The sequence below is a fragment of the Aquarana catesbeiana genome, linkage group LG02 (genome assembly GCF_042186555.1).
Source record: "Aquarana catesbeiana isolate 2022-GZ linkage group LG02, ASM4218655v1, whole genome shotgun sequence".
NCBI classification, from domain to species: domain Eukaryota; kingdom Metazoa; phylum Chordata; class Amphibia; order Anura; family Ranidae; genus Aquarana; species Aquarana catesbeiana.
In genome coordinates, this window is record NC_133325.1 from 14,598,452 (window position 1) to 14,670,540 (window position 72,089).

At 43.0% G+C, this 72,089-nt stretch overlaps 3 protein-coding genes across 3 annotated transcripts in view; all 3 read right to left on the reverse strand.

The window, feature by feature from the left end:
* LOC141126414 (olfactory receptor 1E16-like) overlaps positions 1-32 on the reverse strand; it is a 960-nt gene extending 928 nt beyond the window's left edge. The window contains exon 1 of the mRNA XM_073612358.1: positions 1-32. This exon is cut by the window's left edge and continues 928 nt beyond it. Within this exon, the coding sequence (XP_073468459.1) occupies positions 1-32 (32 nt within the window).
* A 38,353-nt stretch (positions 33-38,385) lies between these two features.
* Positions 38,386-39,345, reverse strand: LOC141126415 (olfactory receptor 1E16-like). Its single transcript, XM_073612359.1, has one exon. It carries the CDS (start codon positions 39,343-39,345, stop codon positions 38,386-38,388), a length of 960 nt encoding a protein of 319 aa, XP_073468460.1.
* A 30,627-nt stretch (positions 39,346-69,972) lies between these two features.
* On the reverse strand, positions 69,973-70,932 carry LOC141126416 (olfactory receptor 1E16-like). Its single transcript, XM_073612360.1, has one exon. It carries the CDS (start codon positions 70,930-70,932, stop codon positions 69,973-69,975), a length of 960 nt encoding a protein of 319 aa, XP_073468461.1.
* Positions 70,933-72,089: the final 1,157 nt, after the last annotated feature.

The following is a 72,089-nucleotide window of genomic DNA, read 5'->3' on the forward strand; positions in this document are numbered from 1 at the left end:
ATGATTTCAGACACTGCAGTTTGATTGGACATTTGGTCTTCTGGCAAACAACCTAAGGCATAAAATATATCTTATCTTATACTGAACTGAACAAATGATATATACAATGAGATTGACAATTTTATTTTCTGTGTATATGAATATTCCTGAAATGATGTACTTTAATTATTCCCATTTTTGTGCCTTTGTAAAACCAGGTAGGCCTGTTTGATGGTTTATGGAACCCAACCGTTCATGCAAATTGTTAAAAAGTTTCTTTGTTAAAACTTTAACTTCATCCAATGTTTTCTTCTCTTTTATCTACCCTTTTGCCCACTTTGTTGGGGGTCCCCTTTGTAGTACCAGGTAGGCCCCTCTTTCCTTTGAAACAACGTGAATGCTTCACAACATAGACTTTTGTTCTTGCAAATATGGACTTGAAGCATAAAGTTCCTTCCTATCTAATGTCTATGCATTCATATTGTGAACCCCTAGTTCCATCTTTACCCAAAAGTGATGTATAGTATAGAAGTCTTGGGACTTTGTAGACTGGTGGAGTTCTACAAGGTCATTTTCACACATGTGGATTGTGGCTGGTGTGGCAGTATGCTGTGGTTTGAAGGGTTTGAAGGGTCCCACAGCATCTAAGGTACACTGTGGTTTGGAGGGTCCTACAGCTTCCAATGTACACTGTGGTTTGGAGCGTCCCACAGCTTCCAAGGTACACTGTGGTTTGGCAGGTCCTACAGCTTCCAAGGTACACTGTGGTTTGGAGGGCCCTACAGCTTCCAAGGTACACTGTGGTTTAGAGGTTCCTACAGCTTCCAAGGTACACTGTGGTTTAGAGGGTCCTACAGCTTTCAAGACACACTGTGGTTTGGAGAGTCCCACAACTTCTAAGGTACACTTTTAGTTTCAAGGATCTCACAGCTTCTAAGGTACATTGTGGTCTGGAGGGCCCCACAGCTGGAGCTACCACAACAGTGTGGTTTTGAGGGTCCCTCAGCTTCTAAGGTCCTTTTTTGGTTCAAGGGTCCCACAGCTTCTAAGGTACATTGAGGTTTGGAGGACCCACAGCTTCTAAGGTACAGTGTGGTGGAGGGCCCACAGCTTCTAAGGTACACAGTGGTTTGGAGGGTCCCAGAGCTTTTAAGGTACACTGTGGTTTGGAGGGTCCCACAGCTTCTAAGGTGAACAGTGGTTTGGGGGGTCCCACAGCTTTTAAGGTACACTGTGGTTTGGAGGGTCCCACAGCTTCTAAGGTAGACTGTGGTTTGGAGGGCCCCACAGATTCTAAGGTACACTGTGGTTGAGAGACTCCCACAGCTTCTAAGGTACACTGTGGTTTGGAGGGCCCCACAGTTTCTAAGGTACATTGTGGTTTCGAGGATCCTACAGCTTCCAATGTACACTCTGGTTTGGTGGGTCTTACAGCCTCTAAGGTACACTATGGTTTGGAGAGTCCCACAACATCTAAGGTACACTTTTGGTTTCAAGGATCTCAAAGCTTCTAAGGTACATTGTGGTCTGGAGGGCTCCACAGCTGGAGCTATCACGAAATTTTGGTTTAAAGGGTCCCACAGCTTCTAAGGTACACTTTTGGTTCAAGAATCCCACAGCATATAAGGTATATTGTTGTTTGTAGGGCCCCAGAGCTTCTAAGGTACACTTTGGTGGAGGGTCCCACAGCTTCTAAGGTACGTTTTCATTTGGAGGGTCCCACAGCTTTTAAGGTACACTGTGGTTTGCCGGGCCCCACAGTTTCTAAGATACACTGTCGTTTGGAGGGTCCTACGACTTTTATTGTACACTGTGGTTTGGGGTTTCCCACATCTTCTAAGGTAAACTGTGGTTTGAAGGGTCCTACAGCTGGTGCTAGCATGACAGAGGTAAGAAACACAAATGTTCATAGATCAGTACAAAAATCCGTGGGATAGCAGGTAAATACAGACAAGGACATTAGTCTTTACCTTGTCGTCTCCTTAGTCTTCACCTTCTCTGTTAATTGCCTTGCATTCTTCTCTGTTACCCTGCATCTGGGAGTTTGTTCTTGTGCAGGCTTGTTGTCTAGTGTCTTCTTGCTTGTTGTTGCCACTGGTTACAGCCTTTGCTCCTTGCAATTTCTAGTCGCCAGCTATTAAATCCAGGGGGCCACACAATGATGGTTGCCAACAGGACAACATCTGCTCCATCAACGGCACTGAGGACGATCAGGCCCTTCCAGTCCAGGTGGCTTGAAAAGTACCAACATCCATCAGCTGATGACACCAAGGGGTTGATTTACTAAAAATCAAACAGGCTCCCTTTTCAATATTTTTTTTTTCTTTAGCATAATGAATGTGGTGAAAATTCACTTTGCTAAGGACACCCAATCAAGAAAAAAATAACAGGATTTTTGCTCACACTTCTGTTCTTCACTTTATTCACTAAGCTAAGGGAAAATTCCTATGCAGAATGCACAGTCTATTTGCCTTAGTAAGCCAACCCCTTAGTGCCATGTGTTAATAGACGATGACAATTTTCATGCTACAAGGACTGGAAAGGCCTGATCTTCCTCAGAGTCATTGATGGATCAAATGTTGTCTTGTTGGCAACTATCATGGCAAGCAAGAACACGATAGATAGCAAGACTGCACAAGAAACAGAGACAGGGATGGAAAACACATAGATGCAGAGTAGAAGAGAAGAATGTAAGCTCATTAACAGATAAGGTGAAGACTAATGTCTCAAAAACTAACTTAGACAAGGAAATATGCTTCTGCCAAAACAGCAGCAGTAAGATACCCCTGAGACTGTTATGAGATCAAGGCAGATATCAGCAAGAGCAGTGACATGGTCTAGGCCAGTGATGGCAAACCTTGACACCCCAGATGTTTTGGAACTACATTTCCCATGATGCTCAACTACACTGCAGAGTGCATGAGCATCATGGGAAATGTAGTTCCAAAACATCTGGGGTGCCAAGGTTCGCCATCACTGGGCCCACAGACAAGCACAAGTACTGAAACTGATAAGTAGATACAACAGATGCAGAAGAACAGATAGTTTTTATGCTTGAACCCGGGAGAAACCCACAAAAACAGTTCTTGACCAAAATCCATAGGAGGCACATATTATGATTTTTCCCAAGGACTTGGTGTTAACAGATCATTGTTCTAAGTACTGAACACTGTGGTGGGGTGTGAGTAAAAATTGAATGTTACTAGGATGTTTTCTCTGCAGGTCGAATGCTATTCACTTATTCAGTCATAAATAGAGTTCTGGAAAACACTGAATTCTGGTCATTAGATGGAGCTGATGGTCATCATAGTAGATAAGTTCTTATTTACTATGATTATCAGCTCCGTCACATGGCCATAATGTGGGTCCATCTTTAGGCTTTAAAATAGTTCCTGGATGACATGGACACATCCTTTCGGCGTTCCAGCAATAGGTCTCTTTCGGGCTCCAGAAGACTGCTACTCTCCATAATGACATGCCATGCCATCTTCTGGAGAAGATCCTGCTACTGGGCAGCCAATAGGAAGGAGTACCAGGGAGGGACAGGGACATCAGCCTCAAAAGAGAAAAAATAAAATATAAAAAAAAAGTTATGAGTGGGTGGGATAGGAGTGGGAAGGAAGGATGGGAAGAATTGGAGGAGGAGTTGTGCATGTTATTTCTGATCACCTGATATTGCTACAGGGCCACCCAGAAACAGCAATCTACAACAACCCTAAGTAGTTCCTACGTGACAGTACCCGGCACAGATTTACGTTGTAGAAGCATCAAAGGACTGAGCAACCTGTTCTTTTAATGTCAGTTATCTTACTTTTACAGCATTACTGGCTGAAGCAGAGGACAGGGAAGATAATAGGGGTGTCTCCATAAAGAGAACCTGTCACCTACCTAATGCTATCACATAGGGGGCTTGTTAACACCCCCTCCTTCCCTTGTGATAGCAATAAAGTTAAAGTTAAAAGTAAATAATAAACAACGTTTTAAAAATATTTTAAAAATGCCTTTAAAAAAATGTAAAGCACCCCATGGCCCCGTGCCACACATTTGAACACAAACAGTATAGGGTGCAAATATGTATGTAAACAACAATTGCGCAACACATTTTGGGTATCGCCGCCCATGAGAGAAATATTTTGAAGTCCCTCATTTACTGCCGTAAACGCATTTACAGTAAACATCACCCATTGATAATTATCGGTACTATAACTTTTTCTCCGTTTTGTGAGCGCACACAGTTTAGAAGGCTGACGCATTTGGTATCTATTTACTTGACACAGCCTCGTCTTTAATTTTGTAAAAAAAAAAATATATATACATATTATTAGATTGGGTTTGTGTGCAGTAAAATTATTTTTAGTGGGTTTTTTTTTTTTTTCCTGAAAATGCAGATTTGATAAACAGATGCAAAAAAATTTAGCAAGAACAATAAAAAAAAAAATTAAACTACTGTCTTTTTATTCTAAAAGGCCACTGCATTCAGAAAATGTATATTGTTCTTTTAAATCGTTTTCTAGCCAAAAATGCTGATTTTAACATGTGCCAAAAATGAAAAAAAGTTCTCTGGAGTGGAAGTGGTTAAACAGAGCAAATATCTATCCAGAGTAAATATTGGCACACCTCCCTATAGCAATGTCCCTTCTCCGTCATATGAAATTAAATCACTAAAATAAAATACAGACATAATAAACAAATGACTTACGTGGTTATATCTCAGTAACATTTATCCTGGAGTGTATGAATGAGGGGAGAACAGTGTACAGAATTTATATACTGTGCCGCCAACGCCGATCGTCCCTGGTGGCCAACAACTGCCAAACTGATTATGGAAACTGCTTCTTTAAAGTCACAAGCAATTTTTAATTGCTAATTAGCTGAAAGACTCACCTTCCTATAACTCTGCTGACACTGAATTTATTATTTTATTTTTATTATTTTATACACAATATTTCCTGTAATATAGTTATATATATGTATTATATATACAGTCTATATATATATATATATATATATATATATATATATATATATATATATAGACTGTATATATATATATATATATACACATATACATTGCACTCCTGTAGTTAGGAGGAGAAGGAATAGTGTCCCATCGTTGGTGTCAGTGGGAAGAATAGTGCCCCCTTCATTGGTATCAGTGGAAGAAATAGTGTCCCATTGTTGGTGTCAGTGGGAGGAATAGTGTCCCATTGTTGGTGTCAGTGGGAGGAATAGTGTCCCATCGTTGGTGTCAGTGGGAGGAATAGTGTCCCATCGTTGGTGTCAGTGGGGGCAATAGTGCCCCCTTCATTGGTATCAGTGGAAGAAATAGTGCCCCATCATTGGTGTCAGTGGGGGGAATAGTGCCATATCGTTGGTGTCAGTGGGAAGAATAGTGCCCCCTTTGTTGGTTTCTGTGGGAGGAATAGTGCCCCATCATTGATTACATAGTTAGTCAGGTTGAAAAAAGACACAAGTTCAACCATTAAAAAAAATAAATAAATAAACAGATAAAAAAAAAATATCATACCATCCCATATACCCAATCCTATACCCCAGAGGAAGGCGAAAAATTTGCTACAGCAGGGGAAAAAATTCCTTCCTCATCCCAGAGAGGCAATCGGATTTTCCCTGGATCAACTTTACCTATAAATGTTAGTACCCAGTTATATCCAGGCCTTTCTTAAAGCAATCTACTGAGCTGGCCAGAACCACCTCTGGAAGGAGTCTATTCCACATTTTCACAGCTCTTATGTGAAGAAACCTTTCCGTATTTGGAGATGAAATCTCTATTCCTCTAGATGTAAAGAGTGCCCCCTTGTCCTCTGTGATGACTGTAAAGTGAATAACTCAACACCAAGTTCACTATATGGACCCCTTATATATTTATACAAGGTGATCATATCCCCCTTTATTCTCCTCTTCTCAAGAGGGAATACATTCAGTTCCTCTAATCTTTCCTCATAGCTGAGCTCCATACAAGAAAGGACTTTGCTTGCTTTGGAAACTGCAGCTTGGCATTGCATGCTATTATTGAGCTTATGATCTACCAAAACCCTCAGATCTTTCTCCACCATTGATTCCCCCAGTTGTACTCCCCCTAGTATGTATGATGCATATTCTTAGCCCCCAAGTGCAGAACTTTACATTTCTCAACATTAAATCTCATCTGCCACATAGTCGCCCAATTAGACAGAGCATTGAGGTCGACTTGTTAATTGGAGACATCCTGTAAGGACGTTATTTCACTGCATAGCTTGGTGTCATCTGCAAAGACTGAAATGGTATATTTAATCCCAGAACCAATATCATTTAGAAAGATATTAAAAAGTAAGGATCCCAACACTGAACCTTGGGGTACACCACTGATAACCTCAGACCATTCAGAGTAAGAATCATTAACCACTACTCTCTGAATTCTGTCTTTTAGCCAGTGGTCTGTCCATTTACAAACTGATCTTTTCAAGCCTGTAGACTTTACTTTACACATGAGCCATGTATCAGTGGAAGGAATAGTGCCCCATCATTGGTGTCAGTGGGAGGAATAGTACCCCATCATTGGTGTCAGTGGGGGGAATAGTGCCCCATCGCTGGTATCAGTAGGAAGAATAGTGCCCCTTCATTGGTATCAGTGGAAGGAATAGGACCCCATTGTTTGTGTCAGTGGAAGTAATAATGCTGTCAATGACCTTTTCCTCTCCAAATCCCTTAATCTAATTGATATTACCAAAACCTGGCTCCAGGAATTCGACACTACCTCTCCAGCTGCCCTGTCCCACAGTGGCCTCCTCTGTAGTCACTCCACCAGCCCCAGTGGACGAAAAGGAGGTGACGTCTGACTTCTCTCCCCACAATGCACCTTCCAGGTTCTTCCCACACCTCGCTCTCTTTCCCCCTGCTCTTTCGAAGTGCACTGCACTCGTCTTTTCTCTCCAGCTTGTCTGAGGGTCGCAGTCATTTATCGGCCTCCTGGACCAGTATTACGCTTTCTGGATGACATCTCTACATGAGTACCCTACTTTCTCTCCTCTGAAGTACCTGCCAGCATACTAGGTGACATTCCAATCAATGTTAATACTGCAACCACTTCTCAACCACTCAACCTAACCTCCTCTTTTAACCTAACACAATGGACACAAACCACCACTCACTCCAACGGCAATACTCTCGACCTCATATTCTCCCATCGCTGCACTCCCTGCAAGCTCTCTAACACCCCCTTTCCTCTCTCTGATCACAACCTTATCCGTTTCACACTCTCCTTGTCTCCTACCTCCCATGCTGACAACCCAGAAACCACTACCCACAGAAACCTTCGCAACCTCAACCCTTCCCTTCTTAATTCTGCTACTGATGGCCTTTACGACAAAATCGCACCCCTGTCCTGCCCAGACCTAACCACTTCCAACTACAACAACACGCTGTCATCCTCTCTAGACGTACTTGCTCCTCTTTCTACACGCAGAACCAGGCCCCATCTGCCACAACCCTGGCAAACAGACGACACCAGAAGTCTCAAGAGACACAGCCGTGCTTTTGAGCGAGCATGGTGTAAATCTAAATCCCTGCAAGACTTTACTCTCTACAAATCTGCCCTTCTCAAATACAACTCCTGCCTCCACACTGATAAACAAACCTACTACAACACTCTCATCAAAACCCTCTCATCCAAACCTCGTCAACTCTTTTCTACCCTTAATTCCTTACTTCACCCCCCACTGCCCCCACCCACCTACTTGCTTACCGCTCAACAGATTGCCAACCATTTCAAAAGCAAAATCGACACAATTCACAAGGAGATATCCGGAATTCAACTTCCTCCCCTACCCAACACATCAGGTCCAACACCACACTTAATACTCTCCTCCTTCTGCCCAGTTACCACCGATGAAGTTGATAAACTTCTCTCCATGGCCCACCTCACCACCTGTCCCCTGGACCCTGTCCCCTCACAATTACTGCGACCACCTTCCCACTCTATCCTAAACTCCCTAACCCACATCTTCAATCTCTCCCTCTCCTCCGGCACCTTTCCTTCACGGCTCAAACATGCACTGGTTACCCCCATACTTACAAAAAAACCCTCACTAGACCCCATCTGTTTGAATAGCTTAAGACCCATCTCCCTGCTCCCATTTGCCTCCAAGCTTGTCGAACGCCTTGTTCATGACCGAATGAGTCGCTACCTAATGGAAAACAACCTTCGCGACCCCCTACATTCCAGCTTCTGTCCACAACATCTGTTGAGGCTATGGTCACCCTAAGTACATAGAAAACCCTACATCTATGCAAGATTCATTTGGTCACTTTCAATGCCATAAGGTTACCAATCCTGGATCCTTTATGGTATGCTTAGGTGGTTGTGTGAAATCTGTAAATTACAAGAGGTTTTGAAAAAAGACCATTCGTGGTCCAATTGGCAGCATGCTATGTCTAAGGAAAGGCCAGAGTCACCTGGTTCAATAAACATCAAGTTTCTTTATTACACAAAAAAAAAGATTGCATTTCATGGCTATAAATTTCCACGTCCTTAGTCCATAGTGACGTACTGATAACAAGAATATGATGACTTAATAACATTAGATGTTGTAGATGTGTAGAAAAGGACATATTACAACAAGCGTCTCTGCAGATCGGACCACCGATAGGCTTTATTCAAAACCTCTCCTAGCTTATCAATTTCACAAAAAGAGAATCTTGAAACCGCTCCACCACTCTGTGAATTTAGCTACTGACTGCTAAGTATAATAAGGTCCAGCTACTGACACCCCAGGGAGTAGATACCATACTCCAATGAAGTCCAAGCTTCAATTGAACTTCTATGGCCCCTCAAGACATCTGGAGTTCTTCCATAGTACTTCCCCAATCCATGTTACACAAGCTAGGCTTTAGGCCCAGGTATCTACCCAGCCACATGGTCCCCTTCTCAAGGCAGCAGGCCTGAGTGGATTTAGCAGCTAACTACTTCCTTCCCCCATGCAGGAGGCCTAGGGGGAGAACTGAACTTCCAAAAGTCTCTCCTGAATATTTATACCCTCTTCCATCCTGTACCACTGGGCAGGGAGATATCAATAATCACGATCCCACACTATTACCAGTGGCACAAGTGACTGATAAATAGTCTGACACACTGGAGAGGTGGGTTCCTTCTCCCCAGGAGGATTCCAGATCCTGAGGGGCTGCTATCTTCAGGCAACCCAGGAACTACAGCTGTTCTGGAGGCCTCAGCGGTATCAGGGCTGAGAGCCTGAATTGATTTGTGCTACAAACTGATTTCAGAACTTCACCACAGGGTAAGGGTATCTGTTCTGAAGAAGTGCCATCTCACTCACTGTACTGTATCCAGAGGAAGCTGGAAAGTGGCAGCTTTCCTGGGGACTTGTGAGTAAAAACCATAAACTGATCTCTGTGAGTGTTCTGGAAACTGCATTGGATACCAGCAGTTGTACATCAGCGCAAGGCAACCAGATGCCAAAGGCTTGCCTCATGGTCTTCAGCTGTGAAGCCTTAGACTGCTCAGAAATTGCCTCATGGTCCCCAGCTGTAGGGTCTTAGACTGCTCAGAGACTTGCCTCATGGTCCCCAGCTTTGAGGCCTTAGACTGCTCACAGACTTGCCTCATGGTCCCAAGCTGTAAGGCCTTAGACTGCTCAGAGACTTGCCTTGTGGTCTTCAGCTGTAAAGCCTTAGACTGCTAAGAGACTTGTCTCGTGGTCTTCTTCAGCTGTGAGGCTTTAGACTGCTCACAGACTTGCCTCATGGCCTTCAGCTGTAAAGCCTTATACTGCTCACAGACTTGCCTCATGGTCCCCAGCTGTGAGCCCTTAGACTGCACACACACTTACCTCATGGTCCTCAGCTGTTAGCCCTTAGACTGTACAGAGACTTGCCTCATGGTACCCAGCTGTGAGGCCTTAGACTGCTCACAGACTACTCAGAGACTTACCTTATGTTCCCCAGCTGTGAGGCCTTAGACTGCTCAGAGACTTGTCCCATGGTCCCCAGCTGTGAGGCCTTAGACTGCTCAGAGACTTGCCTCACGGTCCCCAGCTGTGAGGCCTTAGACTGCTCAGGGACTTGCCTCATGGTCCCCAGCTTTGAGACCTTAGACTGCTCAGAGACTTGCCTCATAGTCCCCAGCTTTGAGGCCTTAGACTGCTCAGAGACTTGCCTCATGGTCCCCAGCTGTAAGGCCTTAGACTGCTCAGAGACTTGCCTCATGGTCTTCAGCTGTAAAGCACTAGACTGCTCAGAGACTTGCCTTGTGGTCTTCTTCAGCTGTGAGGGTTTAGACTGCTCAGAGACATGCCTTGTGGTCTTCAGCTGTGAGGCTTTAGACTGCTCACAGACTTGCCTCATGGTCTTCAGCTGTAAAGCCTTATACTGCTCACAGACTTGCCTCATGGTCCCCAGCTGTGGGGTCTTAGACTGCTCAGAGACTTGCCTCATGGTCCTCAGCTGTGAGCCCTTAGACTGCTCAGAGACTTGCCTCATGGTCCCCAGCTGTGAGCCTTTAGACTGGTCAGAGACCTTGCCTCATGTTCCCCAGCTGTGAGGCCCTAGACTGCTCAGAGACTTGCCTTATGTTCCCCAGCTGTTAGGCCTTATACTGCTCAGAGACTTGCCTTATGTTCCCCAGCTGTGAGGCCTTAGACTGCTCAGAGACTTGACTTATGTTCCCCAGCTGTAAGGCCTTAGACTGCTCACAGACTTGCCTCATGGTCCTCAGCTGTGAGCCCTTAGAGTGCTCAGAGACTTGGCTTATGTTCTCCAGCTGTGAGGTCTTAGACTGCTCAGAGACTTGCCCTATGTTCCCCAGCTGTGAGACCTTAGACTGCTCAGAGACTTGCTTTATGTTCCCCAGCTGTGAGGCCTTAGACTGCTCATAGACTTGCCTCATGGTCCTCAGCTGTGAGCCCTTAGACTGTTCAGAGTCTTGCCTTATGTTCCCCAGCTGTGAGGCCTTAGACCGCTCAGAGACTTGCCTCATGGTCCTCAGCTGTGAGCCCTTAGACTTCTCAGAGTCTTGCCTTATGTTCCCCAGCTGCAAGGCCTTAGACTGCTCACAGACTTGCCTCATGGTCCTCAGCTGTGAGCCCTTATGCCGCGTACACAAGATTGCACATTCCGACAACAAAATCCATGTAGTTTTTCCGACGAATGTTGGCTCAAACTAGTCTTGCATACACACGGTCACACAAAGTTGGTCGGAATTTGTGAATGTCAAGAATGCGGTGACGTACAACGCGTACGACGGCACTAGAAAGAGGAAGTTCAATACCAAGTGCGCCACCTTTTGGGCTCCTTCCGCTAATCTCGTGTTAGTAGAAGTTTGGTGACAGACGATTCAAGCTTTTCAGCCTTGTGCTTTTACAATCATTACTGCTCTTCAGTTTGTGCTTGTGGGTTCGTATTCATATTATGTAGTTGATTTTCAGTGCGTTCTTGTCCGCTCATTTCTGATTTTCAGCTTCGGCCTTTCTGTTTTTTAGTGCTTTCTTTCAGTTTGTTCTGACCAGCCGACCGTTTTGAAGCCACGAGGACCCTCACCCCAGGCCAGAGGGTTTATAACTAACGTCTGTCCAGAGCCAGAAGAGTGGTGGAGAATGCTTTTGGGATAATGGCCAGCCGGTTCCGCCTTTTCCTTACGCCAATCAACATGGCAGAATATAAACTTAACCATATAATCCTTGCGTGCTGCATTCTACACAACTTTTTAAGGAGAAATTCAATGAACTATGTGGCCTCAGTTGGGCCTGAGGCCGGACTTCAAGAATGAAACTCTGACGGCGCTTGAAGATGGCCTTCCTGGCTTGCACCCCCAAAGCACCCGCAAAGTAAAACAGATGTATGTTGAGTACTTTGCGGGTAGGGGGCCATTGATATGCCAGAAAATGTTTAAGAAACATTTTATCCTAAATTTTTTAACTTAAACTAAAAGAAGATTTCCTTTGATTTACTACCTGGGTTTCTTGTTTCTTGCTGTCATCTAGGTTCTCCAATGGGCTTTTCTTTTTGGCCATTTTCTTCAATAGTGCAAATGTAATTTATTTGATACATGAAGTGACAATCTCCTCTTCACCGAAATATTATTATGTTGTGGGTCTGCTACGCACACCTTGTTTTTGTTGTTAATGCATGTAATGCATTACTGAGAAAAATATTCATAATTTTCAGCAGCATGAATGAATTTTGAGGAGTCATGAAAATGGTGTGATTGTAGCAAATTATAAAGCACTGTGGGAGTTATTTACTAAAGGAAAATCTGCTTTGCACTCCAAGTGCACTGCAAAAGTGCACTTGAAACTACACTGAAAGTGCACTTGTAGTGCAAAGTGGATTTGCCTTTAGTAAATGACCCCCATTGTCACTGTAAAAAACAACTTATTACTAAAATTGCTATTGAGCATTGAAAGAAGAAGCCACACATTGTTGAGTAGAAAACATTTTACTCAAAGCATATTCTCATGTGCATTGGAAAAGGGTTTTTGAACAAACCAACATCTTTGGTGTATAACTTTTTTTTTTCCACACTGTAAATATCCTTTTTTTGGCTAGACAGACATGTTTCAAACCATAACATACACAACTCAGGAACTTCCAAAGTTCAACTTTGATAAAATTAAGGCAATATCAGTCATTAGTATGTTCAAACTGTGTTGATATTGCCTTCATCAGATGGGGTGATGTCACCCAATTTTGAAGATGCGCACAAATTGGGATTCAAACTGGGGATTTCCCTCCTGATCCCATGCCTAATGTCAACATGTGCTAGCTCTCATCATGGGGGATCAATGGACGTGTATTGGGGGTGCAACCCCTTCCTCTCACCTAATTGAGTTGCAAGGAAGGGGTTGCACCCACAAAACGCGTACATTGATATCCCGTGATTTCAGATAGCACATGTTGACACACCGTGTGCATCTTCAAAATTTGGCTTTTAAAATACTTTAAAAATTTGTTTTCCAAGCAAAAATACCCATAAAACGGTACAATTTTTTGGGGTTTTATATTCTGCCTAAAACATCAATGATGTTCTTCATTTTTTGTTGAACATCATTGATGTTTTCCTTTATATTTTCTAAATCACGATTGCACCCCACTCTCTCCCTGATGAGAATCTGGGTACTTTCAATGGTGAAATTAGTTTCTTCTTCAATAACATCCACATCACCTAAAATTAAAAAAGAAAACACCGTGTATTATAAATATGCAGGCATACATCTATTACCTGAAGCTGTGGTCTCAGACACTCACCTGTTGTGATCACTATTTCGCCCACTTCATAAACGTCTCCCTCCTCATCCTCTGCTTGTGGTTTTGGGATTTCCCCTTCTTCAGGAGGTGGGGGGTCCCTGGTGTCCTCAGATGTCCCGAGCTTTTTCTCCCCTATGTGAATAAAAAAAAGGTATACTTAGCACACAGATATTTGAGGGCAGAAATAGGAATATGAAACATTGCTTGGAAGTGTCGTACAATTGTCTGTTTTGGCAGAGTTCCAAGCTGAAGAACATTTTATTTCCTTTCTAAAGCTGGAATACTTCCCTTTTTTGGTAAAGTATCACACATAGAGACACCCCTAGTATCCACTGGAGCACCTGTGTGGGACACCCTAAAAGGTTTGTTCTGGTGTCCCACACTAGTGCTCTTGCGTCCAGATGTGTAAACAGCTTCTGAGTGTCCTCTCCTTACACTGAATCAAGTTTGCATTTCATTCTAGTTACAATCCCATCTAGACAACAAACTTCTTTTAATACAAATAGGCCTGAAAAAATGTAGTTAACCTGTATCTTCCAAAAACATCTTATAAGTGGGCGAATGAACGATGTTTCCTACGACCGATTACTGTGCCCATGAACATGAAAGTTGCCATTTTAAACTGTACAACAGTAAAGAAAAGCACATGGAGCAGCATGCAAGTAATAATAATAATAGAAACACAGGACAAATACTTACTTTTTAGAAGCAGTTTCCTGATCCTTCTGTACTGATCCTGCTCCCTCAATTTGAGGTCTGACCATCGTTTCCTCGGTTGATCCTTGGATCGCCGAACCCCAAAATTCCTGTGCAGACTCTTCACAACTTTAGCCATGATCTTGGCCTTTCTCACACTTGGGTTTGGGTAAGGCTTGGCTTCCCATCATAGTCGGCCCTCTTGAAGATGTCCACCATCTCCACCATCTCTACAAAGGACATAATTGAGGCCTTCAATATCCCAGGGGATCAGGAGGTTCGTGGCTCTGGCCTTTCTTTGTTGCTGCTCTCCTCTGCATGCACCTGTTGTCTCTCCGCCATGTGCTCTCCCACTGCGCCAAAAGAGAAGGGGAGGGGAATATACTAAAAAGAACGTCAGGGGCGGGCGGAGTTTCAAGCATGTGCAGTGTATATAAAGCGTAACACGCGTGCATCGTACATACAATATGTGAGCGGAGGACGAAGTAACAGAAGCGACGATTGTTATAACGAAGGTACAATTTTAACTTGGTGCATCAGTGGCCTATACTGCTTATAGATTGAGGCCTATATTGCGTCAAGATTAGGAGAGTTTCGCCTGACATTAGGGTTTGTCCTGTGTTGTGTCTTGCAGAGAAAATGTATCCCTTCAAAAATAGGGAATTTCTAGGAATATTCATTGATATGTTCAGGGACCTGCCCCGTCTGTGGCAGGTGAACCACCAGTTTTATAATATTCAAACAAAGAGGCAGGCAGCGCTGGAGAAACTGCTTGAATTTGTGAAGCTGGTGATCCCCACGGCAGACATCAAGTATTTAACATCCAAAATTGGTGGCATGAGGAGCACTTATAATAGGGAGCGCAAGAGGGTCCAGGATTCCCTGAGATGAGGAGCTGCAGCAGATGACATTTATGTCCCCAGGCTGTGGTACTATGACAGACTGCATTTTTTGTCAGACCAGACTGAACCCAGGCCAGCACTCTCCAGTCTTCCTTCAAGGCTTCCTTCCCCCCCAGCTGAGGCTTCCGACGACCAACCTGGGCCTTTCAGGCAGCAACATGTGGAGAAGCCCAGCTTGAGTCAGGTATAGCATTATTAAAAATATTTCTGGTTGTCAAATTAATGATGTTAAATAGATGTTAGTTTTGATAACTAATTTCTGATTTTTACATACCAATAGACAGTAGTGGCCACAAATGATTGGGACAAGAATGAAAAATGCTGGTGTCAGAATGATAGTCTTTTCTATTTCTTAACATCCAATTTGCAAGTCATGAGCTGAAAATTGTGTGTGATTGATGAACCAAAAACTAAAACTATGTCCCTTTTTCAGACACAGGAAAGTCGCAGCCAAGAGGAGGCCATGGAAAATGGCAGCCAGGAGGTGGCGGGGGTAAGTGGCAGCCAGGAGGTGGCGGGGGTAAGTGGCAGCTAGGAGGTGGCCGGGTCCAGTAGCCTGCCCCAATCCCAGGTTCCTCCCCTAGCAGGGCCGGACTGGCCTACCGGGATACCGGGAGATTTCCCGGTAGGCTGCCTGCCGTGAGGCCGCTTTGAGTTGCGGCTGCAGTGCTCCCCTCTCTCCTGCTCCTGTGTGTCACAGAGCTGGCTGGGTCTGTGTTCGGCGGCGGCCCCCCTAGACCAGCTTGTGTGATAGTAGATAGAATCAGTGTTCCGCCTATCACACGAGCCAGTCTAGGGGGGCGGGACCATGTTACAGCGCCGCCGCCGAACACCCAGCCAGCTCCGTGATCCACATGAGTAGATGCCCGCCCGTACAGTCCGCCCTGTGTGCCTGGATAGGAGGATTGGCGGGGGGCCGCATATAGAGGAAACTAGCTTTCTATATTCCTCCATGCAGCCGCTGAATACTTGCAGGAGGGAGAGGAGGAGAATCAAGTATTCAGCGGCTGCATAGAGGAATATAGAAAGCTCATTTCCTCTATATGCGGCCCCCCGCCGATCCTCCTATCCAACTTCTTTTACTGGCCCCCCCAGTTCTCCTTGTGCTCCCTGGCTCCCCCCCATGCTCTCCAGCCCCCCCTCTCCAGCCCCCCCCTCACAGTTCTCTCCACCCCTGTTTTTTCTGCCCCCCCCTGCTCTCCAGCTCTCCCCATCCTACTCTAGCCACCATCCCAGTGCTCTTCACTCCCCCAGTGCTTTCCACTCATGTTCTTTCTCCCCCCCCCAGTGCTCTCCAGCTCTTCCTATCACTCTCCAGCCCCCCCCAGTGCTCTCGACCCCCCACAGTGCTCTCCAGCCCCCCATTCTCCGCTCCCCTGTTCTTTCGGTCCCCCCCGGTGCTCTCCACCCATTGCTCTCCAGCCCCCCCCATGCTCTTTGCCCCCCGTGCTCTCCACCCCTGTTTTTTTTGGCTCCTCCTCCAGTGCTCTCAAGCTTCCCCCCCAGCACTCTCCGCTCCCCACCCCTGTACTCTCCACTCCCCCCTGCATTTTGCCCTAACCCATGTACTCTCCAACCCCCGCCAGTGCTCTCCAGTCCCCCGTGCTTTCCACCCCTGTTCTTTCTGGCCCCCACTGGTGCTTTCAAGCTCTCCCCATTGCTCTTCACTCCCCCCTGCTCTTTGTACCCCCCAGTGCACTCCACCCCTGTTTTTCTGCCCCTCCCCCAGTGCTCTTCGCCACCCCACACTCTTAGCCCCCACAGTGCTCTCCACCTTTGTTCTTTTTGGACCCCCAGTGCTCTCAAGTCCCCCCCTCCCAGCGCTCTCCGCTCCCCATCCCTGTGATCTCCACTCCCCCCTGCTCTTTGCCCCCACCCATGTGCTCTCCAACCCCGCCAGTACTCTCTGCTCCCCCTTCTTTCCAGCTCCCACCCAGTGCTCTCCACTTCCCCAGGACCAGAGGACAGGCTGACTGGGGCCAGAAAATGAGGGTGGCTGAAGGTGCAGGTGGCCAGGGACCACTCCATCTCACAGCAAACAGATCCTCTGGAAGGAGCACTGTCCCCATCCAAAACGAGAACAGACCCTGCTGCTGGCCATCATGGATATCCTGCTGGCATGCAAGGTACCGTACCGAGCATCAACAACACACCTTCCCACAGACAGGGACTGCTGACTGGGCCATGGGGCACAGGAGGGGCTGCAATGATGGGCACAGTGAAGCTGCATTCCTGGGCACAGTGAGACTGCATTCATGGGCACAGTGAGACTGCATTCACGGCACAGTAAAGCTGCATTTGATGGGCACAGTGAGGCTGCATTGATGGGCACAGTGAGGCTGCATTGATGGGCACAGTGAGACTGCAATGATGGGCACAGTGAGGCTGCAATGGTGGTCACAGTGAGGCTGCAATGGTGGGCACAGTGAGGCTGCAATGATGGGCACAGTGAGGCCGCATTCATGGGCACAGTGAGACTGCATTCACGGGCAGAGTAAAGCTGCATTTGATGAGCACAGTGAGGCTGCATTGATGGGCACAGTGAGGCTGCATTGATGGGCACAGTGAGACTGCATTCATGGGCAGAGTAAAGCTGCATTTGATGAGCAGTGAGGCTGCATTTGATGAGCACAGTGAGGCTGCATTGATGGGCACAGTGAGGCTGCATTAATGGGCACAGTGAGGCTGCATTGATGGGAACAGTGAGGCTGCATTGATGGGCACAGTGAGGCTGCATTGATGGGCACAGTGAGGCTGCATTTGATTGGTACTGATGAGGCTGCATTTGATGGGCACTGGTGAGGCTGCATTTGATGGGCACTGGTGAGGCTGCATTGAGCTCCTGTATCATGTCTGTAGTCTCTGACCATCTCCTGTATCATGTCTGCAGTCTCTGAGGGAGTCTGCAGAGGAGTCAAGAGTGGGAGCACCGCCAGGATGGGGGTCATGGGAGAAGTCAGACAAGTGTGGACTGTGGAGAGGAGACTATAGGATAAAACCAGAGCCACCGAGCTGAAGCCGACTGACTGAGCCCTACATGGTGCACCTGAGAGGAGGTCAGTGACAGCACCGCTAGGCCAGTCTGAAGGGGGGGTCACTGATGTAAGGGGGGAGTGAATACGATAATGTAAGGGGGCACCGATATAAAGCACAGCCTTATATCAGTAACCCACCCCCCCTTACCTTAGTGTATTCTTTCTGCGGATGTTGGTCCCCCCCCCCTCCCACGTTCTGAGTTCCTGGGGTCCCCCTTGATGATTGATCACTTACCACTTTTAACTGGAATTTGCTTTTATATATATATATATATATATATATATATATATATATATATATATATATAAAGCCCTATGTGATTTCATATCTGCCTTATCTATATATAATACACTCTTCAAATGTGCATTTTATGGTTTTCCCTTTCATGAACAAGAAATCAATGACGTTATGCTGTTGCGCTGGTTTATTAATGCTGTTGCTGTGGTATAATAATGCTGTGGGGCTGGTATGAAATTTTTTCCAGGGCTGGATGTTATTCCCAGTCCGGCCCTGTCCCCTAGGCCTTCCACAAAAAAGTGCCAGGAAGAGGAGTAACCTCAGAAAACTCCCCAGTCTTCAAGAGGACTATGCCTGCATGACAGCCTGCAAAATGCTGGAAATGGAGGAGGGCCAACGCCTCTTATGTGAGGAAGTGATCCTACAAGCCCTAAATAAGGGGTTGAGGGGTGAACTCACAAGCCAAAGCCACGTTTGTGAGAACCATGTCTGACAAAAGACGCAGGCTGTTGTATGACCACAGCCATATATGTCATCAGCTGCTGTTTCTGATCTCTCGGAGTCCTGGACTGGATTGTGCTCCCTATTAAATGGACTCCTCAGGCTACCAATTTTGCCTGTCAAATAATTGATGTGTGCTTGGGGTACAAAGGCTTCGCCAATTTCAACAGTTTATCCAGCGCTGCCTTCCTCTTTATTTTGTTATGACCCCTAAAAAATTTCTAATTTTTTTTTCTAAATCCTTGGCTATGTGTTTTACTTCAAAAAGGACAGTTTGTTTGTGAGTAGGCAGGTACATTTCAAAAAGACAATGTCAAATTAACAAGGGACACCCACACCAACCAACCTCTTTGAGGTTAAAAAATAAAAGATAATAATGGTTTTGTGGTAACTTGACACACAAAACGACAAAAAATATAATGGAGATCGTTAAAAAATAAAAAAAATCAGAAGATCTTTATAAAAAAAAAAAAAAGTAGATCACTATAAAAGAAATAATAAACGGTATTCTGGAGATCTGGTGAAAAATAAAATAAAAGATTATTCAGGAGATCAGGAGAAATAATAAAGAAATTAGTTTGTCAGAACTCTGTGTGAATATCAGCAGCAAAACTACTTCATTATTCTAGCATTCTAAAGAAGAAGAAAATGCGCTACATTGAAAGATTAAAAAATTTGCAGTGTAATGAATGTGCTATCTCCATTACGAACGTTAGTTTTATCAGACCGAGCGCTTTCATCTCGTACTTGATTCAGAGCATGCGTGGAATTTTGTGCGTCGGAATTGTCTACACACGCTCGGAATTTCCGAGAATTTGCGACAACAAGCTCACATCGAACATTTGTTGACGAAAATTCCGATCGTGTGTGTACGCGGCATAATGCCCCGTACACACGGTCGGACATTGATCGGACATTCCGACAACAAAATCCTAGGATTTTTTCTGACGGATGTTGGCTCAAACTTGTCTTGCATACACACGGTCACACAAAGTTGTCGGAAAATCCGATCATTCTGAATGCAGTGACGTAAAACACGTACGTCGGGACTATAAACGGGGCAGTAGCCAATAGCTTTCATCTCTTTATTTATTCTGAGCATGCGTGGCACTTTGTGCGTCGGATTTGTGTACACGCGATCGGAAATTCCGACAATGGATTTTGTTTTTGGAAAATTTTATAGCAAGCTCTCAAACTTTGTGTGTCGGAAAATCCGATGGAAAATGTGTGATGGAGCCTACACATGGTCGGAATTTTCGAGAACAAGGTCCTATCACACATTTTCCGTCAGAAAATCCGTTCGTGTGTACGGGGCATTAGAGTTTTGATTTGTATGCAATCAGGCAGGCCATTCCACTACATAGTTTTGGTAAATCTGAAGACAAAAATCTGCAGAAAATCTAATAGAGTGTATGGGGTCTAAGGAACCTTCAAGATCCAGGCAACAGATCCAAGTTTACAGAATCCAGAGAAAGCCAAATACACAGCTCTCCGCTCAGAAACGATAATCTGGAACTGCGCATTAAGCCTTAATGCGAATCCTGTCATTTTCTCCTATATTTCCACAGTGGCAGGGCCTCACATTGTCAGACCCCTGTCAGTTTTTTTTTTCCATCTGTTTTCCATTGGGGAGATTTCCCTCCGCATCCTGTCTCACAGCCACAACTGTGGATATCTCTCCACTGAAGTTTGAGCTGGAACTATGGCTGTTTGGGCTGACAGTTTCCTTCTCCTACACCGTACCAGGCCACATGACTTCAACCTGGGGTGGTACATGGCTGGGAGGGGGCGTCAGTCCCTGACAAACTAATTTGTCCCTTATGTTGATGAGGACAAGGGCCTCTTCCCCACAACCCTGGCCCAGTGGTTGTGGGGGTCTGGGGGCAGCAGACTTATCGGAATCTGGAACCCCCTATTAACAATAAGATAAAACACACATACTGCCTCCCATCTGAATGAGTAGGGGGATACATAGTACCCCCTACTCATTTACAAAAAAAAATTATGTAAACCATAAAAAAAGAAATTTTTTTTGACATATCCCTTAGTAAAAAAAGAAAAAAAGTCCCACAATGTACATGTACCTCCAATCACATCACCAGCCATGTAGATCCATGTCCATCAGCATTCTATTTTTTTTTTTGACCACCCCTTGCCTATTAGCCCAGGAAATGGGTATTTTTTTATTAGGAAAAAAAAGGATTCGGCTCCCATAGATTTCAACGATGAACAATGCTCAAACTGAACCCAGGGCAGCTCGGCTCATCACTAGTCACCGGAACTAGTGTCCCCAATTGGAAGATTTCCCCTCTATTCCTATTCTGGTGACAACATCCCAACATTTGGGATTTTCTTTTTCGCTTTAACTCTCAGGGGTAACAATCACCTGGGACAAATAGAGAGGGTGAATCTCCCTAATAAGGGCACAGACAGCAATAAAACAACCTGACAGGGGTTCTAATTACTCTTCGCTGCATCCAAAACTAAAAACAATATTGCCTTTAGTTATACAGTAATGTACTTATTTCTCAGTAGATGTAGTAAAAAGATGAGGTCGCAGATATCAATGCGTTTCGGGAGGGGACATCGGTCCCCCTTTATTAGGGATGATAAAAGCAATACAAACATTGTATTTCATTATATAAATAGAACCATGGAAGAAAATATATGGTAGTCAATCATGATCATACTATGATAATATAATATATATATATATATATATATATATATATATATATATATATAAAGAAAAAGTTACTTTACTCTGATATAGAAACTGTCAGAAACCATGAAATCAGACTGAGACAGAAGTACAGTTAAATCACACTTGTTTAATAATAAAAGTAAAAAGAACAAACGTAGTCAAAACATAGCCAAAGTTCAGTAACCGGAACGGATAGTCAGCCAAGCCAGAAGTCAGAGATCAATGTAGTGGAACAGCAAGCAGGATCTGGAGCCAGAAGGGATGTCAGCAAAGCAAGTCTTGAACAGGATTGCAGGAGATAGTCTCTGTGATGTTGACCAAGGCGAAGGCAGAGATCCACTGGGCTGGATGGCTTAAGTAGGCAGGACTGAGGAGCAGGATATCATGAACAGCTGAGTAACTGTGGAGAGAGATGGAAGCTGGCAATTAGCCGACAGCTGAGCGGCCAGCTCAGAGAAGGAAGGGCTGAGCCCAGCCCTGACAGATATATTGTATTTCAATGTATTTAAAGCAGAGTTCCACCCGTGTAAATGTCAGCTAGGCATGTGCATTTCGTTTCGTTCCGAATCGAAATTCGGACAAATTTTTCATTATTCGGAAATTCGGATGCATCCGAATTTCCGAATGACAAAAGTAAAGAATTTAAACGAATCCGAAAAAAAAACGAACGAATTCGAATCGAATTCGAAAACATATTCGAATCGAATTCGAAAACATATTCGAATCGAATTCGAAAACATATTCGAAAACATATTCGAATCGAATTCGAAAACATAATCAAATTAAAAAAAAATAGAAAACGTTTTTCTAAAAAAAACAATAAGGTAGAATATAAAATAATAAAGCAATAGAATATGTATATATATATATATATATATATATATATATATATATATATATGTTTTTTTATGCTTTTCTTTTCTATTATTTTATATTCTATAATAGTATTTTCAATTCAAATTCAAATTCATTCTATACGAAATTCGAATTTCGGAACATGGCTTCTGAAGTTTGAATTTCGTATAGAATGAATTTGAATTTGAATAGAAAAGATTAGAACAGAAAATAATAGAAAAGTATAGACTAGAAAAACAATAGAACAGAATAGAAGAAAATATAATATATATATTATATTTTCTTCTATTCTGTTCTATTGTTTTTCTAGTCTATTCTTTTCTATTATTTTCTATTCTATTCTAATCTTTTACATTCAAATTTGATTTCCGCCTATATGAAATTCGAATTTTGGAAGATGTTATTCGAATTCATTCTATACGAAATTCCACTTTCAGAAGCCATCTTCCGAAATTCGAATTTCGTATAGAATGAATTCAAATTCGAATAGAAAAGTTTAGAATAGAATAGAAAAGAATAGCATAGAAAAACAATGAAACAGAATAGAAAATTTTATATATATACATATATATATATATATATATATATATATATATATATATATATATATATATATATATATATATATATATATATATATATAAAACATCTTCCAAAATTCGAATTTCATATAGACCGAAATCAAATTTGAATATAAAAGATTAGAATAGAATAGAAAATAATAGAAAAGAATAGACTAGAAAAACAATAGAACAGAATAGAAGAAAATATAATATATAATATATATATATATTATATTTTCTTCTATTCTGTTCTATTGTTTTTCTAGTCTATTCTTTTCTATTATTTTCTGTTCTAATTCGAATTCATTCTATAAGAAATTCAAACTTCAGAAGCCATGTTCCGAAATTCGAATTTCATATAGAATGAATTTGAATTGAAAAGACTATTATAGAATATAAAATAATAGAAAAGAAAAGCATAAAAAAACAATAGAAGAGAATAATACAAAAAAAATGACCGTATTTATCGGCGTATAACACGCACTGGCATATAACACGCACCCCAAGTTTAGGAGGGAATTTTAAGGAAAAAAAAACTTTTAGGAGGGAAGTTTAAGGGAAAAAAACTTACATTTAAATGCCCATCATTGCAGCCTTCTCAGTGCAGCCTTGCCCCAGTGCAGCCATGTCAGTGCAGCCTTGTCAGTGCAGCCTTGTCAGTGCAGCCTTCCCAGTGTCCATTGCAGCCTTATCCCAGTGCAGCCTTGCCCCAGTGCAGCCTTGCCCCAGTGCAGCCTTGCAGCTCGCAGTTTGAAAATCCTGTGATCCCCTGCGATCCTGAGCTTCAAAATCGCCGACTGCGATTTGAAAATGGTGCCGCCGGCGCCAAAATACACAGAGCCGGTCCTCGGCTCTTCTCGGCGACTCTCGTTCACTTTCGGCTCCACTCGTAGTCCCTCCCGGGATGGGCGTGACTGTGAGCGGAGCTATCCGAACCTAGCCGAGTACACTCGGCTAGGTTCGGGCGGCACTCGAGTGAAGCCAAAAGTGGCCGAGAAGAGCCGAGGACCGGCTCTGTGTATTTCGGCGCCATTTTCAAATCGCGGTCGGCGATTTTGAAGATCTGTCAGCTCAGGATCGCAAGGGATCGGCGTATAACACGCACCCATGATTTTCCCTTGATTTTAAGGGGAAAAAAGTGCGTGTTATACGCCGATAAATACGGTATATATATTTATATATATTTTTTTTATTTTTATTTTTTTTCTATGCTGGTCTATTGTTTTTCTATTCTTTTCTATTTTACTCTAATCTTTTCTATTTGAATGCAAAATCATTCTATACGAAATTTGAATTTCCGAAAATGGTTATACAGAAACAGAATGAAATAGAATGAAATCGAATTCTAATAGAAAAGACTAGAACAGAAAAACAATAGAACAGAATAGAAAAAAAAAAAATATACATATATATATATACACACACATCTTCCGAAATTGGAATTTGGTACAGAATGAATTCAAATAGAAAAGATTAGATTAGAACAGAAAATAATATAAAAGAATAGCATAGAAAAACAATAGAACAGAATAGAAAAAAATATAAAATATTCTATTCTAATCTTTTCTATTCAAATTCATTCTGTACCAAATTCCAATTTCGGAAGATGGTTTTATTTATTTTTATATATATATAAAATATTTCTTTCTATTCTGTTCTATTGTTTTTCTATTCTATTCTTTTCTATTAGAATTTGATTTCATTCTATTTCTATATAACTATTTTCTGAAATTCGAATTTTGTATAGAATGAATTTGAATTCAAATAGAAAAGATCAGAATATAATAGAAAATAATAGAAAAACAATAGAACAGAATAGAAAAAATATTTTTATATATATATATATATATATATATATATATATATATATATATATAAAACCATCTTCCAAAATTCGAATTTCGTATAAAATGAATTTGAATAGAAAAGATTAAAATAGAGTAGAAAGAATAGACTAGAAAAACAATAGAACAGAATAGAATAAGATATAATATATATATTATATTTTATTCTGTTCTGTTCTATTGTTTTTCTAGTCTATTCTTTTCTATTCAAATTCAAATTCATTCTATACGAAATGCGAATTTCAGAAGCCATCTTCCGAAATTCGAATTTCGTATAGAATGAATTCAAATTCGAATAGAAATGTTTAGAATAGAATAAAAAAGAATAGCATAGAAAAACAATGAAACAGAATAGAAAAAAATATATATATTATATTTTATTCTCTTCTGTTCTATTGTTTTTCTAGTCTATTCTATTTCTGTTCTAATCTTTTCTATTCAAATTCGAATTCATTCTATACGAAATTCTAAATTTTAGAAGCCATCTTCCGAAATTCGAATTTCGCATAGAATTAATTCAAATTCGAATAGAAAAGTTTAGAATAGAATAGAAAAGAATAGCATAGAAAAACAATGGAACAGAATAGAAAAAAAATATAATATATATATTTAACCATCTTGCAAAATTGGAATTTGGTACAGAATGAATTCGAATTCAAATAGAAAAGCTTAGAATACAATATATTATATTTTTTTCTATTCTGATCTATTGTTTTTCTATGCTATTCTTTTATACTTTCTATTCTATCCTAATCTTTTCTATTGGAATTCGATTTCATTCTATACGAATTTCAAATTTCGCAAAATGGTTATATATAGTTATACTTTTTCAAATTCAGTTATTGTTTTTTTCGAATTTTATAGTTTTTTTCGAATGTGGTAGAAATTTTTCGAATTTGACAGTTTTTTTCGAATGTGGTAGAATTTTTTCGAATTTGATAGTTTTTTTCGAATGTGGTGGAATTTGTTCAAATTTGACAGTTTTTTTCGAATGTGTTAGAATTTTTTCGAATTTGATAGTTTTTTTCGAATACGGTCGAATTTTTTTGAATTTAATATTTTTTTCAAATGTAGTAACATTTTTTTTAATTTGATAGTTTTTTTCGAATGTGGTAGAATTTTTTTCGAATTTGACAGTTTTTTTCGAATGTGGTAGAATTTTTTCGAATTTGACAGTTTTTTCGAATGTGGTAGAATTTTTTCGAATTTGATAGTTTTTTTCGAATGTGGTAGAATTTTTTCGAATTTGACAGTTTTTTTCGAATGTGTTAGAATTTTTTCGAATTTGATAGTTTTTTTTCGAATGTGGCAGAATTTTTTCGAATTTGACAGTTTTTTTCGAATGTGTTAGAATTTTTTCGAATTTGATAGTTTTTTCCGAATGTGGTAGAATTTTTTCGAATTTGATAGTTTTTTTTCGAATACGGTCAAATTTTTTCGAATGCGGTCGAATTTTTTCGAATTCGAATACGAAACGAAACGAATTCCGAAAACGAATGTAATGAATGCAACGAATTTAACTAAACGAATTAAGTTAAAAAACGAATCGAAACGAAACTAAACTAAACGAATTTTTTCATCCTGCACATGTCTAATTTCAGCAACTACAAAAAGCAGCTGCTGAATTTTAATAATCGAACACTCACCTGTCCCACAGGTCCAGCGATGCGGGCGAACGAAGCCCCGCTCCTCTCCCACTCTTCTCTGCGGAGCTGGCATTGTAACTTTGGGCACCTGGCTGTGGCTTCACTTGCACAAGCCGCGCTGCGCGCTGTGAATGGCCGGGCAATCTTATGGGACCTGTGACGTGTCCCAGAAGATTGCAGAGAGGGAGGGGGGAGAGGTGAACTTCCTTCCGGTGCCCCTGGACGAAGTGGGAGCTGGGTGGCTCTAAAAAAAGAGGGCATCCGCCCCCCCCCCCAAAAAAATGACATGCCAAATGCATTTGGCATGTCAGCGGGTCACCTGCACTTAAAGCGGAGGTTCCATTTTTGGGTGGAACGCCTCTTTAAATCCGAAAATATCTTATTCATCCACTAGATGGTGCTAGGAATCATAGGAATTACCTATTATTGCCATCTAGTGGCCAAAATAGGTATTTTCTGTTTTGCATCGCGATCCACGTAGAACAAAATTATTATTATTATTATTATTATTTAGGATTTATATAGCACCAACAGTTTACGCAGTGCTTTACAATGTAAAAAAGGGACAGTTCAATTATAATAGCGTTCAATACAGAAGGAATAGGAGGGCCTTGCTCATGGAGCTTACAATCCAAAGGTTCCGTGTGAATAGGGTTAAATAATCAAATGTTATCAGGCAATTTCCTGTGCTGGTGGATGGATTTTTTTTCATTTATTTAAAACCGGGAAACATCTCATTTGTCAACTAGATGCTAGTACTAGGTATCATAGGAGTTTATCCAGTGGCCAAATGAGGTATTTTCCATTTTGCATAGCCATTCACCCAGCACAAATCCATGTACAATCGTCCTGTGCAAAGGAGGCAAAAAAAGTCGAACGTTATTAGGCTATTTCCAGTGATGGTGGGTGAGTGTTTTTCATTTATTAAAATCAGAAAATACTGCATTTGTCCACTAGATGGTGCTAGGAAATTCTTACGATACTTAGCACCATCTAGTGGCCAAAATGCAGTGTTTTCCCTTTTAAATCAATGAAAAACATTCATTCAGCACAGAAAATTGCCTAGTAACATTCTTTTTATTTTTTTTTGTATGTGCACATTAAGTGTGTAAATTTCCATGCAAATCTTTTGTAGATACACCTCTTACTGGGCTTGGAGCAACCCTGTGGCACCCTTGTCTGTCTGCTATACCCACTGATAACATTTAAGGATCTTTTGGGGGTCGTAAGGTTTCTAAGGAGTTGCCTTTGTCTAATGAAGAGCACCTTCTCATATGAGGAACGTGGAACTCCATCATTGATACAGTTTATGTGTTGATTTATGGTGATGTTGTGTACTAGACCTGTTACAATATACATTCTGTATTATATTGCTTTTTACATAACGGAAAAATTCCCTCATGGGGTTTTTTAAGCAGCCAAGAAATTATTCAAAGGTCATTAAATAAAATTCTTTATTGTATCAAAAAGCAATTTGACAGTTACATGGGAGTTGTAAAAAAAATGAGCTCTGGCATTCACATGAAAATGACAAAACCATCAATCAAGATGGAACTACATATTGTATGAAATCCTAATAAAATTGCATTTTACAGCAAAAAATAGCCTTCCACATAAAACACCTACGCGTTTCGACCCTTCTAATTGTGGTCTTCTTCAGGGGGTATTTTATTTTATGCAGAAAGAAAAGGGAATAGTTTACATTTTAATAATCGTTTGTTTTGTTTGCCTATATATCTAATCACACAAAAAGATGTATATTTACCAATCAAGGCGATGGAAGAGAGAAAAACATGTCCTATAGCCAGAGATTTCTTTTAAAAGCTAATTTCAGCGATCCCAAAGACATTTGTGTGTCGTCTCCACAATTGTCAAATAAACAATTTTAATTAATGGTCTTTGAATAATTTCTTGGCTGCTAAAAAAACCCATGAGGGAGTTTTTCCATTTTTCCATTATACAAACGTTTTGGGGTGTGTAGCACAAGCAGCGCACACATATGTGTTTTTCTATTCGATTGTTTGTTACATTAGGTGGAAAAGACTGACTAGTGAACACCATAGACATTTATTTGTTGATTATTTATTTTATTTCAGTTATTATTTATTATAAGGCATTTATATAGCACTAACAATTGACATACATATTGTACATTCACATTAGTTAATTAACGACTTGACCTCCGGGAAGATTTACCCCTCTTCATGACCAGGCCATGTTTTTGTGATACGGGACACTGTATCCAAATAAAATTCATATAATTTTTTTTTCTCAAAAATAGAGCTTTCTTCTGTGGTATTTAATCACCCCCGCGTTTTTTATTTTTTGTACTATAAAACAAAAAAAGACCGACAATTTAACCACTTAAGCCCCAAACCATTTGGCTGGCCCAAAGACCAGAGCACTTTTTGCGATTCGGCACTACGACGCTTTAACTGACAATTGCGCGGTCGTGCGACGTGGTTCCCAAACAAAATTGACGTCCTTTTTTTCCCCACAAATAGAGCTTTCTTTTGGTGGTATTTGATCACCTCAGCGGTTTTTATTTTTTGCGCTATAAACAAAAAAAGCGCGACAATTTTGAAAAAAAAGCAATATTTTTTACTTTTTGCTATAATAAATATCCCCAAAAAATATATAAAAAAAACATTTTTTTTTCCCTCAGTTTAGGCCAATATGTATTCTTCTACATATTTTTGGTAAAAAAAAATCACAAAAAGCGTTTATTGATTGGTTTGCGCAAAAGTTATAGCGTCTACAAAATAGGGGATAGTTTTATGGCATTTTTATTTTTCATTTCTGTTTTACTAGTAATGGTCGAGTTCTGCGATTTTTATCGGGACCGCTACATTATGGCGGACACATCAGATATTTTTTTACACAATTTTGGGACCATTGTCATTTATACAGCAATCGGTGCTATACAAATGCATTGATTCCTGTGTAAATGACTCTGGCAGTGAAGGGGTTAACCACTAGGGGGCAGTGAAGGGGTTAAGTGTGTCCTAGGGAGTGATTCTAACTGTGGGTGGGAGGGGCTATGTGTGACACATCACTGATCACCGCTCCCGATTACAGGGAGCTGTGATCAGTGTCCTGTCACTAGGCAGAATGGGGAAATGCTTGTTTACATAAGCATTTCACCGTTCTTCCTCCCCGTGAGACGATTGCGGGTATCTCCGCGGACATCGAGTCCGCGGGACCCGCGATCGCACTCACGGAGGTTGCAGCGGGCGCGCCTGCAAACCGCTTCTTAAAGGGCAACGTACAGGTACATTAATCTGCCTGTACGTGCCCTTCTGCTGACGTATATCTGCGTGAGCCGGTCGGCAAGCGGTTAAAAAAAACAAAAAAACAAAAACAATATTTTTTGCTTTCTGCTATAAAACAAATCCAATAAAAAAAAAAACTTAAAAAATATAATTTCTTCAAAAATTTACACCAATATGTATTCTGCTACATATTTTTGGTAAAAAAAATCCCAATAAGCGTATACAAACTATGGGATATATACTGGAATTTTTTTTTTTTACTAGTAATTTATTGCCATGAAAAGTGTTTGGGGACCCAGGTACTGCCCTAGGGGACATGTATCAATGCAAAAAAAAAGTCTTTAAAACGGTAGTTTTTTCAGAGACTTATAGCAGGAATGCGATATTGCGGCGGGAAATCGGACACTAACTGACACTTTTGTCCCTTGTGGGAACCTGTGATGCTAATACAGTGATCAGTGCTAAAAATATGCACTGTCACTGTACTAATGACACTGGCTGGGAAGGGGGTTAAACATCTATAATTCAATGGATGACTGTTTTTCCTACCCGTCTTTGTGTCGTTTCTGATACATTCTTTATAATATCAAAATACCCGGTAGGATGGTGGGCGACCCTTTTGAGGAGATCAGCAAGTGTGCAGGCCCATGTGCTCAACACAGGGATGTAATGAAATAATAATAATGAAAAAAAGATAGAATAGAATAGAATAAAATAAATAGAATACATTTTTACTTAAATTATATCCATCTTCTAAAAGTCGAATTTAGAAAAGAATAGGATAAAACAGAATAGAGTAATAGAAAGTAATAAAGTAGAGAATAGAAAATAATAGAATAAAATAGAAAAGAATAGAAAAAATACAATAGAATAGAATTAGAATTTAGAATAGAGTAGAATAACATAGAAAGAATATAGCTGTCCTTTCGAAATTTTAATTTTGGATTAAAATTCTATTTGAATACTTTGAATCCATTGAAAACAAATAAACAAAATGAAACGAAACAAAATTAGTAACTTAAAGCGTTTACTAAACCTTGGACTCTGCATTCACTATATCTGGTCTCCCACAGTACACAGAACATGGAAATGTAATTATTTTAGTACATATAAATTGATAAATACCTTTTCTCATCAGCAGTACACCATATTGCCAAAAGTATTGGGACGCCTGCCTTTAAACCCACATGAACTTTAATGGCATCCCAGTCTTAGTCCGTAGGGTTCAATATTAAGTTGGCCCACCCTTTGCAGCTATAACAGCTTCAACTCTTCTGGGAAGGCTGTCCACAAGATTTTGTAATGTTTGACCATTCTTCCAGAAGTGCATTTGTGAGGTCAGGCACTGATGTTGGGCGAGAAGGCCTGGCTTGCAGTCTCTGCTCTAATTCATCCCAAAGGTGTTCTATCAGGGTTGATTTCAGGACTCTGTGCAGGCCAGTCAAGTTCCTCCACCCCAAACTCGTTCATCGATGTCTTTATGGACCTTGCTTTGTGCACTGGTGCGCATTCATGTTGGAACAGGCAGGGGCCATCCCCAAACTGTTCCCACAAAGTTGGGAGCATGAAATTGTCCAAAATGTCTTGGTATGCTGACGCCTTAAGAGTTCCCTTCACTGGAACTAAGGGGCCAAACCCAACCGCTGAAAAACAACCCCACACCATAATCCCCCTCCACCAAATGATTTGGACCAGTGCACAAAGCAAGGTCCATAAAGCATGAATGAGCGAGTTTGGGGTGGAGGAACTTGACTGGCCTTTACAGAGTCCTGACATCACCCCAAACGCGCTCATTCATGTCTTTATGGACCTTGCTTTGTGCACTGGTCCAAATCTCTGGAGAGGGGATTATGGTTTTTGGTTGTTTTTCAGGCGTTGGGCTTGGCCCCTTAGTTCCAGTGAAGGGAACTCTTAAGATGTCAGCATACCGACTACTTGAGGGGCGTGTCCGGATGTGAGCGGTGGCGGACGTGTTAGTGAGGAGCTCCGGGAAGCCTACTCTCCATCCTAAACCATCCGTGCACAGGATAACACAAAAACTGCCAGTTCACCTACCTACCTGTTCCTCTTTACATTCTGCCAAGTCCTGGGCCTGTATTGTGGAGGATCCGTCCGCTGTCATCCGAGGGGCCATTGATCCCGCACGTCCGCAGCCGCCGCCATCTTCCAGGCCTGTGCACTGCTGGAGGGAGCTGTTTTCGGCCTCATCGAGAGGTAAGGGTCTTCCCCCTCGCCATCCTGCCTGCCCAACCATCTGCCTGAAGTGGCCTGGTAGCCGGCCGGGCCGCTGGGACTGTCCGTCGCGGTCGCGGCCTAGTGCGGCCTAGTGAAGCCTACCAGACACCGCTCTTTCCTACGCCGCGGCCCCGCGGAGGTGCGCCGCGGGCGGCCGGTTCCGGGCTCCAGAGTGCGGACACTTCTCATCTGCCTCACCATCCACCATCCTACCCACTGTAATCGGGCGAGCTGCCCTGTGTAGACTGCCGGTGTGGGCTGACTGAGTTGTCTTGGGGCCCTGTTACATCATCCTTCTTCTGCCTCTGTCCCTGAGCTCTGGGCCTTCCCTAACTGGTACACCCAGCCATCTACCCCCACTACCTGGAGGGATTGCTGAGAGGTGGAGGGCTGCTGGTAACCACGACCTGCCTATTTGTGCTGCGACCTCCTGGTGCTCATTGCCTGCTGCAGACCTAGATTGCAGCCCCCTGAACGCTGACCTGGGAGACGATCGCCCGCTATAAGGCTCCCCCTTGAGACTGACCAGATGTCCTCCTCCTCCTCCAAAAAGGGGAAAAAGAATTCCAAAACCGCTACAGTCAATTCACCGCTCCGGCTACCACCGCCCCCTTCCCCGTTGCCGGATCCCACACTGATCGGATGACTCCGGGTTTTATTGGCGGAAATGGAGATGGGCCTTGGGGGGGCCCAGAGGTGGAAATATCAGCCCCACTGCCTCCTGATAGTACAGCCATGATCCTTGCTGCGATCGAGCGGGGCAGGACCTCACTGCTCGTGCGCATCGACCATCTTGCGGAGGAGTACAACCTTATAAGGAATGACCTCGACAAAATAAGGGGGAGAATGTCCGAAACTGAGTCTAGAAGATCTTACAGCCACCCATGCCACCTCCATTGCCGAATAGCAGCGCACAGTACAGTCCCTTGTCGCAAAGTCTGATGATGCTGAAAACCGCCTCAGGCGCCACAATATCAGAGTCCTGGGGCTACCCGAGAAAGAGGAAGGGGATCGCCCGGCTGAATTTGCGGAGGAGTTCTTTAAAAACCCCCTGGGCCTTACGGACGTCCCACCCACCTACATGGTAGAAAGGGCCCATCAGGTGCCCACGGGCCGTGCCATTCCTGGAAACCCTCCCAGGCCTTTTCTGGTCCGCTTCCTTAACTACCGGGACAGGGACAGGATTCTCTCTGAACCTCGCAAACATCCCGCACTCAAATATGGAAACGCCTCTGTGCTCCTCTTCCCTGATTTTTCGGCTGACTTGCAGTGGAAGAGAAAAACCTTCAATGATGTTCGTAGACGGCTCAGAGATAAGAACATAAAGTACAGCATGCTCTACCCTAGCCCCCTGCGGGTTCAGCATGACGGAACAATCCGGTTCTTCGACAACCCAGCGGATGCTGATGACTGGCTGATCAAATTGCATTGAAGCACTTTCCCTACAAAAGTTATCTGATGCACGGATTTCCCACATCCTTGCCAACTCTATCCTACCAGACTTCCTGTAAGCACCGGAGCCTCCCCAAGGATACATCGATAAGAGGTTCACACTTGATCCCCACGGCTTCTCTCTAAGAAGTGGGAGACCGGGTGCTTCCATCAACCTGGAGGAATTACCGCCCGTCCCCTCTTATCGAGATGGAATGCATGCCAATGGAAGTGGCTACCCTACGAGTTTAAGCCACAAATTGATCAAACTTGTGGACTCTGATAGAGCGCTGTGACTGCACTCCAGGGTCGTGATTCGCTTAGTTTTATGCCCCTTGGATACTATTAAGTCACCAACTTTATTGTTTTGGTTTTGGGATCAAGCTACAAGCCAAGTTATGTTGGGGAATAGGCTGCGTGGCAGGGAGTTTTTTGTTATGTGTAGGGTCGATCTTTCTCCCTACAGTTTAAGTGTGCTCACCACTCATCTGCTCTCTCTATATACATGCTTCAGGATCTATCTGTGTACTAGACCGCCAGAAACTGTCTTCATACCTTTACTTACTAATCTGATTACTCCTGCTAACCAATTTTTTTCACAGGTGTACTAATGTCTGAAATTACGCTGCTCTCTTGGAATGTACGGGGGCTTAATAACAAATTCAAAAGGTCCTTATTGTTTAAATACCTCAACACACACAAACCTCATATATTGTTTCTACAGGAAACGCATTTGACTGGCAGTAAAGTCTTAGCCTTGCGCAGGGCATGGGTCCGACAAGCTTTTCACGCTACCTACTCCACCTATGCCCGAGGGGTAGCAATACTCACAAGTCTCTTCCCTGTAAGGTTGTAAGGGTCATTACAGACCCTGGAGGAAGGTATATCATTTTATTGCTGGAAATACATACAGTTTTGTGGGCATTGGTAAATGTCTATTTACCCCCCCCAGTAGACTTCTCCATACTATACACTCTCTATGAGAAACTTGCACCCTTCCAATCTGCTCACGTATTAATTGGGGGGGATTTTAACTCCATTCTAGATGCTGTCCTTGACTCCTCTACCTGGATCTCAGGCACTGGGCTGACAGTTTCGCCCTCACTGAACTTTGGAGATGGAGGCACGCTTCTGCCAAGGCCTTTTCACACTTGTCCTCATCTCATAAATCGAGCTCAAGGATCGACCTGGCATTTGGCAGCGCTTCTGTTCTCTCAAAGTTATCCGAGACATCCTATCTCCTGACGGGGCTATCAGACCATTCCCCCTTGGAGATACGCCTCGGTGTGGGTAGGAGGAATGACCCAGGCACCTGGAGATTGGCTCCGCGGTGGATACAAGATGAAACAGTTGCAGAAATTGTCAGTCCACTATCGGACTCTTACTGGCCTGTCAATGAGGATACGGCTTCTGTAGAGACGGTATGGGAAGCTTTTAAAGCAACCACGAGGGGTTACTACATTTCAGCCATCAAAGCGGCAAGGGCTGACTATAAATTCTTGACTTCACAACTCGAAGACCGTGCATCTGAAGCAGCCAACTGCTTCGCACATAGCCCCTCTCCAGAGGCCTATCTGCTATTGGCACAGGCGAGAAGAGAGTTAAACCTCCATTATACCACCTTAACAAACAATGATGTAACTTTATTAGCCAGTAGAATTTTTGAGTCAGGTGACAAGAATGGCAGACAGTTAGCTAATCTAGTTGCTGACCCACGTTACCAGACGGTGGTATCTGAACTACATACACCTGACGGGGAGACGATTATGGGCACGAAAGCCATACTTCAGGAATTTGGGAACTATTTCAGGGAACTGTATAGCCAATCTCTGCCTGTCTCTACTGAACTCATGACAGAGGAAATCCGCAATCTCTCCCTTCCCTCTCTGGAGCAGGAAGATGTGGAGGCTCTGGACGTCCAGATCTCCACCTTGGAGATCGAATTGGTGATCTCATCCCTTCCCCCTGCTAAGACACCAGGCCCAGATGATCTACCGGGAGACTGGTATAGGATGTACACAAAGAGGCTGGCCCCCAGACTACAAGCCTTCTACACGCACTGTCTAGAGACTGGATCTCTTCCACCTACCCTGTATCAGGCCCACATAGTTCTCCTCCCCAAGCCTGGGAAGGACCCGAGACTTTGTGCCTCATATAGGCCTATCTCACTCCTAAATTATGACTTAAAAATCCTGGCCAAGATTCTCGCTGCTAGATTGGTTAAAGTATTACCCTCCCTTATCAACATAGATCAGACTGGGTTTATGCCTGGAAAATCCACAGACATAAATTTGAGACGAGTGTTGACACATTTGCAATTTCCTCCAACCTCCTCCCAGATTAGGGTCTTGGTGGTCTTAGATGTGGAGAAGGCTTTTGACACCGTCATTTGGGTTTACATGCTTATATTACTACAAGCCTTCGGATTCGGCCCCACCTTCTGTAAATGGATCACCATTCTATACAAATCCCCAACAGCACACATTAAACTAGGGGGCATGCTCTCAGAACAGTTCCAGATACAACGGGGAACTAGGCAGGGGTGGCCACTTTCCCCTTTCTTGTTCGCCCTGGTGATGGAACCACTAGTCACTGCCATCCGTAACTCTAATGCTGTGGTAGGCATACGAGTGGGCTCCATAGTTGAAAAATTAGCTTTATACGCCGATGACTTGGTGCTTTTTCTTAACGACCCTGGGCCCTCCCTTCGAGAAGCTCTTAATATTTTTTCTCGTTTTACAATTTTATCTGGACTGAAAGTCAACTGGGAAAAATCCCAACTCCTGCCTATCAACTCAGCGGCTGAGCAGGCGGCGGACCCCTCATTACCCCTGTCCTGGGCCTCGAAAATCCGTTACCTGGGGATCAACATCACCCCCAAGGTGACAGATTTTATTGCCTTGAACCTCACTCCCCTTTTATCAAACCTTAAATCCAAACTAAGAGCTTGGGATAATTTGCCCCTATCTCTTATAGGTAGAATAAACCTATTCAAAATGAAGTGCCTTCCTATTTTTCTATACATCATCAGGCACACTCCAATATGGATACCCAAAAAATTCTTTACACAATTAGATGCCATCCTCTCTTCATTCCTATGGAGGTCTGGATCCCCCAGGTTTAACAAGTCTATCCTCCGTAGACCCTGGTTGGTTGGTTCAATTGGGTGATCTCTGATGATACAAACGCCTCGGTGGTGCTGGAGGCAGCATCGCTGGGGTCCTTTGAATCACTGAGAAATGCACTACACAGAGGTCCCAGAGCACCTGTGAATCTCACACACTCTATGTCTTCAGTTATAAAAGTGTGGCAATTGCAAGTTTGTAAACATAAAACAGAACCAAACAGATGGTCCCCGGATAACCCCTTGTGGCTCAATCCGCTCCTCGCTGAGTTCCACACTATACCTGATCCGAGCTTATGGGCAACAAGGGGCATTAAAGTACTCGACCATATATGTAAAGACGGGGCTATCCTTCCCTTTGACACTCTCAAACAGAACCATGACTTACCCAATTGTTACTTCTTTAGATATCTACAGCTTAGACATGCCTTCTCTTCCCAATTCAAATCTCAACCACCATTACTCCTTCTCTCCACTTTAGAATCCCTCCTCCGGAATGATGAGCTGGTAAAACCCCTATCCACCATATATAAGGCACTATTACCATCAATGTATTTTGGGCTTGAAACTCTCCAAGATAAATGGAGGGCTCACTTCCCTGAACTAGACACAGAGGACTGGGAGGATATGTGGGAATACCCTTTTCTTCAATTAGTGGCAGTGAAGGACCGTTTAATTAAATTCCGGATTCTACACCGGGTGTATTTAACGCCGCAATGGCTGAACAAAATTTATCCTGGGGCCTATCCTAGCTGTTGGAAATGTGGTAACCTAGAGGCCGGTTTCTGTCATATGTTGTGGTCCTGTCCCAAAGTGCACTCTTTCTGGGTAGAGGTGACGCAATTTATAACCTCGCTGTTAACAATCCCAATCCCACTGACTGTACCGGCCTGCTTGCTTGGCCTGGTGGGCTCTTTAGCGCACAGCAACTAAGACCCTCATAGGACTTCTACTCTTTTATGCCCGTAAAGCAATATTACTAAAATGGAAACAATCTGATGCGCCCTCTCTGAACTCTTGGAAAGCCCTGGTCAATTCTACAATACCATTACATAAAGCCACATACCACTCCCGTGGGTGTACTGTTAAGTTTGACAAAATATGGAAACTATGGCTTGACTCTGCCTCCACTAATGCCGCTCAAGAGTAGACGGTATATCTGACACCCATTAACTCCCCCTTCTGTGCTAACACTTGCTAAGACCCTTGTGACACCCCTATAGTTGAACCTTTAATATCCTAGGCCTAGTACCAGAATCCCCTCTTGGGAAACCTCACCTCCATCGAAGACGAGCTGCACATTCTCTTTTCATAATCTCTCCAAATGGAGTGGTTGAGCAGTGATATCTAGTTTTTGTTTTTTTTTTTTTGTTTTTTTTGTTTTATTTTGTATTTTATCTGTTTTTCTGTCGATAACAGCACTTACAGTTTTAGGCAGATAACCTGTTGTTAGGTACTGATTTACATGGTACTTTTTGAGCCGGGGAATGCCCCAAGGTTCTGTTTTTGTAAATCTATTAAAAATCAATAAAGAGAATTAAAAAAAAAAAAAAAAAAAAAGATGTCAGCATACCAAGACATTTTGGACAATTTCATTCTCCCAACTTTGTGGGAACAGTTTGGGGATGGCCCCTTCCAACATGTTCCAACATGACTGCGCACCAGTACACAAAGCAAGGTCCATAAAGACATGAATGAGCGAGTTTGGGGTGGAGGAACTTGACTGGCCTTCACAGAGTCCTGACCTCAACCCGATAGAACACCTTTGGGATGAATTTGAGCGGAGACTGCGAGCCAGGCCTTCTCGTCCAACATCAGTGCCTGACCTCACAAATGCGCTTCTGGAAGAATGGTCAAACATTCCCATAGACACACTCCTAAACCTCGTGCACAGCCTTCCCAGAAGAGTTGAAGCTGTTATAGCTGCAAAGGGTGGGCCAACTCAATATTGAACCCTTACGGACTAAGACTGGGATGCCATTAAAGTTCATGTGCGTGTAAAGGCAGGCGCCCCAATACTTTTGACAGTATAGTGTATTTGACTTTGGAATCCAAACTCTACCTCATAGAATTTTTTTTTTTCTATTTCAGGACTTTAGTTGCACCTTAAAACAATGGGTGTTTCACTCTAAATTTGCTTCTGTTCAGAATTCTCCTTAAAGTCTGTTTGATTTCCTTGTTGCGGAGGAAATATATGATTGGATTGGCCATATGAGGCACATACGAGTACAGGAAAAGAAGGAGGGTGCTCATATCAGACTTTATCATGACTGAAGGAATATTATTCATAATGTAGACAAAAATTCGGGGGGTGTAATACAAAGCGATGACCAGCAAATGGGTCACACAGGTGTAAAACTCTTTATGTAGGCTCTCAGAGCGGGTCAACAAGATGGTCACTATTATTTTGATGTATGAAAGTAATATCAGCCCCAGGGGCAATAGGAGGACAACCAAGGCACATACAAGGACCGCCCTCTTTGAGCTTGATATGTCGGTACAGGCTAGAAGTGAGTACGCTGTATGGCCACAGAACAAACTGTTCAACTTGTTGGCACCACACAGAGGGATCTGAGATGCTAAAATGGCAACTGCAACATTTGTAGAGGTGGCAAAAATCATCCAACAGATGCCACAGGAAATGGTGGCCACTTTATTGGTGATAATGGAGTTGTATCGCAGAGGGTAGCAGATGGCCACGTAGCGATCTGCAGCCATCAGCATCAAGAGGTAGGAATCCAGGCTTCCAAAATAATGAACCAAGAACATTTGGAATATGCACATTTTCAATGGAATGGTGGAAGCTCCAAACCAATATCTGGCAATAGATTTTGGTAAAGTCACTGTGTCAAATAATAGGTCGGAGGCGGCAAGGTTGGCTATGATCAGATACATAGGCTGGTGCAGGTGTTCATTAAAGCTGACCAAACCTATGACAGTGCTGTTGGCAGTCAGGGAAATCATATAGGCAAAAAACATTATGGTAGATACCAAGCCATGAAACGCATTAGGTAGACCGGGAAATCCAACTAATATGATTTCAGACACCATAGTTTGATTGGACATTTGGTCTTCTGGCAAACAACCTAAGGCATAAAATATATCTTATCTTATACTGAACTGAACAAATGATGTATACAATGAGATTGACAATTTTATTTTCTGTGTATATGGATATTCCTGAAATAATGTACTTTAATTATTCCCATTTTTGTGCCTTTGTGAAACCAGGTAGGCCTGTTTGATGGTTTATGGAACCCAAACGTTCATGCAGATTGTTACAAAGTTTCTTTGTTAAAACTTTAACTTCATCCAATGTTTTCTTCTCTGTTTTCTACCCTTTGCCTCACCTTTGTAGTATCAGGTAGGCCCCTCTTTCCTTTTAAACAACGTAAATGCTTCGGTACATAGACTTTTGTTCTGGAAACATTTTGCTTGCAAATATGGAATTTATTGAAGCATAAAGTTCCTTCCTATCTAATGTCTATGCATTCATATTGTGAACCCCTAGTTCCATCTCTACCCAAAAGTGATGTATAGTATAGAAGTCTTGGGACTTTGTAGACTGGTAGAGTTCAACAAAGTCATTTTCACACATGTGGATTGTGGCTTGTGTGGCGGTATGCTGTGGTTTGAAGGGTCCCACAGTGTCTAAGGTACACTGGGGTTTGGCGGGTCCTACAGCTTCCAAGATACACTGTGGTTTGGAGAGCCCCACAACTTCTAAGGTACACTTTTGGTTTCAAGGATCTCACAGCTTCTAAGGTACGTTGTGGTCTGGGGGTCCCCACAGCTAAAGCTACCACAACATTGTGGTTTGGAGGGTCCCTCAGCTTCTAAGGTACACTTTTGGTTCAAGGGTCTAAGGTATATTGCTGTTTGGAGAACCCCACAGCTTCTAAGGTACAGTGTGGTGGAGGGTCCCACAGCTTCTAAGGTACACAGTGGTTTGGAGGGTCCCACAGCTTTTAAGGTACATTGTGGTTTGGAGGGTCCCACAGGTTCTAAGGTACACAGTGGTTTGGAGGGTTCCACAACTTTTAAGGTACACTGTGGTTTGGAGGGTCCCACAGCTTCTAAGGCAGACTGTGGATTGGAGGGCCCCACAAATTCTAAGCTACACTGTGGTTGGGAGACTACCACAGTTTCTATGGTATATTGTGGTTTGGAGGGTCCTACAGCTTCCAATGTACACTCTGGTTTGGTGTGTCTTACAGCCTCTAAGGTACACTATGGTTTGGAGAGTCCCACAACTTCTAAGGTACACTTTTGGTTTCAAGGATCTCACAGCTTCTAAGGTACATTGTGGTCTGGAGGGCCCCACAGCTGGAGCTACCACGACATTGTGGTTTAAAGGGTTCCACAGCTTCTAAGTTACACTTTTGGTTCAAGGGTCCCACAGCATATAAGGTATATTGTTGTATGGAGGGACCCACAGCTTCTAAGGTACACTGTGGTTTGGAGGGTCCTACGACTTCTAATGTACACTGTGATTTGAAGGGTCCCACAGCTTCTAAGGTAAACTGTGGTTTGAAGGGTCCTACAGCTGGTGCTAGCATGACAGAGGTGAAGAACACAAATTTCTATAGATCAGTACAAATATCCCTGGGATATTAACAAGGGGATCCCCAGATCCCGGCCTCCCCCCCCTGTATGAAATGGTAATGGGGTACAAATGTACACCTACCATTTCACAAAAAAGTGTCAAAAAAAAGTCCTTTATTAAAAAAATAAAAAAATAAAAATGTCCCACGTAGTCCATTCTTCTTCTTCCCCCCAAATTCCATACCAGGCCCTTCAGCTCGTGTTTGGATATTAAGGGGAACCCCGTGCCAAAATTAAAAAAAAAATGGTGTGGGGTCCCCCTCAGAATCCATAACAGACCCTTCAGGTCTGGTATGGATTTTAAGGGGAACCTCACACCAAAATTAAAAAAAAATAGCATGGGGGGGCCCCCCAAAAATCCATACCAGACCCTTTTCCGAGCACGCAACCTGGCAGGCCACAGGAAAAGAGGGGGGGACGAGAGAGCGCCCCCACCCCTCCTGAACCATACCAGGCCACATGCCCTCAACATGGGGAGGGTGCTTTGGGGTGCACAAGAAACAGAGACAGGGATGGAAAACACATAGATGCAGAGTAGAAGAGAAGAATGTAAGCTCATTAACAGATAAGGCGAAGACTAAGGTCTCAAAAACTAACTTAGACAAGGAAATATGCTTCTGCCAAAACAGCAGAGGTAAGATACCCCTGAGACTGCTATGAGATCAAGGCAGATATCATAGCAAGAGCAGTGACATGGTCTTCTAGGCCCACAGACAAGCACAAGTACTGAAACTGATAAGTAGATACAACAGATGCAGAAGAACAGATAGTTCTTACGCTTGAACCCGGGAGAAACCCACAAAAACAGTTCTTGAACAAAATCCATAAGAGGCACATATTATGATTTTCCCAAGGACTTGGTGGAAACAGATCATTGTTCTAAGTACTGAACACTGTGGTGGGGTGTGAGTAAAAATTGAATGTTACTAGGCTGTTTTCTCTGCAGGTCGAATGCTGTTCACTTATTCAGTCATAAATAGAGTTCTGGAAAACACTGAATTCTGGTCATTAGATGGAGCTGATGGTCATCATAGTAGATAAGTTCTTATTTACTATGATTATCAGTTCCGTCACATGGCCATAATGTGGGTCCATCTTTAGGCTCTAAAATAGTTCCTGGATGACATGGACACATCCTTTCGGCGTTCCAGCAATAGGTCTCTTTCAGGCTCCAGAAGACTGCTACTCTCCATAAAGAGAACCTGTCACCTACCTAATGCCATCACATAGGGGGCTTGTTAACACCCCCACCCCCAGCCCCTTCCCTTGTGATAGCAATAAAGTTAAAAGTAAAAAATAAACAACGTTTTAAAAATATTTAAAAAATGTAAAGCACCCCGTGGCCCCGTGCCACACATTTGAACACAAACGGTATAGGGTGCAAATGTGTATGTAAATAAGAATTGCGCAACACATTTTGGGTATTGCTGCCCATGAGAGAAATATTTTGAAGTCCCTCATTTACAGTTAAATCTAAACTGATGAGCCGTAAACGCATTTACAGTAAACATCACCAATTGATAATTATCGGTACTATAACTTTCTCTCCGTTTTGTGAGCGCACACAGTTTAGAAGGCTGACGCATTTGGTATCTATTTACTTGACACAGCCTTGTCTTTAATTTTGTAAAAAAAAAATATATACATATTATTATATTGGGTTTGTGCGCACTAAAATTCTTTTTAGTGTTTTTTTTTTTTCCTCAAAATGCAGATTTGATAAACAGATGCAAAAACATTTAGCAAGAACAAAAAAAAAACTACTGTCTTTTTATTCTAAAAGGCCACTGCATTCAGAAAATGTACAATGTTCTTTAAAATCATTTTCTAGCCAAAAATGCTGATTTTAACATGTGCCAAAAATGAAAAAAAAAGTTCTCCGGAGTGGAAGTGTTTAAACAGAGCAAATATCTGTCCAGAGTGAATATTGGCACACCTCCCTATAGCAATGTCCCTTCTCCGTCATATGAAATTAAATCACTAAAATAAAATACAGACATAAGAAACAAATGACTTACGTGGTTATATCTCAGTAACATTTATCCTGGTGTGTATGAATGAGGGGAGAACAGTGTACAGAATTTATATACTGTGCCGCCAACGCCGATCGTCCCTGGTGGCCAACAACTGCCAAACTGATTATGGAAACTAATTCTTTAAAGTCACAAGTAATTTTTAATTGCTAATTAGCTGAAAGACTCACCTTCCTATAACTCCGCTGACACTGAATGTGTTATTTTATTTTTATTATTTTATACACAATATTTGCTGTAATATAGTTATATATATGTATTATATATACACTGTATATACTGTATATATATATATATATATATATATATATATATATATGTACTACAAATAATCTTTGGTGATCAGTGGGAGCAAAAAGTTACATTGCACTCCTGTAGTTAGGAGGAGAAGGAATAGTGTCCCATCGTTGGTGTCAGTGGGAAGAATAGTGCCCCCTTCATTGGTATCAGTGGAAGAAATAGTGTCCCATCATTGGTATCAGTGGGAGGAATAGTGTCCCATCGTTGGTATCAGTGGGAGGAATAGTGTCCCATCGTTGATGTCAGTGGGAAGAATAGTGCCCCCTTCACTGGTATCAGTGGAAGAAATAGTGTCCCATCATTGGTATCAGTGGGAGGAATAGTGTCCCATCGTTGGTGTCAGTGGAAGGAATAGTGCCCCATCATTGCTGTCAGTGGGAGGAATAGTGCCCCATCATTGGTGTCAGTGGGAGGAATAGTGCCATATCGTTGGTGTCAGTGGGAAGAATAGTGCCATATCGTTGGTGTCAGTGGGAGGAATAGTGCCATATCGTTGGTGTCAGTGGGAAGAATAGTGCTCCCTTTGTTAGTTTCCATGGGAGGAATAGTGCCCCATCATTGGTTACATAGTTACATCGTTAGGTTGAAAAAAGACACAAGTCCATCCAGATCAACCATAAAAAACAAAGAAATAAATAAATAAATAAAACAAAAAATATCATACAATCCCATATACCCAATCCTATACCCACAGTTGATCCAGAGGAAGGCGAAAAAACCCCCAGAAAAGCAGGATCCAATTTGCTACAGCTTTCTTAAAGCAATCTACTGAGCTGGCGAGAACCACCTCAGGAGGAAGTCTATTCCAGATTTTCACAACTCTTACTGTGAAGAAACCTTTCCGTATTTGGAGAAGAAATTTATTTTCCGCTAGACGTAAAGAGTGCCCCCTTGTCCTCTGTGTTGACCGTAAAGTGAATAACTCAACACCGAGTTCACTATATGGACCTCTTATATATTTGTACATGTTGATCATATCCCCCCTTAAGCTCCACTTCTCAAGAGAGAATAAATTCAGTTCCTCTAATCTTTCCTCATAGCTGATCTCCTCCATGCCCCTTATGAGTTTGGTTGCCCTTCTCTGCACTTTCTCCAGTTCCCTAATATGCTTTTTGAGAACTGGTGCCCAAAACTGAACTGCATATTCCAGATGAGGTCTTACTAATGATTTGTACAGGGGGGCAAAATGATATCTCTCTCTCTCTCTGAAATCCATACCTCTCTTAATACAAGAAAGGACTTTGCTCGCTTTGGAAACTGCAGCTTGGCATTGCATGTTATTATTGAGCTTATGATCTACCAAAACCCCCAGATCCTTCTCCATCACTGATTCCCCCAGTTGTACTCCCCCTAGTATGTATGATGCATGAATATTCTTAGCCCCCAAGTGCAGAACTTTACATTTCTCAACATTAAACCTCATCTGCCACATAGTCGCCCAATTAGACAGTGCATTGAGGTCGGCTTGTAAATTGGAGACATCCTGTAAGGACGTTATTCCACTGCATAGCTTGGTGTCATCTGCAAAAACTGAAATGGTACTTTTAATCCCAGACCCAATATCATTTATAAAGATATTAAAAAGTAAGGGTCGGTCCCAGCACTGAACCTTGGGGTACACCACTAATACCCTTAGACCATTCAGCGTAAGAATCATTAACCACTACTCTCTGAATTCTGTCTTTTAGCCAGTTTTCTATCCATTTACAAACTGATCTTTCCAAGCCTGTAGACTTTACCTTACACATGAGCCGTGTATTAGTGGAAGGGATAGTGCCCCATCATTGGTGTCAGTGGGAGGAATAGTACCCCATCATTGGTGTCAGTGGGGGGAATAGTGCCCCATCGTTTGTATCAGTGGGAAGAATAGTGCCCCCTTCTTTGGTATCATTGGAAGGAATAGGACTCCATCATTTTTGTCAGTGGAAGGAATAAAGCTGTCAATGACCTTTTCCTCTCCAAATCCCTTATCTAATTGCTATTACCAAAACCTGGCTCCAGGAATTCGACACTACCTCTCCAGCTGCCCTGTCCCACAGTAGCCTCCTCTGGACTCACTCCACCAGACCCAGTGGATGAAAAGGAGGTGACGTCTGACTTCTCTCCCCACAATGCACCTTCCAGGTTCTTCCCACACCTCCCTCTCTTTCCCCCTGCTCTTTCGAAGTGCACTGCACTCGTCTTTTCTCTCAAGCTTGTCTGAGGGTCGCAGTCATTTATCGGCCTCCTGGACCAGTATCACGCTTCCTGGATGACATTTCTACATGAGTACCCTACTTTCTCTCCTCTGAAGAATCTTCCAGCATCCTAGGTGACATTCCAATCAATGTTAATACTGCAACCACTTCTCAACTATTCAACCTAACCTTCTCTTTTAACCTAACACAATGGACACAAACCACCACTCACTCCAACGGCAATACTCTCGACCTCGTATTCTCCCATCGCTGCACTCCCTGCAACCTCTCAAACACCCCCTTTCCTCTCTCTGATCACAACCTTATCCGTTTCACACTCTCCTTGTCTCCTACCTCCCATGCTGACAACCCAGAAACCACTACCCACAGAAATCTTCGCAACCTCAACCCTTCCCTTCTTCATTCTGCTACTGATGGCCTTTACGACAAAACCGCACCCCTGTCCTGCCCAGACCTAACCATCTGCCCCATCTGCCACAACCCTGACAAACAGACGACACCAGAAGTCTCAAGAGACGCAGCCGTGCTTTTGAGCGAGCATGGAGTAAATCTAAATCCCTGCAAGTCTTTACCCTGTACAAATCTTCCCTTGTCAAATACAACTCCTGCCTCCACACTGCTAAACAAACCTACTACAACACTCTCATCAAAACCCTCTCATCCAAACCTCGTCAACTCTTTTCTACCCTTAATTCCTTACTTCACCCCCCACTGCCCCCACCCACCAACTTGCTTACCGCTCAACAGATTGCCAACCATTTCAAAAGCAAAATCGACACAATTCGCAAGGAGATATCCGGAATTCAACTTCCTCCCCTACCCAACACATCAGGTCCAACACCACACTCAATACTCTCCTCCTTCTGCCCAGTTACCACCGATGAAGTTGATAAACTTCTCTCCATGGCCCACCTCACCACCTGTCCCCTGGACCCTGTCCCCTCACAATTACTGCGACCACCTTCCCACTCTATCCTAAACTCCCTAACCCACATCTTCAACCTCTCCCTCTCCTCTGGCACCTTTCCTTCCCGGCTCAACCATGCACTGGTTACCCCCATACTCAAAAAACCCTCACTAGACCCCACCTGTTTGAATAGATTAAGACCCATCTCCCTGCTCCCATTTGCCTCCAAGCTCGTCAAACGCTTTGTCCATGACCGAATGAGTCTCTACCTCATGGAAAACAACCTTCGCGACCCCCTACAGTGCAGCTTCTGTCCACAACATTCCACTGAAACTGCCCTACTAAAACTCACCAATGACCTACTAACTGCTAAAACCAATGGCCATTACTCCATACTCATACTGTTAGATCTCTCTGCTGCCTTTGACACAGTTGACCACCTGCTCCTCCTCAGCAAACTTCACTCCCTTGGCCTCTGTGATTCTGCTTTATCCTGGTTCTCCTCCTACCTATCTCAGCGCACTTTCAGTGTCACTTACAACTCCATCTCCTCCGTTCCTCTTCCTCTCTCTGCTGGGGTACCCCAAGGCTCTGTCCTTGGGCCCCTCCTATTCTCGCTTTATACCTCTTCCCTGGGCCAGTTGATAACCTCCCATGGCTTCCAATACCACCTCTACAACGATGACGCCCAGATCTATCTCTCCACTCCTCAACTCACCCCCTCGATCTCCTCACGGATCTCAAAATTCTCAAACTCAATCTTTCTAAAACTGAGCTTGTTATATTTCCTCCTTCTCGGTCCCCCTCCACCCATGACTTTACCATTAAGATCAACAGCACAACCATTGGTCCCTCCACACATGCCAGGGTGCTGGGTGTAATCCTTGACTCTGACCTCTCCTTCAGCCCCCATATCCAATCACTGGCTAAATCCTGCCGCCTCAACCTCCGCAACATCTCCAGAATTGGACCCTTCCTGACTAATGACACCACAAAGCAACTTATTCACTCCTTGATTATTTCCCGCCTTGACTACTGCAACTCTCTCCTTAATGGCCTACCCTTAAGCAGGCTACCCCCCCTTCAGTCTATTATGAATGCTGCTGCTAGACTAATACACCTCACTCACCGATCCGTAAGTGTTGCTCCTCTCTGCCAATCCCTTCACTGGCTTCCCCTACCCCACCGTATAAAATTCAAAATGCTAACCATAACATACAAGGCCATCCACAACATCGCTCCCAGCTACATCACCAACCTCATCTGTAGATATCGCCCTAATCATCCCCTCCGCTCCTCCCAGGACCTCCTGCTCTCTAGCTCCCTTGTTACCTCCTCCCATGCTCGTCTTCAGGACTTCTCCAGAGAATCTCCCATCCTCTGGAACGCCCTACCCCGGTATACCCGATCAGCCCCTAACCTGTCCACCTTTAGGAGATACCTGAAAACTCACTTATTCGGGGAAGCCTATCCCACACCCCACCTAACAACTGTCCCCGAGCCACCCCTCATCAAATCATTCCCCGCATCTATTACCTTTTGTACCACCACCCCCTCCCTTTAGAATGTTAGCTCTACTGTACTGTACATGTGCTGTCCCTTCTTTACATTGTAAAGCGCTGCGTAAACTGTTGGCGCTATATAAATCGTGTATAATAATAATAATAAATAATAATGCCCCATGATTGGTATCAGTGGAAGGAATAGTGTTCCCATAGTTGGTGTCAGTGGGAGGAATAGTGCCCCATTGTTAAATTATAACAGTTAAGTGAAGCAGTGCTATATAAAAACACTCAAAAATGACCAATATATGCAACAAAATAAAGAAGTGCTAAAAAAACATAATATAAGGTTCTAATAATAATGTATTATGACTAATATAAAGTCAAAGTGCAACTGTGCAGTAAACGGTAGTTCAAAAACTGTGCATAAAATTTCATAAATAATTCATAGTCTCATCAACTGTGCAAATTAGTGCAAAAAGGAGGGGGAGTGGAAGAAAAGAAGTGTCCATGTGCAAAAACGGGATTGAATGACAATTGACAATGACTCGCAGAGCCCTTATAACAATCCACACCCAGTGTGCTTCTAGCCGCTCACCTCCAAAATAGACCCCAATGGGTCTAGTCAATCTTCAAGGCAATTTCTTGTGGTAAGCTGTGTCTCCTTCCTCTCTGTTGTGGATCTTCCAGCTGGACAGGGAACAACTGCAGCTTATAACGGCTCCTTTCCTGTAGGGTCTGTGCCCTGTGATCATCGCGTTTCAAATACTCCTGCAAGCCTTTTAGATAGAGCTGGATGAAAATATGATTTTTGAAATAACGAGCAGGTAAAGCAAGCCAAGCAACTTAATAGCTCAATCAGACTGACTTGTGCCCCATTGTTGGTATCAGTGGGAGAAATAGTGTCCCCATTGTTGGTGTCACTGGAAGGAAAAGTGCCTCATTGTTGGTGTCATTTGGAGGAATAGTACCCGGATCATTGGTGTCAGTGGGAGGAATAGTGCCCACATCATTGGTGTTTGTTGATCCTCACTCAGTATCCCAAGGAGAGAGGGTTGGGCCACAGGACACCCATGGACTATTAGAAAAATTAAAAAATTGAACTCACAAGCTTTCTCAGAAGAGATATAGAATGCAGAGGTACATGAAGAACTAAGAGGTACGGTCCGCCTGGATCTCGGGAACAGCTCAGAATGTCCACCAGAAAAGAAAAGAGGGAGGCGCAAGAGCCTTTATAGTGTAGTAAATTGGCCCAAAAAATGATCTAAGTTGGCTCAAGAGGTTCAGTAATAGGGAAATAAAAATAGAAAAATAAACTTACATCTGTTGAGGCTATGGTCACCCTAAGTATAAGAAGAAAAGCCAACATCTATGCAAGATTCATTTGGTCACTTTCAATGCCATAAGGTTACCAATCCTGGATCCTTTATGGTATGCTTAGGTGGTTGTGTGAAATCGGTAAATTACAAGAGGTTTTGAAAAAAGACCATTGGTGGTCCAATTGGCAGCATTCTATGTCTAAGGAAAGGTCAGAGTCATCTGGTTCAATAAACATCAAGTTTCTTTATTACACACAAAAAAAAAAAAGATTGCATTTCATGGCTATAAAGGTTCAGCTACTGACACCCCAGGGAGTAGATACCATACTCCAATGAGGTCCAAGCTTCAATTGAACTTCTATGGCCCCTCAAGACATCTGGAGTTCTTCCATAGTACTTTGATCCCCAATCCATGTTACACAAGCTAGGCTTTAGGCCCAGGCATCATGGTCCCCTTCTCAAGGCAGCAGGCCTGAGTGGATTTAGCAGCTAACTACTTCCTTCCCCCATGCAGAACGCCTGGGGGGAGAACTGAACTTCCAAAAGTCTCTCCTGAATATTTATACCCTCTTCCATCCTGTACCACTGGGCAGGGAGATATCAATAATCACGATCCCACACTATTACCAGTAGCACAAGTGACTGATAAATAGTCTGACACACTGGAGAGGTGGGTTCCTTCTCCCCAGGAGGATTCCAGATCCTGAGGGGCTGCTATCTTCAGGCAGCCCAGGGACTACAGCTGTTCTGGAGGCCTCAGCGGTATCAGGGCTGAGAGCCTGAATTGACTTGTGCTACAAACTGATTGCAGAACTTCACCACAGGGTAAGGGTATCTGTTCCGAAGAAGTGCTATCTCATTCACTGTACTGTATCCAGAGGAAGCTGGAAAGTGGCAGCTTTCCTGGGGACTTGTGAGTAAAAACCATAAACTGATCTCTGTGAGTGTTCTGGAAACTGCATTGGATACCAGCAGTTGTACATCAGCGCAAGGCAACCAGATGCCAAAGGCTTGCCTCATGGTCTTCAGCTGTGAAGCCTTAGTCTGTTCAGAAATTGCCTCATGGTCCCCAGCTGTAGGGTCTTAGACTGCTCAGAGACTTGCCTCATGGTCCCCAGCTTTGAGGCCTTAGACTGCTCACAGACTTGCCTCATGGTCCCAAGCTGTAAGGCCTTAGACTGCTCAGAGACTTGCCTCATGGTCTTCAGCTGTAAAGCCTTAGACTTCTAAGAGACTTGCCTCGTGGTCTTCTTCAGCTGTGAGGCTTTAGACTGCTCACAGACTTGCCTCATGGTCTTCAGCTGTAAAGCCTTATACTGCTCACAGACTTGCCTCATGGTCCCCAGCTTTGAGCCCTTAGACTGCTCACAGACTTGCCTCATGGTCCTCAGCTGTTAGCCCTTAGACTGTTCAGAGACTTGCCTCATGGTACCCAGCTGTGAGGCCTTAGATTGCTCACAGACTACTCAGAGACTTACCTTATGTTCCCTAGCTGTGAAGGCCTTAGACTGCTCAGAGACTTGTCCCATGGTCCCCAGCTGTAAGGCCTTAGACTGCTCAGAGACTTGCCTCACGGTCCCCAGCTGTGAGGCCTTAGACTGCTCAGAGACTTGCCTCATGGTCCCCAGCTTCGAGGCCTGAGACTGCTCAGAGACTTGCCTCATGGTCCCCAGCTTTGAGGCCTTAGACTGCTCAGAGACTTACCTCATGGTCCCCAGCTGTAAGGCCTTAGACTGCTCAGAGGCTTGCCTCATGGTCTTTAGCTGTAAAGCACTAGACTGCTCAGAGACTTGCCTTGTGGTCCTCAGCTGTGAGGCTTTAGACTGCTCAGAGACATGTCTCGTGGTCTTCAGCTGTGAGGCTTTAGACTGCTCACAGACTTGCCTCATGGTCTTCAGCTGTAAAGCCTTATACTGCTCACAGACTTGCCTCATGGTCCCCAGCTGTGGGGTCTTAGACTGCTCACAGACTTGCCTCATGGTCCTCAGTTGTGAGCCCTTAGACTGCTCAGAGACTTGCCTCATGGTCCCCAGCTGTGAGCCTTTAGACTAGTCAGAGACTTGCCTCATGTTCTCCAGCTGTAAGGCCCTAGACTGCTCAGAGACTTGCCTTATGTTCCCCAGCTGTTAGGCCTTATACTGCTCAGAGACTTGCCTCATGGTCCTCAGCTGTGAGCCCTTAGACTATTCAGAGTCTTGCCTTATGTTCCCCAGCTGTGAGGCCTTAGACCGCTCAGAGACTTGCCTCATGGTCCTCAGCTGTGAACCCTAATGCCCCGTACACACGGTCGGACTTTGTTCGGACATTCCGACAACAAAATCCTAGGATTTTTTCCGACGGATGTTGGCTCAAACTTGTTTTGCTTACACACGGTCGCACAAAGTTGTCGGAATTTCCGATCGACAACCACGCGGTCACGTACACCACGTACGACGAGACTAGAAAAGGCCGGTTCAGAACCAAGCGCGGCACCCTTTGGGCTCCTTTTGCTAATCTCGTGTTAGTAAAAGTTTGGTGAGAGACGATTCACGCTTTTTCAGACTCGTGGCTTTCAGATCGTTTTCTGCTGTTCAGTTTGTGCTTGTGGGTTTGTATCTGCTCTTCAGTGCGTGCAGTCAGTTCGTATCAGAGTTTTCTGTGTGATCTTGCCTGCTCGTTACTGTTTTTCAGGTCGCTCTTCACAGGCCTTGCTGTACTTCAGTGCGTTCTGTTACTTCGTTCTGAGCAGCCGACCGTTTTCTAGCCATGTTTCGTATGCGTACTCCTCGTACAGTTCGTGCTGTGCGGGGGCTTGGTGTTGGGGTCCTGACCTTGACACAAGTCCAGTCCATGAACAGGGTGGGGAGGAGTTCATGGACCAAGAATTGGTTGCTCCAGCGTGACCAGTTCTCTCATATGCCTTTGTTCCGTGAGATCCGTGAGAATAATCCTGATGATTTCAGGAACTTTCTCAGGATGACGGACCCCGTGTTTCACCGTTTGTTGGCTTTGCTGACCCCTTATATTAGCAGGCAGGATACCTGTATGAGGCAAGCCATCACTGCGGAGCAGAGGTTGGTCGCTACCTTGCGGTATTTGGCCACAGGGAGAAGCCTGCAGGACCTCAAGTTCTAGACAGGCATCTCCCCCCAGGCTTTTCTTTGTGGACATTTACTGCTTGTGTTTGTTTTAGCTGACCCTGACAGAAATGTGTGGAGTGCAGAAAATGTCGTGATTGTGTAACCTTATACAAAGCACTGTTGGCTGTTATTTACTAAATGCAAAGACACTTTTCACTACAAGTGCACTTGCAACTGCACTGAAACTGCACTTGTAGTGCAAAGTGGATTTCCCCTTAGGAAATAACCCCCATTTTCTCATAAAACAACAATTACATCACCCCAAAAGTGTTGTAGCGTGAGACAATAATCCACACATTCTTGATGAACAATCTTTTTAATACCTGCACAATCACATGTGCATTTACCAAAGGTTTTTCTGACAAACCGACATGTTTGTTGTATAACAATTTTTGTGGTGTCATTATCCAAAATCAAAATGTCCATTTTATAGAAAACAGGCCTGTGTAAAACCCACAAGAAAGACACAAATCTTGATCTTACAAAGTTCACATTTGGTAGAACTTCAAGGCAATATCAGACATGAGTATTTAGGAACTGTGTTTGATATTGCGTTCAGATGGGGGGAAATCACCCCTGGAAAAGCCAAATTTGGAAGATGCACACAAATTTCCCAATGTCAACATGTGCTATCTGCCATCAGGGGGGATCAAGGGACGTGTTTTGGGGGAGAAAGCCCTTCCTCACAGCTACTTTATTATTGAGGAAGGGGTTGCACCCCCAAAACGCGTCCATTGATCTCCCGTGATGGCAGATAGCACATGTTGACACACTGTGTGCATCCTCCAAATTTGGCTTTGGGAAAAATCACAAAAACATTTAGCACATTGTAGCACACAAAAGAAGAAAGTGATTTGGAGGGGTTTTAAACTCGCCCCAAAACATCAATGATGTTTTTATATTTTGGAATAACATCATTGATGTTTTGCTTGATGTTTTCCAATTGTAAATTACACCCCATGATCTCCCCGATCAGGATCTGGGCACTTTCGGATGTGAAAGGATCTGGATCCACAACCTCACGATCACCTAAAAAGAGAGGAACCCCAAAATAAATTAGGTTTCAAAAAAATGCCGCAATCCATCTCTTATCTGAGCCTGTGGTCGCAGACACTCACCTGTTGTGGTGACTAGTTCCACCACGTCTTCTTCCTCCTGCTCATCTTGTGTTGGGTGGATTTCCCCTTCTTCCAGAGGGGGGGGCTCTGGTCTCCTCGGATGAGGGGTGTCCTCCGAGTCTTTTCTCCCCTATGTAAAACAAAAATGGTATAATTAGCACACAGATATTTAATGTCAGAACTATAAAGACGAAACATTGCTTGGAAGTGGGGTACAATTGTCTATTTTAGCAGAGTTCCAAGATGTAGCTTTTTTAGTGCCCTTTGTCAAGCTGCAATACTTTACCTGTTTGGTAAAAGCTTCACAGATGTAGCCCCCCCTATAGTATACACTGGAGCACCTGTGTGGCCCCCTAATAAAAATGGTGTTCTTGTGTCCCACACTAGTGCTCCAGTGTCCAGATGTGAAAACAGCTGCTGAGTGTCCTCTCCTTACACACAATCTAGTTTGCATTTCATTCTAGTAACAAAGCCATCTACACAACCCAATTCTTTGAAGACAAGTATAGGGCGTCAAAATGGTGGCCAAATGCATATGGCCTAAACAATGGTATTTTATCGTCCGAAATAACAATGTGTGATCCGAACGAATAATGTGCCCATGAACATGAAAGTTGCCATTTTAAACTGTACAACAGTTCCTAAAAGCACATGGAGCAGCACGAACGTAATAAACATAAAGAATAGGAACACAGCACAACTACTTACTTTTTTGCAGCAATCTCCGGATCTTTCTGTACTGCTCATGTTCTCGTAATTTCAGGTCCGACCACCGCTTCCTGAGCTGATCTTTCGTTTGTCGTACCCCGAATTTCCAGTGCAGACTCCTGACCACTTTCGCCATGATCTTGGCCTTTCTGACATTGGGGTTGGGGTAGGGCCCATACTTTCCATCATAGTCGGCCTTCTTCAGGATGTCCACCATCTCCAACATCTCCCCAAAGGACATATTTGAGTCCTTTAATCTCCTTCTGTATCGGGACGTTTCAGGCTCCAGCCTTTCCTCCTCCTCCTCCTCCTCGTTGCTACAATTAGCACGATCCTGCTGTCTATCCACCATGTGCTCTTCCCCCACTGCGCCGAACGAAAAGGGGCGGGGAATAGACTAGAAAGAACGTCAGGGGTGGGCGGAGTTATACGCATGCGCAGTGTGTATAAATCGTAACGTGCGCGTCTTACGTACGATCTGTGAGCGGAGGAAGGAGCATCGGAGACGCCGATCGTGCTAACGAAGGTAGGATCTAAACTTGGGCCTATACTGCTTCGAAATGGAAGCCTATATTGTAACAAGATTAGGGGAGTTTGGCCTGACATTAGGCTTTGTCTTGTGTTGTGTCTTACAGAGAAAATGGATGGGTTCAACGACCACAATTTCCTGCCCCTGTTCATAGACAAGTACAGGGAGCTGCCCTGTCTGTGGCAAGTGAGACACCCCCACTATAATCACAAACAGAAGAGGCAGGCAGCGCTGGAGAAACTGCTGGAGTTGGTGAAGCCGGTGGTCCCCACAGCAACCATCCCTTATTTGAAAGCTAAAATTGGTGGCCTGAGGAGCACTTATCTTAGGGAGCGCAAGAAGGTCACAGATTCCCAGAGGTCCGGAGCTGCAGCAGATGACGTTTATGTCCCCAGGCTGTGGTACTATGAGAGACTGCGATTTCTGTCAGACCACACTGAAGTCAGGGAATCCCTCTCTACTCTTCCTTCCATGCTTCCTTCCACCCCAGCTGAGGCTTCCGATGTCCAACCTGGGCCTTCCAGCCAGGAAGAAGTGGAGGAGCCCAGCTGGAGTCAGGTATAGCATTCTTCTACAGATTTCTGGGCAATAAAGAAATTATGTTTACTAGATGTTATTATTGATCACTAATTGCTGATTGAAAGTGTTTTACATATCAATAGACAGTAGTGGGCACCCAAAATTGGGAAAAGAATGAAAACTGCTGGGCTCAGAAGGATAGTCTGTTATATTTGTTAACATTCAATTTGCAGCAGTCAGGAGGTGAAAATCGTGTGTGATTGATGAATAAAAAACTAAAACTATGTCCCTTTTTCATACACAGGAAGACCTCAGCCAGGAGGAGGCTGTGGAATGTGGCAGTCAGGAGGAGGCGGGGATTATTAGTGTCAGCCAGGAGGAGGCGGGGATTAGTGGCAGCCAGGAGGAGGCGGGGCTAAGTGGCAGCCAAGAGAAGCCTGGGACAAGTCGCAGCCTGAATGAGTCTCAGGTCCCTCCCCTCCGCCTGCCATATAAACGAGCCAGGAAGGCCACTCCGAGTCCCGTGCAGGATTCAGCGTACAGGCTGATCCAGGAGGCTTCTGCGTCCCTCAGAGCCTTCCCCAGTCCTGAAGAGGCCTTTGCCTGCATGGCTGCCACAAAATTGCAGGGCATGCAGGAGGGTCAACGCAAGATCTCTGAGGACCTGATTTATAAAGTCCTTCGTAAGGGGGAGAGTGGGGAACTGACACACAAGACGGATGTCATTGAGAGGGACGATCCTCCTCCTCCTCCTGCTGCCACAACTCCACCACCACAGCCAAAGCCTGTAAGGAAGCGTGGAAGGAAGACCAAAGAGTGATGACCCTGGGTTCAGTCTGGTCTGACAGAAGATGCAGTCTCTCGTATGACCACAGCCTGGGGACACAGATGTCATCTGCTGCTTTCCGGATCTCTGGGACTTCTGGACCAGACTGCCCTCCCTTATGATATGGACTCCTCAGGCCACCAATTTTGCTTTTAAATAATTGATGTCTGCCCTGGGGGTCCCAGGCTTCACCCACTTCTGCAGTTTCTCCAGCGTTGCCTCCCTTTTTGTTTAGTTGTGAGCCCTTACTAAAATTTTTTTGGGTAAATTATACTCTCCTGTGTGTGTTTTCATCCAAAAAGGACAGTTTGTTGGTGACGATTCAGGTACATTTCTAAAGTACAATGTGAAATTAACAAGGGACAACAACACCAAACAATCTCCTACAGATTAAATAGAACAACATATTAGTGGTGTTGTGGGAACTTGTCACCAAAAACACACACAAACATTTTCGGGAATACAAATCAAAATCACCAAAAAAAAAAAAAATAAATAAAAAAGAGAAACACAAAAAAAGAATCTACATTAAAGTCCAAAAAAAAAAAAAATTTTGTTGTCAGATGTGAGAAATCAAAATATATTGAGGGAATCCCGATAAATAGTAACGAAATAAGTTTGTGAGAAGTGTGTGTGAATATGAGCAGCAAAACTACTTAATTCTTGTCACATTATAAAGAAGAAGAGAGTGCGCTGTATTAAACCATTTTGAACATTGCAGCGTGACGAAAGTGCTGTATCCATTCCGAATGCTACGTTTACCAGAACGAGCTGTCCCGTGTCGGAATTTCTTCTGAGCATGCGTGGCACTTTGTGCGTCGGAACAGGCCACACACGGTCGGAATTGACGCGATCGGATTTTGTTGTCGGAAAATTTTATCTCCTGCTGTCCAACTTTGTGTGTCGGAAAATCCGATGGAAAATGTCCGATGGCGCCCACACACGGTCGGAATTTCCGACAACACGCTCCGATCGGACATTGTCCATCGGAAAATCCGACCGTGTGTACGGGGCATTAGACTGCTCAGAGTCTTGCCTTATGTTCCCCAGCTGCAAGGCCTTAGACTGCTCACAGACTTGCCTCATGGTCCTCAGCTGTGAGCCCTTATGCCGCGTACACACGATTGCACATTCCGACAACAAAATCAATGTATTTTTTCCGATGAATGTTGGCTCAAACTTGTCTTGCATACACACGGTCACACAAAGTTGGTCGGAATTTGTGAAAGTAAAGAACGCGGTGATGCACAACACATAGGACGGAGCTAGAAAGAGGAAGTTCAATACCAAGTGCGCCACCCTTTGGGCTCCTTCCGGTAATCTCGTGTTAGTAGAAGTTTGGTGACAGACGATTCAAGCTTTTCAGCCTAGTGCTTTTCCGATCGTTACTGCTCTTCAGTTTGTGCTTGTGGGTTCGTATTCATATTATGTATTTGATTGATAGTGCGTTCTTGTCCGTTCATTTCTGATTTTCAGCTCCGGCCTTTCTGTTTTTTAGTGCTTTTTGTTAGTTCGTTCTGACCAGCCGACCATTTTGAAGCCATGAGGACCCTCACCCCAGACCAGAGGGTTTATAACTACCGTCTGTCCAGAGCCAGAAGAGTGGTGGAGAATGCTTTTGGGATAATGGCCAGCCCGTTCCGCCTTTTCCTTACGCCAATCAACATGGCAGAATATAAACTTAACCATATAATCCTTGCGTGCTGCATTCTACACAACTTTTTAAGGAGAAATTCAATGAACTATGTGGCCTCAGTTGGGCCTGAGGCCGGACTTCAAGAAGAAACCCTGACGGCGCTTGAAGATGGCCTTCCTGGCTTGCCCCCCCAAAGCACCCGCGAAGTAAAACAGATGTATGTTGAGTACTTTGCAGGGGCCATTGATATGCCAGAAAATGTTTAAGAAACATTTTATCCTACATTTTTTAACTTAAACTGAAAGAAGATTTCCTTTGATTTACTGCCTGGGTTTCTTGTAGCTGTCATCTAGGTTCTCCAATGGGCTTTTCTTTTTGGCCATTTTCTTCAATAGTGCAAATGTAATTTATTTGATACATGAAGTGACAATCTCTTCTTCAGCGAACTATTATTATGTTGTGGGTCTGCTACGCACACCTTGTTTTTGTTGTTAATGTATGTAATGCATTACTGAGAAAAATATTCATAATTTTCAGCAGCATGAATGAATTTTGAGGAGTCATAAAAATGGTGTGATTGTAGCAAATTATAAAGCACTGTGGGAGTTATTTACTAGAGGAAAATCTGCTTTGCACTCCAAGGGCACTGCAAAATTGCACTTGAAACTGCACTGAAAGTGCACTTGTAGCACTACAAGTGCACTTTCAGTGCAGTTTCAAGTGGATTTGTCGTTAGTAACTAACCCCCATTGTCACTGTAAAAAACAACTTATTACTAAAATTGCTATTGAGCATTGAAAGAAGAAGCCACACATTGTTGAGTAGAAAACATTTTACTCAAAGCACATTCTCATGTGCATTGGAAAAGGGTTTTTGAACAAACCAACATCTTTGGTGTATAACTTTTTTTTTTTCACACTGTAAATATCCTTTTTTTGGTTAGACAGGCATGTTTCAAACCATAATATACACAACTCAGGAACTTCCAAAGTTCAACTTTGATAAAATGAAGGCAATATCAGTCATTAGTATGTTCAAACTGTGTTGATATTGCCTTCGTCAGATGGGGTGATGTCACCCAATTGGGATTCAAACTGGGGATTTCCCTCCTGATCCCATGCCTAATGTCAACATGTGCTAGCTCTCATCATGGGGGATCAATGGACGTGTATTGGAGGTGCAACCCCTTCCTCTCACCTAATTGAGTTGCGAGGAAGGGGTTGCACCCACAAAACGCGTACATTGATATCCCGTGATGGCAGATAGCACATGTTGACACACCGTGTGCATCTTCAAAATTTGGCTTTTAAAATACTTTATAAATTTGTTTTCCAAGCAAAAATACCCATAAAACGGTACAATTTTTTGGGGTTTTATATTCTGCCTAAAACATCAATGATGTTCTTCATTTTTTGTTGAACATCATTGATGTTTTCCTTTATATTTTCTAAATCACGATTGCAGCCCACTCTCTCCCTGATGAGGATCTGGGTACTTTCACTGGTGAAATGAGTTTCTTCTTCAATAACATCCACATCACCTAAAATAAAAAAAAACACACCATGTATTATAAATATGCAGGCATACATCTATTACCTGAAGCTGTGGTCCCAGACACTCACCTGTTGTGGTCACTATTTCGCCCACTTCATAAACGTCTCCCTCCTCATCCTCTGCTTGTGGTTTTGGGATTTCCCCTTCTTTAGGAGGTGGGGGGTCCCTGGTGTCCTCAGATGTTCCGAGCCTTTTCTCCCCTATGTGAATAAAAAAAAGGTATACTTAGCACACAGATATTTGAGGGCAGAAATAGGAATATAAAACATTGCTTGGAAGTGTCGTACAATTGTCTGTTTTGGCAGAGTTCCAAGCTGAAGAACATTTTATTTCCTTTCTAAAGCTGGAATACTTCCCTTTTTTGGTAAAGTATCACACATAGAGACACCCCTAGTATCCACTGGAGCACCTGTGTGGGACACCCTAAAAGGTTTGTTTTGGTGTCCCACACTAGTGCTCTTGCGTCCAGATGTGTAAACAGCTGCTGAGTGTCCTCTCCTTACACTGAATCAAGTTTGCATTTCATTCTAGTTACAAACCCATCTAGACAACAAACTTCTTTTAATACAAATAGGCCTGAAAAAATGTAGTTAACCTGTATCTGCCAAAAACATCTTATAAGTGGGCAAATGAACGATGTTTCCTACGACCGATTACTGTACCCATGAACATGAAAGTTGCCATTTTAAACTGTACAACAGTAAAGAAAAGCACATGGAGCAGCATGCAAATAATAATAATAATAGAAACACAGGACAAATACTTACTTTTTAGAAGCAGTTTCCTGATCCTTCTGCACTGATCCTGCTCCCTCAATTTGAGGTCTGACCATTGTTTCCTCAGTTGATCCTTGGATCGCCGTACCACAAAATTCCTGTGCAGACTCTTCACAACTTTAGCCATGATCTTGGCCTTTCTCACATTTGGGTTTGGGTAAGGTCCATGCTTCCCATCATAGTCAGCCCTCTTGAAGATGTCCACCATCTCCACCATCTCTACAAAGGACATAATTGAGGCCTTCAATATCCTCCGGGATCGGGAGGTTCGTGGCTCCGGTCTTTCTTTGTTGCTGCTCTCCTCTGCATGCACCTGTTGTCTCTCCACCATGTGCTCTCCCACTGCGCCGAAAGATAAGGAGTGGGGAATATACTAAAAAGAACATCAGGGGCGGGCGGAGTTTCACGCATGTGCAGTGTATATAAAACGTAACACGCGTGCATCGTACGTACGATCTGTGAGCGGAGGATGAAGTAACGATAGCGACAATTGTTATAACGAAGGTACAATTTTAACTTGCGTTCAGTGCATCAGTGGCCTATACTGCTTATAGATTGAGGCCTATATTGGGTCAAGATTAGGAGAGTTTCGCATGACATTAGGGTTTGTCTTGCGTTGTGTCTTGGAGAGAAAATGGATCCCTTCAATGATAGGGAATTTCTAGGAATATTCATTGATATGTTCAAGGATCTGCCCTGTTTCTGGCAGGTGAACCAAACAAATCAAACCAAATCAAACAAAGAGGCAGGCAGCGCTGGAGAAACTGCTTGAATTTGTGAAGCCGGTGATCCCCACGGCAGACATCAAGTATTTAACATCCAAAATTGGTGGCATGAGGAGCACTTATAATAGGGAGCGCAAGAGGGTCCAGGATTCCCTGAGATCAGGAGCTGCAGCAGATGACATTTATGTCCCCAGGCTGTGGTACTATGACAGACTGCATTTTCTGTCAGACCAGACTGAACCCAGACCAGCACTCTCCAGTCTTCCTTCAAGGCTTCCTTCCCCCCCTGCTGAGGCTGCCGACGACCAACCTGGGCCTTCCAGGCAGCAACATGTGGAGAAGCCCAGCTTGAGTCAGGTATAGCATTATTAAAAATATTTCTGGTTGTCAAATTAATAATGGTAAATAGATATTAGTTTTGATAACTAATTTCTGATTTCACAAAGTGTTTTACATATCAATAGACAGTAGTGGCCACAAATGATTGGGACAAGAATGAAAAATGCTGGGGTCAGAATGATAGTCTTTTCTATTTCTTAACATTCAATTTGCAAGTCATGAGCTGAAAATTGTGTGTGATTAATGAACCAAAAACTAAAACTATGTCCCTTTTTCAGACACAGGAAAGTCTCAGCCAGGAGGAGGCTGTGGAAAATGGCAGCCAGGAGGTGGCTGGGCCCAGTAGCCTGCCCTAATCCCAGGTCCCTCTCCTCGGCCTTCCACAAAAAAGTGCCAGAAAGAGGAGCAACCTCAGAAAACCCCCCAGTTTTCAAGAGGACTATGCCTGCATGATAGCCTGCAAAATGCTGGAAATGGAGGAGGGCCAACGCCTCTTATGTGAGGAAGTGATCTTACAAGCCCTAAATAAGGGGTTGAGGGGCGAAATCACAAGCCAAAGCCACGTTTGTGAGTTGAACCATGGTCCTCCTCTTCCTCCTCCACCTCCTGCCACAACGCCAACACCTGATCCACAGCCTGGAAGGAAGCGTGTAAGGAAGACCAGAGTGTGATGGCCTGGGTTCAGTCTGGTCTGACAAAAGATGCAGGCTGTTGTATGACCACAGCCTGCGGACACATATGTCATCTGCTGCTGTTCCTGATCTCTTGTAGTCCTGGACCAGATTGTGCTCCCTATTAAATGGACTCCTCAGGCTACCAATTTTGCCTGTCAAATAATTGATGTGTGCCTTGGAATACAAAGGCTTCGCCGATTTCAACAGATTATCCAGCGTTGCCTTCCTCTTTATTTTGTTATGACCCCTAATAAATTTCTATTTTTTTTTTTCTAAATCCTTGGCTATGTGTTTTACTTCAAAAAGGACAGTTTGTTTGTGAGGAGGCAGGTACATTTCAAAAAGAAAATGTCAAATTAACAAGGGACACCAACACCAACCAACCTCTTTGAGGTTAAAAAATAAAAGATAATAATGGTGTTGAGGTAATTTGACACACAAAACGACAAAAAGTATTATGGAGATTTTATAGATCACTATAAAAAAAAATAATAAACGTTATTCTGGAGATCTGGCGAAAAATAAAATAAAAGATTATTTAGGAGATCAGGAGAAATAATAAAGAAATCAGTTTGTCAGAACTCTGTGTAAATATCAGCAGCAAAACAACTTCATTATTCTAGCATTCTAAAGAAGAGAATGCGCTGCATTGAAAGATTTAAAAATTTGCAGCTGGATGAATGTGATATCTCTATTACAAAAGTTAGTTTTACCAGACCGATCGCTTCCGTCTCGTACTCGATTCAGAGCATGCTTGGAATTTTGTGCACCGGAATTGTCTACACACGCTCAGAATTTCCGACACTTTTTTTGTCAGAAAATTTGAGAACCAGCTCTCAAACATTTGTTGTCGGAAATTCCGACAGCAAATGTCCGATGGAGCCTACATACACGGTCGGAATTTGCGACAACAAGCTCACATTGAACATTTGTTGTCGGAAATTCCGATCGTGTGTATACGCGGCATAAGAGTTTTTTGATTTGTATGCAATCAGGCAGGCCATTCCACTACATGGTTTTGGTAAATCTGAAGACAAAAATCTGCAGAAAATCTAATAGCGTGTACGAGGTCTAAGGAACCTTCAAGATCCAGACAACAGATCCAAGTTTACAGAATCCAGAGAAAGCCAAATACAGAGCTCTCCACTCAGAAACGATAGTCTGGAACTGCACATTAAGCCTTAATGTAAATCCTGTCATTTTATCCTTTATTTGTGCAGTGGCAGGGCCTCACACTGTCAGACCCCGTCAGCTTTTTTTTCCATCTGTTTTCCATTGGGGAGATTTCCCTCCACATCCTGTCTCACAGCCACAACTGTGGATATCCCTCCACCGAGGTTTGAGCTGGAACTATGGCTGTTTGGGCTGACAATTTCCTTCTCCTACACCATACCAGGCCACATTACTTCAACTTGGGGTGGTACCTTACTGGGAGGGGGCGTCAGTCCCTGACAAACTAATTTGTCCCTTATGTTGAGGAGGACAAGGGCCTCTTCCCCACAACCTTGGCCCAGTGGTTGTGGGGGTCTGGGGGCAGCAGACTTATCGGAATCTGGAAGCCGAGATTAACAATAAGATAACACACAGATACTGCCTCCCATCTGAATGAGTAGGGGATACATAGTACCTCCTACTCATTTACAAAAGAAATTATGTAAAAAAAAAGAAACAGTTTTTGACATATCCTTTATTAAAAAAGAAAAAAAAAGTCCCACAATGTACATGTACCTCCAATCACATTATCCAGCCATGTAGATCCATGTCCATCAACATGCTATTTTTTTTGACCACCCCTTGCCTATTAGCCCAGGAAATGGGTATTTTTTATTAGACAGATTCGGCTCCCATTGATTTCAACGATAGACAATGCTCTAACTGAACCCAGGGCAGCTCGGCTCATCACTAGTCACCAGAACTAGTGTCCCCAATTGGAAGATTTCCCCCTCTATTCCTGTTCTGGTGACAACAGCCCAACATTTGGGATTTTCTTTTTCGCTTTAACTCTCAGGGGTAACTGTTCTGTCCACCAGAGTTCTATTCTGATTGTATCTGTGTTGTTTGAAATAACATGTAAGGTTCTAATTTACATAAGTCAATCTTATGCAGAGTGAAGGCGCCATCTATCGTTCTCTCTTGGTATTGCTTCAGTTGTGCTGTTTAGCTGATACATTGTGTGTGTAGTTAATAAAGTTGTTAGTAAGCAGGGAGTAGAGTCTTCACAGGAAGTGAATTAGCCACCATTCTATTAGAAGATACTGCAGGAAGCAAGACATGTCTTTCTCAATCCATCGCCATCACCCCTTAGAGAACTTAAAAAGTAAGTTTTTATTATCTCATTCTGCATTGTAGAATGTTGTTTCTTTAATGTATGCAATACTGTACTTATTGAGGTCTATTTCTGTTAATTTGTAGTTTCACCTGGCTTGTTCTAATAAAACTGAGATTGAAGAAATATGGTATCTGAAGTTTTCTGGAATAAGAAGGTTTAGCTCTCTGTCCTAGAGACAGAACAGTAACAATCACCTGGGCACAGGGCACAGACAGCAATAAAAACTCTTCGCTGCATCTAAAACTAAAAACAATATTGCCTTTAGTTATACAGTAATGTATTTATTTCTCAGTAGATGTAGTAAAAAGATGAGGTTGCAGATATCAATGGGTTTCGGGGGGGGGGGGGCTCAGTCCCCCTTTATCAGGGATGAGAAAAGCAATACAAACATTGTATTTCATTATAATAATAGAACCATGGAAGAAAATATATGGTAGTGTAACATGATAATATACAATAATGTTATAAATTAAGAAAAAGTTACTTGACTCTGGTATAGATATTGTCAGAAACCATGAAATCAGACTGAGACAGAAGTACAGTTAAATCACACTTGTTTAATAATAAATGTAAAAAGAACAAACGTAGTCAAAACATAGCCAGAGTTCAGTAACCGGAACGGATAGTCAGCCAAGCCAGAAGTCAGGGATCAATGTAGTGGAACAGCAAGCAGGATCTGGAGCCAGAAGGGATGTCAGCAAAGCAAGTCTTGAACAGGATCGCAGGAGATTTTGTCTGTGATGTTGACCAAGGAGAAGGCAGAGAAACTCTGGACTGGACAGCTTAAGTAGGCAGGACTGACGAGCAGGATATCATCAACAGGTGGGTACCTGCGGAGAGATAGGAGCTGGCAATTAGCCAACAGCTGAGCGGCCAGCTCAGAGAAGGAAGGGCTGAGCCCAGCCCTGACAGGTATATTGTATTTCAATGTATTTAAAGCGGAGTTCCACCCATGTAAATGTCAGCAGCTACAAAAAAAGTGTAGCTGCTGACCTTTAATAATGGGACACTCACCTGTCCAGCGATGCATCCGAACGAAGCCCCGCTCCTCTCCCACTCCTCTCTGTGGAGCCGGCATTGTACTTGTGGGCGCCCGGCTGTGAAGCACGTGCAATGCACGAGCCGCGCTGCCCGCCGTGAATGACCAGGCAATCATCTGGGACCTGTGACGTGTCCCAGAAGATTGCAGGGAGGAAGTGGGGAGAGGTGAACTTCCTTCCGGTGCCCCAGGATGAAGTGGGAGCTGGGTGCCTCTAAAAAGAGGGCATCTGCCCCCCCCCAAAAAAAATTACATGCCAAATGCCAAATGTATTTAGCATGTCAGGGGGTCACCTGCACTTAAAGCAAAAGTTCAATTTTTTGGGTGGAACTCCGCTTTAAATTTGAAAATATCTTATTCATGGTGCTAGGTATCATAGGAATGACCTATTATTGCCATCTAGTGGCCTAATTAGGTATTTTCTGTTTTGCATAGCGATCCACGTAGAACAAAATTGTTATTATTATTATTATTTAGGATTTATATAGCGCCAATAGTTAACGCAGTGCTTTACAATGTAAAGAGGGGACAGTTCAATTATAATACAGTTAAATACAGAAGGAATAGGAGGGCCTTGCTCATGGAGCTTACAATCCAAAGGTTCTGTGTGAATAGCGTAAAATAATCAAATGTTATCAGACAATTTCCTGTGCTGGTGGATGAATTTTTTTTTTCATTTATTTAAGTCAGAAAACATCTTATTTGTCAAGTAGATGCTAGTGCTAGGTATCATAGGAGTTTATCCTGTAGCCAAATGAGGCATTTTCCATTTTGCATAGCCATTCACCCAGCACAAATCCATGTACAATAGTCCTGTGCAAAGGAGGCAAAAAAAGTCAAACGTTATTAGGCTATTTCCTGTGATGGTGGGTGAGTGTTTTTGATTTATTAAAATCAGAAAATACTGCATTTGTCCACTAGATGGTGCTAGGAATTTCTTATGATACATGATTCTTTTGATTTCTTATTAGCACCATCTAGTGGCCAAAATGCAGTATTTTCCATTTTAAATCAATGAAAAACATTCACCAAGCACAGAAAATTGCCTAGTAACATCCTTTTTATTTTTTTGTATGCGCACGTTGAGTGTGTAAATTTCCATGCAAATCTTTTGTAGATACACCTCTTACCGGGCTTGGAGCAACCCTGTGGCACTCATGCCCGTCTGCTATACCTACTACTGACATTTAAGGATCTTTTGGGGTCGAAAGGTTACTAAGGAGTTGCCTTTGTATAATGAAGCGCACCTTCTCCTATCAGAGGCGTGGGAACTCCATCACTGATACAGTTTATGTGTTGATTTATGGTGATGTTGTGTACTAGACCTGTTAGAATATACATTCTGTATTATATATATATATATATATATATATATATATATATATATATATATATATATAATTTACATTCTGTATTATATTGTTTGTTACATAATGAAAAAATTCCCTCACTGGGTTTTTTAGCAGCCAAGAAATTATTCAAAGGTCATTAATTAAAATTCTTAATTGTATCAAAAAGCAATTTGACAGTTACATGGGAGTTGTAAAAAATTGAGCTCTGGCATTCACATGAAAATGACAAAACCATCAATCAAGATGGAACTACATATTGTATGAAATCTTAATAAAATTGCATATTACTGCAAAAAAAAAAGCCTTCCACATAAACCCCTACGCGTTTCGACCCTTCTAATTGTGGTCTTCTTCAGGGGTGGTATTTTATTCTATGCAGAAAGAAAAGGAAATAGTTTAAATTTTAATAATCATTTGGTTTGTTTGCCTATATATCTAATCACACAAAAAGATGTATATTAATACAATACAATACAATATTAATTCCCTTTTAAGACGATGTAAGAGAGAAAAACATGTCCTATAGCCAGAGATTTCTTTTAAAAGCTAATCTCAGCGATCCGAAAGACATTTGTGTGTTGTCTCCACAAATGTCAAATAAAGAATTTTAATTAATGACCTTTGAATAATTTCTTGGCTGATAAAAAACCCCATGAGGGAATTTTTCCATTATGCAAATGTTTCAGGGTGTGCAGCACCAGTAGCTCACACATATGTGTTTTTCTATTCGATTGTTTGTTACATTGGGTGGAAAAGACTGACTGGGTAACACCATAGACATTTATTTGTTGATTATTTATTTTATTTCAGTTATTATTTATTATAAGGCATTTATATAGCACTAACAATTGACATATATATTGTACATTCACATTAGTTAATTAACCACTTGGCCTCCGAGAAGATTTACCCCTTTTCATGACCAGGCCATGTTTTTGCGATAGGGGACACTGTATCCAAATAGTATTCATAAAAAAAATTTTCCCCCAAAATAGAGCTTTCTTCTGTGGTATTTAATCACCCCTGCGTTTTTTATTTTCTGCACTATAAAACAAAAAATGACTGACAATTTAAAAAAAAAATAAAAAAAACAACAAAAAAAAACAATATTTTTTACTTTCTGCTATAAAGCAAATCCAATAAAAAAATAAATAAATAAAATAAAATTTTTTCGAAATTTTAGGCCAATATGTATTCTGCTACATATTTTTGTTAAAAAAAAATCCCAATAAGCGTATATTGATTGGTTTGCGCAAAAAAGTATAGCATCTACAAACTATGGGATATATACTGGGATTTTTTTTTTTTTTTTACTAGTAACTTATTGCCATGAAAAGTGTTTAGGGACCTGGGTACTGCCCTAGAGGACATGTATCAATGCAAAAAAAAAAGTTTTAAAACTGCAGTTTTTGCAGAGACTTATAGCAGGACTGGGATATTGCGGTGGCCGATCGGACACTAACTGACACTTTTGTCACTTTGTGGGAACCAGTGACGCTAATGCAGTGATCAGTGCTAAAAAATTTACATTGTCACTGTACTAATAACACTGGCTGGGAAGGGGGTTAAACATCTATAATGCAATGGATGACTGTTTTTCCTACCCGTCTTTGTGCGGTTTCTGATACATTCTTTATAATATCAAAATACCCGGCAGGATGGTGGGCGGCCCTTGTGAGGAGATCAGCAAGTGTGCAGGCCCATGTACTCAACACAGGGATGGCGGGAACCCCTCATAATGAAAAAAATAGAATAGGATAAATTAGAATATATCCATCTTCCAAAAGTCGAATTTAGAAAAGAATAGAATAAAACAGAATTGAGTAAAAGAGAATAGAAAATAAAAGAATAGAATAAAATAGAAAAGAATAGACTAGAATTAGAATGTAGAATAGAGTAGAATAAAATAGAACCAATATAGCTGTCCTTTCGAAATTTTAATTTTCGATTAAAATTTGATTTGAATATTTTGAATCCATTGAAAACAAATAAAAGAAATGCAACAAAACTAAATTAGTAACTTAAAGTGTTACTAAACCTTGGACTCTGCATTCACTATATCTGGTCTCCCACAGTACACAGAACATGGAAATGTAATTATTTTAGTACATATAAATTGATAAATACCTTTTCTCATCATCAGTACACTATACTGCCAAAAGTATTGGGACACCTGCCTTTACACGCACATGAACTTTAATGGCATCCCAGTCTTAGTCCGTAGGGTTCAATATTGAGTTGGCCCACCCTTTGCAGCTATAACAGCTTCAACTCTTCTGGGAAGGCTGTCCACAAGGTTTAGGAGTGTGTCTATGGGAATGTTTGACCATCACCAATAAAGCAAGGTCCATAAAGTCATGGATGAGCGAGTTTGGGGTGGAGGAACTTGACTGGTCTGCACAGAGACCTGACCTCAACCCGATAGAACACCTTTGGAATGAATTTGAAGGGAGACTGCGAGCCAGGCCTTCTCGTCTATAACAGCTTCAACTCTTCTGGGAAGGCCGTCCACAAGGTTTAGGAGTGTGTCTATGGGAATGTCTATGGGAATGACCATTCTTCCAGAAGTGCATTTGTGAGGTCAGGCACTGATGTTGAATGAGAAGGCCTGGCTCACAGTCTCCGCTCTAATTCATCCCAACAGTGTTCTATCAGGGTTGAGGCCAGGACTCTGTGCAGACCAGTCAAGTTCCTCCACCCCCAACTCACTCATCCATGTCTTTATGGACCTTGCTTTGTGCACTGGTGCGCAGTCATGTTGGAACAGGAAGGGGCCGTCCCCAAACTGTTCCCACAAAGTTGGGAGCATGAAATTGTCCAAAATGTGTTGGTATGCTGACGCCTTAAGAGTTCGCTTCACTGGAACTAAGGGGCCAAGCCCAACCCCTGAAAAACAACCCCCCACACCATAATCCCCCCTCCACCAAATGATTTGGACCAGGGCACAAAGCAAGGTCCATAAAGACATGGATGAGAGAGTTTGGGGTGGAGGAACTTGACTGGCCTGCACACTGTCCTGACCTCAACCCAATAGAACATCTTTGGGATGAATTTGAGCAGAGACTGCAAGCCAGGCCTTCTTGACCAACATCAGTGCCTGACCTCACGATTGCGCTTCTGGAAGAATGGTCAAACATTCCCATAGACACACTCCTAAACCTTGTGGACGGCCTTCCCAGAAGAGTTGAAGCTGTTATAGACGAGAAGGCCTGGCTCGCAGTCTTTGCTCTAATTCATCACAATGCTGTTCTATCGGGTTGTGCAGGCCAGTCAGGTTCCTCCACCCCAAACTCGCTCATCCATGTCTTTATGGACCTTGTTTTATTGGTGATGGTCAAACATTCCCATAGACACACTCCTAAACCTTGTGGACAGCCTTCCTAGGAAGAGTTGAAGCTGTTATAGCTGCAAAGGATGGGCCAACCCAATATTGAACCCTACGGACTAAGACTGGCATGCCATTAAAGTTCATGTGCGTGTAAAGGTAGGTGTCCCAATACTTTTGACAGTATAGTGTATTTGACTTTGGAAGCCAAACTTTACCTCCTAGAATTTTTTTTTTCTATTTCAGGACTTTAGTTGAACCTTAAAGCAATGGGCGTTTCACTCTAAATTTGCTTCTGTTCAGAATTCTCCTTAAAGTCTGTTTGATTTCCTCGTTGCGGAGGAAATATATGATTGGATTGGCCATATGAGGCACAAATGAGTAAAGGAAAAGAAGGAGGGTTCTCATATCAGCCTTTATCATGACTGAGGGAATATTATTTACAATGTAGACAAAAAGTCGGGGGGTGTAATACAAAGCGATGACCAGCAAATGGGTCACACAGGTGTAAAACGCTTTATGTAGGCTCTCCGAGCGGGTCATCAAGATGGTCACTACTATTTTGATGTATGAAAGTAATATCAGCCCCAGGGGCAATAGGAGGACAACCAAGGCACATATAAAGACCGCCCTCTTTGAGCTTGATATGTCGGCACACGCTAGAAGTGAGTACGCTGTATAGCCACAGAACAAACTGTTCAACTTGTTGGCACCACACAGAGGGATCTGAGATGCTAAAACGGCAGCAGCAACATTTGTAGAGGTGGCAAAAATCATCCAACCGATGCCACAGGAAATGGCGTCCACTTTATTGGTGATAATGGAGGTGTATCGCAGAGGGTAGCAGATGGCCACGTAGCGATCTGCAGCCATCAGCATCAAGAGGTAGGAATCCAGGCTTCCAAAATAATGAACCAAGAATATTTGGAATATGCACATTTTCAATGGAATGGTGGAGGCTCCAAACCAATATCTGGCAATAGATTTTGGTAAAGTCACTGTGTCAAATAGTAGGTCGGAGGCGGCAAGGTTGGCTATGATCAGATACATAGGCTTGTGCAGGTGTTCATTAAAGCTGACCAAACCTATGACAGTGCTGTTGGCAGTCAGGGAAATCATATAGGCAAAAAACATTATGGTAGATACCAAGCCATGAAACGTATCAGGTAGACCGGGAAATCCATCTAATATGATTTCAGACACTGCAGTTTGATTGGACATTCGGTGTTCTGGCAAACAACCTAAGGCATAAAATATATCTTATCTTATACTGAACTGAACAAATGATATATGGAATGAGATTGATGATTTTATTTTCTGTGTATATGGATATTCCTGAAATGATGTACTTTAATTATTCCCATTTTTGTACCTTTGTAAAACCAGGTAGGCCTGTTTGATGGTTTATGGAACCCAAACGTTCATGCAGATTGTTACAAAGTTTCTTTGTTAAAACTTTAACTACATCCAATGTTTTCTTCTCTGCTATCTACCCTTTGCCCACTTTGTTGGGGTCACCTTTGTAGTATCAGGTAGGCCCCTCTTTCTTTTGAAACAACGTGAATGCTTCTGAACATAGACTTTTGTTCTGGAAAAATTTTGCTTGCAAATATGGACTTTATTGAAGCATAAAGTTCCTTCCTATCTAATGTCTATGCATTCATATTGTGAACCCCTACTTCCATCTCTACCCAAAAGTGATGTATAGTATAGAAGTCTTGGGACTTTGTAGACTGGTAGAGTTCATCAAAGTCATTTTCACACATGTGAATTGTGGCTTATGTGGTGGTATGCTGTGGTTTGAAGGTTCCCATAGCATCTAAGGTACACTGTGGTTTGGAGGGTCCTACAGCTTCCAAGGTAAACTGTAGTTTGGAGGGTCCTGCAGCTTCCAAGGTACACTGTGGTTTGGAGGATCCAACAGCTTACAAGGTACACTGTGGTTTGGAGGGCCCTACAGCTTCCAAGGTACACTGTCATTAGGAGGGTCCTACAGCTTCCAAGATACACTGTGGTTTGGAGAGCCCCACAACTTCTAAGGTACACTTTTGGTTTCAAGGATCTCACAGCTTCTAAGGTACATTGTGGTCTGGGGATCCCCACAGCTGGGGCTATCACAACATTGTGGTTTGGAGGGTCCCTGAGCTTCTAAGGTACACTTTTGGTTCAAGGGTCTAAGGTATATTGCTGTTTGGAGAACCCCACAGCTTCTAAGGTACAGTGTGATGGAGGGTCCCACAGCTTCTAAGGTACACGGTGGTTTGGAGGGTCCCACAGCTTTTAAGGTACATTGTGGTTTGGAGGGTCCCACAGGTTCTAAGGTACACAGTGGTTTGGAGGGTCCCACAGCTTTTAAGGTACACTGTGGTTTGGAGGGT

Bases quoted from the DNA above. Each gene is read 5' to 3' on its own strand.
- LOC141126415 (XM_073612359.1), bottom strand. From the start codon at position 39,345: ATGTCCAATCAAACTATGGTGTCTGAAATCATATTAGTTGGATTTCCC.
- LOC141126416 (XM_073612360.1), bottom strand. From the start codon at position 70,932: ATGTCCAATCAAACTGCAGTGTCTGAAATCATATTAGATGGATTTCCC.